At 45.7% G+C, this 71237-nt stretch overlaps 4 protein-coding genes and 1 pseudogene across 4 annotated transcripts; 4 read left to right on the top strand and 1 right to left on the bottom strand.

Moving 5' to 3' along the window:
- The first annotated feature begins 14818 nt into the window (after positions 1–14818).
- LOC117842657 (L-type lectin-domain containing receptor kinase S.7) lies at positions 14819–17415 on the top strand. The gene has a single exon (XM_034723154.2). It carries the CDS (start codon positions 15164–15166, stop codon positions 17222–17224), a length of 2061 nt encoding a protein of 686 aa, XP_034579045.1. The 5' UTR covers positions 14819–15163; the 3' UTR covers positions 17225–17415.
- A 2280-nt stretch (positions 17416–19695) lies between these two features.
- On the bottom strand, positions 19696–21028 carry LOC117839169 (uncharacterized). The gene is made up of 2 exons (XM_034719444.2): positions 20132–21028; positions 19696–20054 (listed from the first exon to the last, which is right to left on the bottom strand). The coding sequence occupies exons 1-2, from the start codon at positions 20841–20843 to the stop codon at positions 19975–19977; spliced, it is 792 nt and encodes a 263-aa protein (XP_034575335.1). The 5' UTR covers positions 20844–21028; the 3' UTR covers positions 19696–19974.
- A 2180-nt stretch (positions 21029–23208) lies between these two features.
- LOC140221622 (F-box/FBD/LRR-repeat protein At1g13570-like) lies at positions 23209–30293 on the top strand (annotated as a pseudogene).
- A 3934-nt stretch (positions 30294–34227) lies between these two features.
- LOC117854748 (FBD-associated F-box protein At4g10400-like) lies at positions 34228–36171 on the top strand. The gene is made up of 5 exons (XM_034736986.2): positions 34228–35000; positions 35052–35232; positions 35396–35539; positions 35638–36066; positions 36148–36171. Exons 1-5 carry the CDS (start codon positions 34228–34230, stop codon positions 36169–36171), a joined length of 1551 nt encoding a protein of 516 aa, XP_034592877.2.
- A 4392-nt stretch (positions 36172–40563) lies between these two features.
- LOC117844085 (FBD-associated F-box protein At4g10400) lies at positions 40564–43771 on the top strand. The gene is made up of 3 exons (XM_034724861.2): positions 40564–42005; positions 42167–42310; positions 42409–43771. Exons 1-3 carry the CDS (start codon positions 40959–40961, stop codon positions 42838–42840), a joined length of 1623 nt encoding a protein of 540 aa, XP_034580752.1. The 5' UTR covers positions 40564–40958; the 3' UTR covers positions 42841–43771.
- The last annotated feature ends 27466 nt before the right edge of the window (positions 43772–71237 follow it).

Below are 71237 nucleotides of genomic sequence, written 5' to 3' on the forward strand. Positions count from 1 at the left end.
CCCAATGGAGAGACGAAGATGAGGCCTGCTCCGGCGCGGGCCCTCATCAGTGACCCGTCGAAGTACATCGTCCAGTACTCCTGCTCCTCTGGCGCCGACGGTGCTTGCACCTCCGTCCATTCAGCCACGAAGTCGGCAAGTGCCTGGGACTTGATGGCGGTGCAGGGGACGTAGGTGATACCCTGGTCCATAAGCTCAAGCGCCCACTTCGCGATCCTTCCTGTTGCATTTGGGTTCCGGATTACTTCACCAAGCGGGAATGATGAGACGACCGTTACTGGGTGGGAGGTGAAGTAGTGACGCAGCTTCCTCTTCGTGATGAGGATGGCGTAGACGAGCTTCTGGATCTGTGGATACGTGTCTTGGACTCGGACAAGACTTCGCTAATGAAGTACACCGGGCGCTATACCTTAAGAGCGTGCTCCTCCTCTTCCCGCTCCACCACCAGGGCCGCGCTAACCACCTGGGTGGTCGCCGCGACGTAGAGTAGGAGGGACTCGCCGTCGGCGGGCAGGACTAGGATCGGGGCCTTCGTTAGGAGGTCCTTGAGCCGGTCGAGTGCCTCTTGGGCCTCGCTGGTCCATTCAAAGCGGTCAGACTTCTTCAGGAGCCGATAGAGAGGAAGACCTCGCTCGCCGAGGCGCGAGATGAAGCGGCTTAGAGCCGCTAAGCATCCCAGGATGCGTTGCACCCCCTTTATATTCCGGATTGGCCCCATATCGCTGATGGCCGCTATCTTCTCCGGGTTTGCCTTGATGCCGCGCACAAAGACGACGAAGCCTAATAGCATGCCCCTTGGGACTCCGAACACACATTTCTCGGGATTAAGCTTAATATGCTTATCCCTCAGCCTTTCGAAGGCCAGCTCTAGGTCGGGAACGAGCTGGTCACCCTTCCTGGATTTAACCACGATGTCGTCAACGTAGGCCTCAACGGTCCGCCCGTTGAGATCTCCGAAGCACTTCAGCATGCATCGCTGGAAGGTAGCCCCCGCATTTTTGAGGCCCAACGGCATCTTAATGTAGCAGTAGGGACCAAAGGGGGTGATGAAGGAGGTAGCGAGCTGGTCGGCCTCTTTCATCGCGATGTGGTGGTAGCCGGAATATGCGTCGAGGAAGCTGAGGGTCTCGCATCCGGCGGTTGAGTCGACTATTTGATCTATGCATGGCAAAGGAAACGGGTCCTTTGGACACGCTTTGTTGAGACCGGTATAATCGACACACATTCTCCATTTCCCATTCTTTTTTGGTACAAGGACAGGATTGGCCAGCCACTTGGGGTGGCGCACTTCCTTGATGAACCCGGCCGCCAGGAGCTTCTGGAGCTCTTCACCGATGGCCCTGCGCCTTTCCTCATCGAAACGGCGCAAGCCTTACTTTACTGGCTTCGAACCGGTCCTAATGTTCAAGGAATGCTCGGCGACTTCTCTCGGGATGCCAGGCATGTCCGAGGGCTTCCACGCGAAGACGTCGCTGTTCGCGCGGAGGAAGTCGACGAGCGCGCTTTCCTATTTTGGGGATAGAGCCGCGCTGATCCGCACAACCCCACCATTGGAACAGCCGGGATCGAGAGGAACTTCTTTGATACCTTCGCTGGGCTCAAAGGAAGTATTCGACTACTTGGCGTCGGGCTGATCTTCGATCACCTCCGCAAGCTGGACCGCCATGCCGCTCATGACGGTGATGGCCGCGGTGTACTCGCAACACTCCACGTCGCACTCATATGCCTTCTGGAAGGTCGTGCCGACGGTGATGACCCCGTTGGGCCCTAGTAGCTTGAGCTTGAGGTAGGTGTAGTTGGGGATTGCCATGAACTTCGTGTAGCACGGCCGTCCTAAGATGGCATGGTAGGTTTCGCGAAACCCTACCACCTCGAAGGTGAGGACCTCCTTCCTATAGTTGGAAGGGGTCCCAAACATGACGGGCAGGTCGATCTGCCCGAGAGGCGTCGCCTGCTTCCCTGGCTCGATGCCATGGAAGGGTGCCTTGCTGGGACGGAGGCGGGAGCGATCGATCCCCATAGCGTCGAGAGTCTCGGCGTAGAGGAGGTTGAGGCCGCTGCCCCCATCAATGAGTACCTTAGTGAGGCGCGTCGTGCCGATGATGGGGTCGACGACGAGAGGGTAACGCCCCGGATGTCGGACGCGTCCAGGGTGGTCGGACCTATCGAAGGTGATGCCCGGCCCGGACCAATCGAGGAAGGCCGGAGTCGCAGGCTCGGCCGCGTAGACCTCCCGGCGCTCTAGCTTTTGCTGGCGCTTGGTGTCGTACGCTGTGGAGCCCCCGAAGATCATGAAGCAGCCGTCGACTTTAGGGAAGCCGTCTTCCTTCTCTTCGTCGCCCTTCTTTTCCTCATCGGGCTTCCGCTTCCGGTCGCCTTTCACCGAATTGCCCACGAAGTACCTCTTCATGAGGTTACAGTCTTTGTAGGCGTGCTTGACGGGGAACTCGTGGTTTGGGCACGTTCCCTCGAGCAACTTGTCGAAGAAGCCGGGAGCGCCTTCGGGGGGCGGCTGCCCCCGCTTGCGCTCGACCGCAGCCACAAGGGGGGCCTCGCGCCGCTGCTTGCCCTTCTTCTTCTGCTGGCGGTTGGAAGTGCCCTCATCGGCGTCCTCCTCTCATTTCGCCTTGCCTTTGGAACGATCGAAGATCGCTCTGACAGCCTCTTCGCCAGAGGCGTAGCTAGTGGCGATATTGAGGAGCTCTTCCGTGGTTCGCGGGCCTCGGCGCCCCAGCTCGTGGACGAGGGGCCGGCAAGAGGTCCCTGCTAGGAAGGCTCCTATGACGTCGGCGTCCGCGACGTTGGAGAGCTCGGTGCGCTTTCTGGAGAAGCGCCGGATGTAATCCCGGAGGGACTCGTCCACCCCCTGACGACAGCTCCGGAGATCCCAGGAGTTGCCGGGGCGCGTGTACGTCCCTTGGAAGTTTCCTATGAAAACTTCTTTCAGGTCGTTCCAGTTGCGAACGCGTCCCGAAGGGATATGTTCTAGCCAAGCTCGCGTGGAGTCTGCCAGAAAAAGGGGTAGGTTGTGGATGATAAACAGGTCATCATCCGCTCCACCGGCTTGACATGCAAGCCGGTAATCGCTGAGCCCCACTCCAGGATTTGTCTCCCCTGAGTATTTGGCTACACTCCTGGGTTGCCTGAAGCGCGGCGGAAAGGGCACATTTATGATGCGCGCGGAGAAGGCCCGAGGCCCAGCCGTTCCTAGGCTCGGGCTGCGGTCTTCCCCGCTGTCGTAGTGCCCGCCATGGTGGACGTGGTAGCCTTGATCTGCCCCGTCCTCCCTGCCCGCGCGGGAGCGTCTCCGCGCGTTCAGGCTGTCGCGGGCGTCGCGGACGAGACCGACGCGCTGGTGGACGGATCGAGCCTCGCCTCCCGCGGGTGGCGGGGTCCGCCGGGCGGACGCGGCCTGATTCGCCCCCGGAGGGGCTTGATGGACAGATTCCCCTCGCCGTTCAGGGGGCGCGTCATGCGTCGCCCGGCTGGCGTTCTGCCTGCGTCGTCGGGACATCGAACTTTCCGCCTGCTGGACGGCGGCGCACTCGAGCAGGTTGCGCATCTCTTGGCGTGCCCGTCGCTCTTCGGGCGTCTCCGGTTCGGGGAGCTGTCGGAGCAACACCGCCGCGGCTGCGACGTTTTGGCTAGCGCGGGCAAAGAGCGGTGGATGCTCTCCGTCCGCGCAGATGCGTTCCTGGACATCGCGCGCCCGTTGTCGCGCTCCCCCCTCGTGGTGGGGGTGCTCTACTTCTTGGCGGGTGCCCACGTGCGCTTCTGGTTGCCGAGAGCCCTCCGGGGCCCTTGGTAAGGCTCCAGTTGTAGCCGCGGCGCGCGAGGGGGGAGCCCGTTGTCTCCCCTCGGCACCATCGCCGTTGGAACCCTCGGAGTGCGCGTCGACCACAAGGCACTCGCGCGAGGGGTGGGGACTCCCGCTGCTGGAGCCAGCGTCAAAGACTGTCCTCGCCGCGCCTACGAGCTCGTTGCTCACGGGCGACGTGGTCAAGGACCACGCTAGGAGGTGTCTGTAAGCCCCCGTGGCATTGCGTAGCCCGAAGGGCTGTCCCCCTGGTGAGGTCCTTCCGGTATGCGACCGGCCGCTCGCCGCTGTCCTGGCGGCGGGGCCGAGGGCAGCAGGACGAGCGGGCAAGACGAGGACAGGGATCAGCTCGATCCCTTCCCCGGTGGCGAGGAAGTCCAGGCTCCCGAAATGGATCAGGGAGCCCGGAGCGAACCTGCTATCGTAATTGGCCATCTGGGGCTGGAGATGTACACGCAAAGGTCCCCTACCTGGCGCGCCAACTGTCGTTGTCAAGATTGGCGGATCAAGACTTAGACTAGTAAATTTCTTTTATGCGCATAAGCCTCAGGTGGTTGCGTGGGAGACACTGGTTTAGACTGGTTCGGGCAAGGAAAGCCCTACGTCCAGTATCGAGGATGCTAATATTGCCCACGCGGGGTTCTGTAGTAGGGGGTTACAGATCGACGAGAGAGGGACTGGTCCCAAGTCTCCTTTGTGCTTGTGCTCTCCGGGAGAGTCGTTGTGTGCTGTGGCTTGTGAGAGAAAAAAAAAACCGATCCCTCCTCTGGTCCTGGATTCCTCCTTTTATATCGCAAGGGGGGTGGCCGGAGTTACAGTTGGGATCGGGTGAAGAGGACTGTAAGAGTAAAGCGTAGAATGGTAAAAAATACGGCAGAAAGGAGGAGCAAGTTCCTAGGCGCCCGACGCCTCTGCTGGCCCCTGGCGAACGCCGGCGTGCATGCCGGAAGGGGGAGGCCGCCGTGTGCCAACTGTTGTTGCTCCCTACAGATAGCTCCTTAGATACCCGTAGGCGTCGGGTCATGATGAGAGCGTTCCGTCGTTACCCTGGTGTCTGTTGGGGAGGACGGTGGATGCTTTTGTTTAGGTGATGGCTCCTGGAGAGAGGGCGTCACATCCTTGCCGCGCGGGGCCCGAGGACAGGCCGGTCTCTCCTTCGCTCTGGCCGGCGCAGGCCATGAGTACCCTGTGACAGGTTGCGTGAGGAGCGCGGTCATCCCTTCCCTCCACCAGGCCTGCGGCGCATTTATGGCGAGGCCGACGGGGGGACCCACAGGATTTTGTCTGGACTGTATCCGAGGGGGATGCCTGCCCTGGGGGGCCTCAGCGCGCCCGACCTCTTCGCTTGGGGTCGGACGAGGCGGAACTTCGTGATGAGGGGTCGGGCGCCCCCGACCCCGGGGCCGCAGTCGGGCGAGGCGGAAACTTTGTGGAGCGGGGTCGGACGTTCCCGATCCTGGCATCTTGGTCGGGCGAGGCGGAGCTTTGATCGTGTCTAGGCGAGCCCGGGCCTCCGCGTCTGCTTCTTTGAGTGGTGTTTTTAGGGGATCGTTAATATTTCCCCCCAACACGCCCTGACGCCAAAGCCCAATTTCCGCTGGCGTCATCCCCGAAGTCCTGCTCCACCGCCCTCGTCGCTCAATCGCCGCCCGGGCAGAGCACTCCATTGCTTCTTCCCCGGCCTTCGCGCCGCTCCCCTTCTCACTCCCGCGCCGCTATAAAAGGGAATGTGCGAGCCCCGCCGGAGTCCCCTTCGCTAGCGCTGCCCTTCCGCCATTTCTCTTGCTCCCTGTTCGAGCTCCCAGCGCCACCACACTAAGTCGTTGAGGAACTCTCCTCTCTGCTCCACACCGCTTTTCCCAATCCACTCCGCTGCTTGCTCCTCAGTGCTGCGTAAGAGCTTACTTGTGATCCACAAGAAGCACCGCCGCCGCCAGAGCACTGCCGGACCTCGCCGCTGTTCAAAGCCTTAGTCCCTCCGCCCAAGTCTGCTTCTTCCCGACCCCAAGCTTTCCTTGTAAGACGAAGGTAAGCTGCCGACCCCTTGTCCGCCTCGTCTGACCCTTCTGACGTCCGACCTTTGTCCGTCTCGTCTGACCCCTTTTAATCGTCCGACCTTTTCCGTCTCGTCCGACCCCAGTCCGCTTCGCCCGACCCCTCTTATCCGCCCGACCCCGGTTCTGTCTCGTGCGACCCTGTCTGTTCCGCCGCCCCTTCTCCGCCTCGCCCGAGGACTCGGCTGTATCCTTTTTCTTCGAACCAAGGGTGTATGTGTAAAACTTGGGGACCCTTCAGCGCTGAGTCTGAGGACCCCTAGCACACCAAATCCTCTAGATTAAGGGTCAGATCATAAGTTCCTTTCCTCCGACCCTTACCTCTTGATCTCCATCAACTCCATTCAACTTTCCCACCCTCCTGTTACTTGTCGCAAGTTTCTGGGCTCAGACTTGCAAATGTTGCTGTTGAAATAACCGTCTATGCTAACTAATGCATTGCATTCGTGTAGAGCTGCGTCTCGCCGACGGCTGCTACGAACTGCACCCGGCACCAGAAGACGACGGTGTAGCTGAGCTCCTACCCTCAGAAGCCGAAGCTGCCCAAGCAAAAGAGCAGTTCCCTTCCTTTTCTCTTGAAGGCAAGCCCCGGATGCATGAAACCCCTACATTTTCCAAACTTGCGCATGCCTTCCTTAAACATGCTTGTGCATTTACGTATAGGAGTTGGTTGGAACCCTAGATGCATGACTTAGCTCCCATAATCTGAACACTAGCTGTTGCACCGAGTAGATGCTTTGCTTAAATAAGAGACGGTAAAAGCCAAGTGATTTCCTGTCACTCGCGAGTTGTAGGAGTTGGATGTCTACCCTTCTGTTACAACTGTAAGGACGATGGACGGGGCAGGGTTTTTGGGTAACTCTTTGGTGGTCGGTTGATCGCCCCGTCTGTTTATGAAACTTGCTAAGGCCCGACAGTGGTGGTGTTCATGATCAAGTGTTTGAAGGTACTAATCTCATACCTAGTATGGGATGGGGAAGCCTAGTACCTGATTGAACTAGGGCGTGGCTTATACCCCTGCTGTCCCTGGAACGAGATTCCCATGGTGCATCATGTGGGTGCAAGTGCGGTCATAGTACGGTAGAGGCCGGGACTGTGGAGCATTGCATGCCAAGGGAAGTTTGGACCTGACACGCGCCTGGGAATTGATGGGGACGGCCGACACAGGAAGCGGCCCTTGTGGTGCGCGGATGTCGTGAGATTAGGTTCGCCATGCATGGTTGAGCGAATCGATTCGTCTATCTCTCACAGTTTGAGACTGCTTGATCGCTATGTCACCCTAAGTAAATAAGGAATCTGATGATGACATGGTTTTGTTGATGATATATAATTACCTTTGGTTGGTTCTATGATTGCTTAGAATAGGTTGCAAAACTTAGACCGGATAATGAACTTAGAACCGGAGCTAAAAACTTGAAAGTAGGGTTACACCTAGCGCTTTTGGCAAACAAACCCCTCAGCTAAAAAGCCTTGCATGTCTAGAAGAGGTAGTCTAGCGTGCTCCCTATCGGTTAAGTCTTGTTGAGCTTAGTAGCTCAGCCTTGTTGTGGCTTTTCTTTTTCAGGTGAAGCCGCTGCTCCCGAGCCCTCCTCTGTTGGCACTTGGCCGCCCCAGCTCCCTCCGGGTTGGACGGTCGAGTGGGATCCCTCCTCGGACGGCGAGGAGAGGGATCACTGACGTCTTGGATGGCCGCACCAAGGACGTCCGACCCCCGACGATTAGCTTCCGCTTGCTATTTTACCTTCGGTTGTTTTCTTTTGAAACCTTGTAAAACTTTGATGTTTATTTCATAACCAAACTAAATGGTTAAGTTGTTAACTCGGTGGACTTGTTGTTTTCGCTGGAACCGCTCACCTTCGTGTGGGTTTGCTAAATGGTCCTGTTCAAGTGGTTAAATCGGAAGAAATCCGACGGCACTTCGTGTTTACTCGGTTTAGGCATGAGCATCGCGTATTATGCAGCTAAATCATGTTTAACCAAGTAGATCTGAAGTGGATCCACCACAGTGTGGGAACCGTTTTGGAGTCGAAGCCAGCTCGGGAAGTGACTGGGACGGACTAGTCCGAAGCGAAGTCAAGTCCGATGCGTAGTCGAACTCGAAGTTGTTGACTTTGAAATCTTAGTTTTTTCTGACCAGATCCTCCGATTACTTCTCCTAGGCATTGATGATCTGGCGTCGGAACAAGCCAGCGCCATCGGCGATGCAGAGCCAGGATCTGAAAATGAAGGTTGCGCCCGCTTCGATGATGAAGACGGGCTTGATGATGACTGTTGCCATTGAGTTCGCGCTGAGAAACTCGACGAGTCCCCCTACCTGGCGCGCCAACTGTCGGTGTTTTAGACTAGCAACTCGCCTGGGGGTACCCTAGGTGATCATTTGTGCGGTAAGGATCGTCGAGAATCAAGGAATCAATGGTGATTCAAGGAACACGATTTAGACAGGTTCGGGCCGCTAGATCACGTAATACCCTACGTCCTGTGTGTTGATTTGTACTGATCTTCAACGAACTAGAGTTGTTCTTCTTTGAGGGGGGTCCCTATCCGCCCTTATATGCACTGGAGGGTTACAAGTCTGAGTCCTAGTCGAGTACTACTACAGAGTTCTACTCGATTATGGCCCGAGTAGTTTTCCATACACATACTTGACTAGTTCGAGTGGGATACGCCTATCCCGTCCTGATCATATCTAAGTACGTCCCAACAGTGGGCCGTCCAGGGTCTACTCGTGGGCCTGGGGTGCATGCCCGACAGGCGCTCTCCCTAACGAAATAGGAGAATGTACATTCCTTCTAGCCAAATGTCAACTAAGTTACGCTCTCTCTTTACCTGACTGACTCTCCACTCACTAAGCATTTGTGCTTGCTCCACTACTTTCCCTATTAGGAAACTGAGGTCTGACTTATCTTCCCTCCTTTGTAGTGCATGTACAATTCGCGCACAATCTGATTCAAGAGTAATTGGCCCCCGAGCCAATTGTGCCGCTAACCATAGTCCCTTCACACAGGCCGACACCTTCGCCTCTACTGCATCAGAACATCTGAAAAGCACTCTCCAAGTTGTTAGAACCACCTCTCCATTGCTCCTTCTAATCACGACACCCACCCCGGCTTCTATTTGCGCTACGAAGGAGCCATCTACATTGACCTTCATCCAGCCGGGCGAAGGCCTTTCCCATGCCGTCCCTGTGCCATTCTTAGCTTGCTCTTTCTTATTTTCCTTCCTATTGTTGGATGGATAACTGGGCTGCTTTCCCTTTTGATCGTGTATATCAACTCCTCGCTGGATCTGGCATAGTGACGACTGCATTGCAAGGAGAAAGTGCACTGATTCCATAATACTAGTCAGCCCTAATTGGTGGGTAATGTTATTGTGGACTGTCCATGCTCTCCACAGAATGAGTTTCATCAGATCTCTTTGCTCTTCAGTGCATCCCTCCAGCAGTACAAGCAGCCAATCTGGCCCCGTGTAACTAAATTTGGATTCCTCTGGTAAGCACCAATGTTCTCTCATAGCCAACCTGAGACCTTGTGCTTGCGGACTGGCCACAGTAGCATGGAAACCATTCTCTGCTTCTCTGTCACATAGCAAACAGCAGTCATCGAGTTCCATTTTACGTATAAACTTACTGTGTCGAGTGGGAAGTCCCTCTCTGCATAGTTTCCAAGTAAAAACATTCACCTTAGGTGGAACATGGCCACTCCAAATATACTTCTAAAGCTTCCTCTCCCCACCAAGCATTGCGCTCGTGGATGCGCGTTCTTGGTGTAACTAAAGATTAAGAGCAAGGTTATAAGCACTCCGAACTGTGAAAAGTCCCGACTTCTCCATGTGCCATGCAATGAAATCTTCTAATTGTCTTGCTGGGAGTTTTATCTTTGCAATCGCTCTGCATCCAGCAGGTTGAAGTACCTAGCTAATTTGTCAAAATCCCAATCTTGACCATAAATATCAAATAATTCAGAGACCTAGCATAATCTACACCGGCCCTGTTTTGATGTGATTCGAAGAGAGGGTTCAAGAGGTATCCAAGGGTCTCTCCAGATTCTCACCTTTGACCCGCAACCAATCCTCCAGATCACCCCTTTCTTCAGCAAGTCAAACCCATGCATGATGGACTGACACGTCTGGGATGGGTTTGAACAAAAGGCAGTATCGATCAGGCAACCTCGGGGGTAATACTTTGCTTTGAGCAATCTAGCGCACAAGCTTTCTGAGGAGGCTATTAGGTGTTAGGCTTGCTTGGCCAACTTTGCTTGGTTAAAAAGATGTAGATCTTTGAACCCTATTCCATCACAATACTTCTTGAGGGTCAGTTCCTTCCACGCAATCCAAGCAGTCTTCCTCTTACCATTTTCTGCTCCCCACCAAAATTCTCGTAATATGCTTGTTAGATCATCACACAAACCCAGTGGCAGCTTGAAAACACTCATAATATAAGTGGGCAAAGCTTGTCCCACTGCCTTAATTAGTATTTCCTTCGCTGCAGTTGATATGTACTTCTCTGAATAATCCTTTAGCCTTTTACTTAGGCTATCCTTCAGAGATTGAAAGCGTTCTCCTTTCATTCTTCCATTTGGCGTAGGCAGGCCTAGATATTTGCCTTCAAAAGCCATTTTTTCCACCTCTAGCAATTGCTTCACCTGTTCATGTTCACCAGTGGGCTCACCATCCTTAAATATGATGGAGCACTTGGATGGGTTAATTAGTTGCCCGGTGCAACGCCCATACGTATCTATAACATCCTTAACTACACCCGCCTATTGAGTAGTAGCCTTGAAGAACAGGAGAGTGTCATTTGCAAACACTAGGTGAGATATGCCCCGCGCATTTCTGCAAATCCGTAATTCCTGTAGAGCCCCAGTTTCTACCTTCCTGCTGATAAGAGCCAATAAACCATCAGCGACAAAAAGGAACAAATACGGTGATAATGGATCACCTTGGCAAAAACCACGAGTTGGTGTGAATGGTGTCGATAAGACACCATTGAAGCGAACCCTATCGTGGACCGACATAACACAAGTCATAATTTGATCCACCCATGAACTTTGAAAGCCAAGCTTCAAAAACACATTGTTCAAAAAACTCCAGTCCACACAATCATACGCCTTGAAAAGATCCAACTTGTAAGCACAATATTACTCCTCTCATCTGCATTAGAGTTTATGGCATGCAAGCACTCAAAAGCAATAAGTGCATTATCAATAATTAGTCTACCAAGAATAAACACACTTTGGTAAGGTGAGATAATGTTCTGGAGGATGGGTCTTGAACGATTTATCATGCATTTCAAGACTACCTTGTAGATGACATTACAAAGGCTAATCGGCTGAAAATCTTTAAGGCCTCGTTCGGCACCACAGGATTGGTGCCAGACCTGGTTTTGATCCTGACTAGGATTGAATGGATCCTGGTTTGTCACTGAAACCTGGTGATTTCATTCCTTCCCAGGATCAAAACCAGATGGAATTCAAAAGCAGTGTCCGGCTGGAGGAAAGAAAACAGGGGATAAACACAAAGGTGTACTGTAGAAACAGGGGATAAACAGGGGATAAACACTAAGTTCATGACTGTAAGCAATTTAGAAAACAATGACTGTAATGTATGTTTAATCAACATCCAAAACATCAGGTTGACTGTATGAACATCTAGAAAACATAGTAGAACAATGACTCTACATAGCAGAACATCAAGTTGCCGAGTTTTCTGAAGCCATCTGAACAAAGAAGACAAGCTGATTCTCAAATTTTTCTCCCATGTTCTTCTCTATGGTCCTTGTGCATCAGCATCTTGGTAAACTAACGCCTTAGCATCTGAAATTGCAAGAGAATAAGTAAAACATTAAGTTACAGTTACACTTTTGTGAATAACAAACGAGACCAAACAATCAGTTACAAGATCAGAAGGGTAAAAAGAAATCCTTTGGTCAACAAACAGACTGTACAAATGCATACTATCTTGGATGTAATGATGAAGAAAGTATGGCAGAAGTAACAGAATTGGAGTAGGTTGTCACTTGTAGAAAGCCATCAAAGTAACCCGTAGGCTGTAGGACAAGCAAACTGGAAAAATGTCAGGTGAACTACGTATAGCACTAGCAGAGCAAACATCTAATTGATGTTTTATACCAGGTGAAACTATTTAACACTAGTTTCCAACCTCATTCCTGCAGTCATGTGTATGCAGACCATGAACTAATGGTACACCCAACATTCAGATTTTTCCTCAAAGCATAGAGTTCCAATAAACTAAAAGAGATATATTCAAAGCAAAATATTTAGTAACCAGGCAAGCAGCTAACAATGATTAGAAATGCTTGTGATGGTAAGGTAACTTGCTATGCAATAACAAGGATAAGGCACCAATCAAAGCAGATTCTTGATCTTCTTCACTGGCACAAATAAAATTCTCTCTATTTTCTTTGCTCTTGGTGAAGATTGCATAAGATTTGGCCTTTTCCTGTTTGGTCACTTCCATGGTGTTGATGACCGATATGCACCTTTTGATGGAGAATTCATCACCTTTAGCTGCCTCCTTATCTCTTGCCCCCTTTTCTCTTGACTCCTTTTCTCTTGCCTCATTTTCTCTTGCTAGCTGTTTAGCTTCATTTTCTGCTTGCTTTGTCCTCATTTCAATTCAAGGAATCTCTCCATCATGGCTTCAATTTTTACACTCTTTCTAGGCCTTTGTCCTTCCTTTTCTAGTTTCTTTCTTGATGCAGCCATTCTTCGCTGTCCACTTCGCTAATTATGACTGGTTGGCTGTGTAGTTCATAGTAGGTAGAAGTAGTGCACTGTGAATGGGAAACAACTGAACAAGAAATGACTTCCCATTCACATGTTTGTCAAACAATTTTATTGCATGGGTACTAATAACTACGAAGTCAAGTCCATGCCAATTTTAATTTTAGTTGCAGTCGTAGCATATATTTGTATACTCTACACTTGGTGCATTTCTTTTCAATTAAAGAAGTTGCTACAGACTCCTATTATGTTGTACAGTTTATTTAACAGTCTATTGGGTTACACTTATGTAGAGAAGAATAAGTAAAAAAGAAGTGCCAAAACATCAAAAATTATCTCTGTCTAATTATCATGCTATCAATGCTGATTTACAACAGTGGGGTTGCACGAAACAAACTCCTTGTCTACGAATTGAATAGCAAAGAGCAGTCAAGTCAAGAGGGCATCTCTTGTTTAAAACCTCAAAAAATCATTCATAAATCTTCACAGTTTCAGACAAGACCCTCCACTGCAGAAACTGAACAATTACAAGAGGCACCATATAGGGAGTAGTACTCCATATGCTGCAGTTAGCTGGGATCTCACTGCGTCACAAACTATTGCACAAGATACTTATATGCAATTCGTGAGCAAGCTGACCCAAGATCCCAAGATCTTGCAGCCGCCACCCACCATGGTGCTACCCTACCTGCTGGCCAAGATCCAGAGGCGGCAAGCTAACCCAAGATCCAGCCATAGTGCTACCATACCTGCTGGCCGCCTTGCCCCGGATCTCGCACTCCGCGAGCACCGCCGCACCGAGCCCGTCCACCACGCTCCCGGGCAGGGCCAGCGCCGGCCATAGCAAACAGGAAGCTCGCCGGCTAGATGGGGGAGGTGAAGGAAGAGAGGGAGGAGCTTATCGGTGAGAAGACGGCGGAGAGGGTGCAGGCTAGACGGGAGTCGGTCACCGTTGGGGATGTGCCGCGCCGCCACGCCATCACCTCGCGCTGCCACCTCACACCGCCGCCTCGTCGCCTTGCACGCCGCTAGCAGAGCCGCACCTCGCGTCGCCCGCGTCTCGCCTCGCGCTGGATTCGTTCCGGGAGTGAGGAGGTAGGGTTCCGATCCGGGCCGTGGAGTGTGGGAGGATTCCAATCCAGGCTGGTTTTCTTTTCAAGCCGGGCCAAAACGAACAGCTCTTTCAATGCAGGCCTAGTTTCGAACCAGGCTACTTCAAACCACCCAAAATGGGCCTCATTCTGGGCCAATCCGATAAAAACGAACGGGCCCTAAAAATTTCCGGGGATGGTACCTTTAGGATTAGGACAATGCATGTGTCATTTATCCCCTCCGGCATCGTTCATGATTCGAAGAAAGCAAGTACTTCTTTCACAATGTCATCCCTCATTAGTGGCTAATTGCGCTGAAAGACACGAGCAGGGAACCATCTGGCCCTGGTGCTTTGAGGGGGCCAATCTGGAACAACGTGTTTGTAATTTCTTCTTCGGTATAGGGCTTGCATAAATCATAATTAATTTTATCAAAAATAATTGACTGAAATAAGTCAATTACCTCTTGAGGGTTCACATTGTCATCCTTCTTAAAAAGATTGCGCGGTGAGCACAGAGCGAACTATTCTTTCGCCTTTTATTACCAATCTACTGTCTATGGTTCAGAAACAGGTCCATAGGCAAATCATGGTTAATAGGACTAATAAGCTTGTTCTGAACCAAAAAACAGAGAGAATAATATGCTTGACAATCATCAAAAACAGGTCCATAGGCAAATCATGGTTAATAGGACTAATAAGCTTTCTGAACCAAAAAACAGAGAGAATAATATACTTGACAATCATAAATAATAGCAATGAGAGCGTTTGGATACCAGGGGCTAAACTTTAACCCTGTCACATCGGATGTTTGGATACTAATTAGGAGGACTAAACATAAGCTAATTATAAAACTAATTGCAGAATCCCTAGGCTAAATCACAAGATGAATCTATTAAACCTAATTAATTCATCATTAGCGAATGGTTACTGTAGCACCACATTGTCAAATCATGGACTAATTAGGCTTAATGGATTCGTCTCGCGATTTAGCCTAGAAGTTATGTAATTAGTTTTGTAATTAGTCTAGATTTAATACTCCTAATTAGTGTCCAAACATTCGATGTAATGCGACTAAAATTTAATCCCCTCCTCTCCAACACCCCGTTAACAAAGCGGATGAAATTGGCTCCAATGGCGAAGAATGTCAACTATCGGCTATAAAGCGAATCCCCATGTTGTCGTTTACCAACACTCGTTTCTCTTTTTTAAACTATTTTTTATTTCAATAAAGTTAAGCTTTTCTTTACAGGGAGCTGCGTTCCAAACCAGCCTTTCTCATGGGTCCCACATGTCATCCTGACCGGCCTAAACCTTTCTCCCCTGTTCCCCGTTCGCAGTTTCCCTTTCCCATTCCCCTTCTCTTCCTTCTCGCCCAAATCCCACCGCCATTGTTGATTTCTTGAGCTCCGCCTCTCCACCCCATCCAATGTGACCACCAATACCCTAGCCACGGGTCTCCATGCCTCCGCCACGCCCCTCCGTCCTCTCCCTCCTCCTCCTCGTCGCCGTCCTCCTCCCGCCCGCCGCCGCGGCGGCCAAGCACCGCCACACCTCCGCATCCACCCCCACCCCCGCCCCACCCGCCTCCTACCTCCGCGTGTCGTGGGCGAGCAACCTCACGCTCCTGGGCTCGGCCTCCCTCCTCCCGGGCGCGACGGCCGTCGCGCTCACCACCCCGTCCCGCGACGGCGTCGGCGCCGGGCGCGCCCTCTTCTCGGAGCCCGTCCGCCTCCTCGTGCCCTCCTCCACCGACCCCGCCTCCTTCTCCACCCGCTTCACCTTTCGCATCACGCCCGCACCCACCTACGGCGACGGCCTCGCCTTCCTCCTCACCTCCTCCCGCACATTCCTCGGCGCCTCCAACGGGTTCCTCGGTCTCTTTCCCTCCTCCTCCGCCTCCGACGAGGGCGAGGCCGACCTCCACGGCGTCACCACTGTCGCCGTCGAGTTCGACACCCACCGCGACGTGGCGCTGCGCGACCCCGACGGCAACCACGTCGCGCTCGACGCCGGGTCCATCTTCTCCGTCGCGTCCGCGAGCCCCGGCGTGGACCTCAGGGCAGGGGTGCCCATCACCGCTTGGGTGGAGTACCGCGCGCCGCGCCGCCGCCTCAGCGTGTGGCTCTCGTACTCGCCATTCCGCCGCCCCGAGAAGCCCGCCCTCTCTGCTGACGCCGACCTCTCCGGGCTCCTCCGCACATTCATGTACGCCGGCTTCTCGGCGTCCAATGGCAACGGCGCGGCGCTTCATGTCGTTGAGCGCTGGACCTTCCGCACCTTCGGCTTCGCCAACTCATCCCACGCTTCGCCACCGTCTGAGCCCCCAGCGCCGCCCAACAAACCACTGCTGCCGCACAACAAACCACTGTTGCTTACAGGAAACCACCAGCACCAGCACCACCACCACAACCTATTGTACAAGGTGCTTGGTGGAGTCCTCGGTGGCGTGGTCGTACTGGTATTTGTTATCGGTGGCTCTGTTGTTTGGCTCTCTAGGCCAATTGGCCACCAAAGTGAAGAACGTAAGGTGCCGAGCGAAGACAAGCCTTATGGGACGATGTCTATGGAGGTGGTGCGTGCAGCAACAAAGGGCTTCAACAGTGGCAATGTGATCGGCATTGGCGGCTCCGGTGCCACTGTGTATGAGGGGGTGCTCCAATCTGGTTCAAGAGTTGCTGTCAAACGGTTCCAGGCTATTTGGCCATGCACGAAAGCATTTGTGAGTGAGCTTGCAGCAATGCTCAACTGCCCAAATCACCCCAATCTCGTGCGGCTTGCTGGGTGGTGCTGCAGTAAGGATGAGCTCGTGCTTGTTTATGAGTTCATGCCCAATGGGAATCTTGACTGTGCACTGCACACAATGGGTGGAGCAACACTTCCCTGGGAGGCACGATTCAGGGCAGTGCTTGGTATCGCCTCAGCGCTTGAATATCTGCATGATGGGTGTGATCACCGGATTCTACATCGTGATGTCAAGTCATCTAATGTGCTACTTGATGCAGAGTTCAATGCCCGACTGGGTGATTTTGGGCTTGCTCGTTTAGTGAGCCACGGTGGATTACCACACACAACACAGCCAGCTGGCACACTTGGCTACCTTGCTCCAGAGTATGTGCATTCAGGTGTTGCAACAGAGCGGTCTGATGTGTACAGTTTGGGTGTGCTTGCTCTGGAGGTGGCCACTGGCCGAAGGCCCACAGAGAGGGGAATCTCTGTTGTTGACTGGGTGTGGGTTCTATGGGGTCGTCGGAGGCTGGTTGATGCTGCAGACCAGCGGCTTCAGGGCCGATTTGTTGCAGAGGAGATGCGGCGGGTTCTGCTTGTGGGTCTCTCTTGTGTGCATCCAGACTGCAGGAAGCGGCCTGGCATGCGAAGGGTAGTCAAGATGCTTGACGGGACTGCACCCTTGACACTGGTGCCAGATAAGAAACCACCCGTTATGCTCCAGACACAAGTAAATCAAGCTTCGTCAATGAACTCTGTGGATACTATCAATACTGCATTCTATAGCTGTCGCTGAATTTTAATAGGTTTGTAAAGAGCAGCATCTGATTCATATGTAGTTGTGTTGGTACTTAACTTTTCCAATGCTCTTTTGTGAAACATGAGGTTATAAGCTAATGTTGTGGTTGTTATATAATGTTGTCGGGTGTTGGGACACAATACCACGTGTGCACAGAAAGGTGAATAAATATTGTTATGTGGTGCAAATTGCATTTTTAACGTCTAGGTTGTAGATTTGGATGCCATTACTCGAGCAGTTGCTTCAGTAACTCCCGTGTGCCTTATAATCCGCTAGATTTTTCCTGACAAATAATTAGCATCTAGTGGGGTACTTGGACATTGGTCTCACTGTGAACAATCACAATGGAGCAGTAGCTCTGATGTTCATACAGATGTAACAAAACTGTCTTCCTATGTAGTTTGCACATGTTGTATTTGGTGCATGTGCTTCTTCACTGGAGTTCTTACAATCATCTGAACTATACTCAGATGGTCCTTTCATACACCATTACTTCCACCATCCCTTTATTAGATATGGTCAATCTCTTTATTATGTAACATAACATGTAGAAAATTGACAATTGAGAACTAGACAATCACTTGAACAGATTTTAGTTTTGTTCGTCTACGGGAAACTGTTTGATATTTCCTGTCAGCTAAAAAGTGAAAGGGGACGGTTTATCAGGATTGTTACTTACATGATATAATATTGAGTGCTTTGGAGGATATTATTAGCTGCATCTACCTGTCCTAACTATGCTCTTACTTAAAGTTGCACAAACAGTTTGAGTTATTGACTACCAAGGCCTTTGTTTGTATTAGGGGTTTAATGATAATGTAATTCTTTGTTATGGCTGAAAATATGTTTGGGCATGTGAAAAGATCTGCTCTGTATAACATTCAGGCACTGTAGGGTGAAATTAACATCAATTTGTTCTGACATTGCTATATTGCTATCTGTAATTGGATTCGGATCTACTCTATGCAATGCATGAATGTCAGTCCATTGCAGCCTACTCTTTTCATTTTTGTCCTTCTATTGCTATGAATAAGGTTTGATGTTAGGTGACAGCATCAATATGTTAGTTTTAGCATATCCACAATTTGTGCAGAAGGTATAAAGATAGTGAAAATTGCTGTATAAGGTGATCGCTTCTGCAACACAAGAATCTGATCAATTTGGAGATTTCTGCTATGGCGTACACGGTACTGTGATAAGATCTCCAGCATTCCCCTGTATATTTAATTTACGTTCTCCTTTATCTTTTCCATGAAGCATTTCGTTTATACCGAGTCTGATTGTTTTGCTACCTTGTCATTTTGATTCTTGATCTTTGCTTTGTTTAGAGGTCGAAGGGTCATGCTTACTGTTGCATTCCAGTAATCTTGTCACTTCAACCTATACGTATTGACTGGTTTGTGTGTAACACTGCAAATCTCAGACGCGAAGGTGGGTCGAACTGAACACAAAACAATTCCTGAATTTGCGAGTTCTCTGAGGCCCTGTTTGGGTCCTTCATTTTGAAGGAATTGGAATCTATTTAATGGAGTAGGCTAATTTATGTTGAAATGTGGCATTCCACAACTTTCCAAAGTTTAGATATAAGCCTATCTTAAATTCATGGGGTGGGAGATGGAAATTGATTCTATAGATTATGGTTATTAGAATGGAATTCAATTCTTATAGCACGCTCTTAGACTCGCTTCTCTATAGTAGAAGTGCAGCATATAAGTATCTCTCCCATATCACCAACTATAATATACAACTATATTCCACATACAATTATATTAGCTTAATTAATTTGTGTCTAAATTATGATTATTAGGATGGAATTCAATTCCAATGATCCAAACGGGGCCTGATGTTCATTACTATTCGTTTTGGCTTTACTCCCTCCGTTCTAAATTATTATTCGTTTTAGTTTTTCTAAGTACATGATTTTTACTACATATCTAGACATACCATATCGAGGTGCATAGCAAAAGGTATGAATTTAGAAAAATTGAAATGAATAGTAATTTGGGATGGAGGGAGTACTTTGTAGCTGGATGCTCGTAAATTGTGTCAGTTAAAAGTTGGATGCTGTTACCTCTGCAAATGTACCGCTATACTGCCTTCAGTATGGATTGCCCGATTTGAGTTGTGTGAAGCACAATATGAATGTTTTAGCATCTGCTGTCCAGCTGTTTTCACGATCGATGACTTATTTTCATGTCATGTCATTTCCAAACCCTACACTTTCAGCATAACTTAAAAGTGTGTTTGGTTGTTTGTATTATTTGGTTCATGTATGTGATGGTTTTCTTTTGTTTGGTTCTATGAATTGTACCAACCTATTCAGGATGAAGCTATCCCATTTAATACATTATTCTACTAATACGAGGGAATCATATGTTACAAGCAAATTAATTGAACCCCACTATCCAGGATCATTCATGCATGTATCAAGTGGTGCATGCAACCAAACATACCCTTAATCGTTTGCAGTTGTTATGATTGCAACAGAGAAACAGTTTTACGGGACGAAACACGGTAGATCGGTGTACCTTCAATTCACGACAAGCACTAAGCTTCTTCTGTACACCAGGAATGATAGACAACGACATGGCAACCGCGTTTACATCACATTTGGTTGGGGTTCGTTTTAATTTTGGCTGCGCACCTATACAACAGCATGCAACGACGACAGGGCAAAGGGCATCATCCGTTGGCTGATCAGGATTACCAATCCGATGTTGAAAAGCCAGCGATTGTCTCTCTCAGTCTCAGCAGCCGTGCTTGATGTTGCAGGCCACCACCTGCGCCCAGTGCCTCAGCCTCGTCTTCACAAGCTGGGGGTTGTCACCTGGCCATGCATAATTGCATGTATGATGCATCAGAAGTTAATGGAAATTAGGGCAGCTAAAATGATTTATATTATACCTGGACTGAAGAGCTTCCATGGGTCGCCGCCGGGGGCGTCGTTGGGGCTGCGCGGGCTCGGGGTGTCGGGGAGCGTGGACGACGACAGCGTCGACGTGGGGCTCGCCGCCGACAGCGAGCGCATCTTGGGGTCAGACAGCTGCCGGTTCACGGCGAAGTAGAAGTCGAGGGCGGGGAGCGTATCGCGGAGGTGCGCGGCGCCGGTCTCCTCGTCGAACCCGAACCCGAGCTCGAAGGAGCCCCGCAGCTCGTCCAGGTCCTCGTCGGTCAGGCACCTCATCGCGCGCTCCGACGAGGACCTCACGACGTGATGGCCTTCGTCGAGGATGGCGCTCTTGTTGCCTCCTCCTCCGCCGTCGTCGTTCCGCTCCTGCTGCTCCCTCACGACCGATACCAAGCCGCTGCGCCGCAGTATCTGCCGCTGGCGCTTCTTCCACTTGGCCTCCCTGGTGGTCTCCTTCATGGACAGCTGCTTCGACAGAAGCCGCCTCCTATTGTTGCCAAAGCCGGCGCCGGCGCCGGCGGGTGGCGGGTGGTCGAACTGGTTGCACGCCGCCAGGTGCGGGGGAGCCTCCCTCACCGCGCCCACCTCCTGCGCGTCGTGTTCCTCCCTGTCGCTGTCGTCTGACGACGAGGAGTCAACCTCGATGCGCAGCTTGTTCGTCACCACCCCACAGTCGCTGATGCTGTCCACCATGTCCCATCGATCCATGCTTGCCTACTATAATAAATACGTTACGTATACGGGTATATAATATTCCTCCTCCGATGAGTGTATACTCGGTGTATGGATGACACGTAGCAGCTGCCGTCCGTCGCCGGCCGGGCGCACGGCAGCCGCGCGGCGTTCGGAGGAGGAGGAACGGCGACGAGCGCCGTCGGAGTTGGGGGAGGAGGGTCTCCTCCTGTATGTAGGCCAAGAAGGGAAAGGACGGAGGCCCCTCGTCCACCCCAGGAAATAGGGGCGCACCAACCACATCTTGCTATGAAAAGCAAAGCGGCAGTGGCGAGACAGATGTGTATGCATTATGCAAAGTTGCCGGCCGTAACGACGGGCGGCCGCGGAGATCAATCCCCACCGCTAGCTGCTCGCCTGCAGCTGCCCCACCAAATTTAGATGCAGGCATGGCAAGAGGGGATGGCAGCTACATCCAGAGAGGAACAGCTAAGCGGAGCATCTAACGCTGCAGAGTAGCAGCTAAGTTTTGAGGAGAAGGGAACTATATACAACACAAACCAAACATTATAAGAGCATCTCTAGCAGATCTTATGCTTTGATGAAGGTGCTATGTGGGATTGCAACTCACCATCTAGTTATTGTGCTACTACTATCATGGTTTCATTGCCCCCTTCCTCAAAATCGCACATCTTCATCCTAATGGAAGTGAGCGGTTGTACACGAATTTCTTATATGTTTGTAAAAAAGACTGTCTTCATCCTAAAATTTGTAGAAGTGAGCGGTTGTACACGAATTTCTTATATGTTTGTAAAAAATATTGAATAAAACATAGATTTCGATGTTTTAATAAAAGATGCGAACAAACCTCTGAGTTGGTCAGGTGGTTCGAGTAGGATTCATCAAGTCTTGGTTCGACTCTCAGTGGGAGTAAATTTTTAGACTAAGGTTAAAAAAATCCCCTTGTCTTTCATCATGCCAAAGCATAGGTCTAATGCTCAGTGGGAGTGAATTTTCAGGTTAGGGTTAAAAAAATCCCCTTATCTTTCATCATCCCAAATCATAGGTCCAACGCGCGGCCCAAGTCGTTGCTCATCTCGCACGGACTATGGTGCCGCTGTCTAAGGGTGAGGCTGAGGTTTAGGAGTTTTCTCGACCTACATGAAAAGGTCTTCTCTTAGCAAATTGACCAGGGCTGTCTTATCCCCTAGCAGTTGAGTTTTAGAAAAAGATGCTAAACATTAGAAGACTTATATTCTTATGCTCCATAACTTATATTCTTGTCACCCATTTGGGTATCTAAACAAGGAATGAAAAATATCAATCCAGTTTAGGTGGGAATTGTTCCTCTAGTATTCCCCCATTTGCTATGGATTGGAATGTTGCCGCTAACATCTAAACATAGATGGCTTCACCGTCCGTACTTGTTCTTTTCAGCCAATGCAATCCGTAACACTATCTTATCACCTCGCATTTTGTCCGCATTCTGCTTGTTCTGGTGTGACAATGAGAACCCAGCTTCACACTCAAGCCAAGTTAACATGCTAAATGTTGTCCAAAATTTGAGTAAGGTCAGAGTGATTTGGTTAGGGCTCTGAACTTTTGAAGCAGGGTGAAATGCAAAAAGTTAAACCAAGAAACAATGCACAGTTTCCCTTCCTCCAAAATCTGTTATTGTGTTTGTTGGGCAAATCACTAAGGGGGTGTTTGGTTCCTCCCCTAAAGTTTAGTTCCTGTCACATCGAATGTTTAGATACTAATTAGAAGTATTAAATATAGACTATTTACAAAACCCACTACACAGATGGAGGCTAAACGGCGAGACGAATCTATTAAGCCTAATTAGTCCATGATTTGACAATGTGCTGCTACAGTAACTATTGCTAATTATGGATTAATTAGGCTTAATAGATTTCTCTCGCCGTTTAGCCTCCGTATGTGCAATTAATTTTATAATTAACTCATATTTAGTCCTCCTAATTAGTCTCCGAATATTCGATGTGACATGGACTAAACTTTAGCTCGAGGAACCAAACACCCTCTAAATCTCTCCCTGTCTTTTGATCTTAAAAAAATCTATAAATAAAAAATGAATTGGCTGTTGCAAATCAATCTTGATTAATATGATCTAACTTGTTTAGTAAGTAATGTAATAATTATTAAAAACAAAAATGAAAAATGCGAAAAGAATAAGATTCGGACATTTGGCCCAACAACGTTAACCAATAAAAGCAGTAGAGAACAAATCCAAAAAGCTCCACACCTCCACCACGCCTACCAACTTCAAACCGCCACACTCCACTCCACTCCACTCCACTCCATTCCCCACCCCAAAACACGTCGGCCAAAACCCTAGCCGCCGCACCGTCAAATTTGTCTGTGGAGCAGCAGCCGAGACGCCATGGACGGCATAGCTAAGATGCTGGTCCCCGGCTTCAATTTCTTTGCGAAGGATGAGACCATGCTAACTTTAATGAAGAGCACCTTCACCAATCTCTCTCACCCGCTCGCCGCCAAGGCTACCCCCCTCTCCGGCGCCGTCCCGGCGAGGGCCCCCGACGGGGTCGACCGCATCAGCCGCCTCCTCGCCAGGATCCTCCGCAACATCGTCTCCCGCCTCCCCGTCAAGGATGCCGCGTGCACCACTGTGCTCTCCACGCGCTGGCGCCACGTCTGGCACATGGCGCCGCTCGTCCTCGTCGACGCCCACCTCCTTCCAGCCTCCGGCACTACCGGGACCATCTTTAGGGCCAGCACCTCCTCGTTCCGTGTTGGCGCCGCGCCGCGCGAGCGCGACCTCACCGGCGCCCCCGCGCGACCTCGCCGACGCGGTGTCCAGCGCCCTCGCCGCGCATCCAGGTCTGTTCTGCTGCGTCTACCTCATCGGCACCCCAATGGAGAGGCACCAGGACAAGCTCGCGCTCTGGCTCCAGCACCTCTTCGCCATGGGCATCCAAGAGCTCTTCTTTATCAACCGCATACGGACATTCCACAACGTTGTGCTCCTCCCCGCCACCATCTTCAGGTGCACTGATGAGGACATCAAATGCTCGGATACAACCATATTAGCATCTTTTGACTCCGAGGTGAAATAATTCTTTATCATAATTATATGTGATACATTTGATGAATTGATGCTATACCATGATGTGTATTCAACACGTTTTGGGGCTGGATTCGGACTGCAGCTCTATGTCAAATTGCAATGGCCGCCACGACCTCATCCGGACTCCGTTTTAGGTGTTCAAGTACTCCTTGGAATCCTTATGAAATCTATTTTCATATGGATCTAGAATCATATCCATAACTTCTCTTAGTCGGCCGCAATCATCGAAATACTATCAAGAGGTTTTCTGTCCAGAGGTGCTGCGTCGCCTTATTTTGGCCCAATGGGCCGTGTATCAAGTTGGGTCCATTAGGGACATGTCCTATGGTTGGAGCACGACCCCAACACCCCTCTGGTCATTCTCCTAGGTATTAATAAGGATTAGAGCTTCCACGAATAGATTGGGTTTTGTTTTGTTGAAAGTTTAGCCATTGCTACTTCCTTGTAGACACGTGTGTCGACTAGACCATCCGTTCTACTCGATTCAGAACCCCAACTTTGTGATTTCAGATTTGTTTTCATATCCATATTTGCAATTGAGTTGTATTTTCTACTTGTTCTTGCTTGTTCTTCGATTGCTTGCAGGACGAGTGGCCTAGTGGTCGGGTGACGCGCTCCACAAGATCGCGACAGCCATTGGAGGTGGTGTATCGGTTGCTAAGGCGCAGCTTGGAAGGCTGTAGTCGGGCCGTGAACATCATCTCCATCGACCAATTGAGTTATCCCACGCCTCTCATCGAAAGATTGGGAATCAACCCTAGCGGGTTCATATCAGTTGGTAATCAGAGCAAGATTTATCGGTGAGAGATTTCCAATCCTTCGCTGTTTTACTTTCCCATAGTCCAGAAAAAGCCAAAAATATAGTAGATTTGTTTACCCGCAATCCTATAAACCCTTTGAGCCTTTGCTAGCACTGCTTAGTTAGGGCTTGTTGAGTTTTCGGTTGCATCGGTTGTGTCGAGTTGCTGGTCTTAGTTTTAGTCCTTTAGAGTTTCGAGTTCTTATCACGTTCTAGTCACAGCCGTGTGCTACCATATAAAACCTTTTGTTGGCTGAATCTGAATACATGTTTGTGTTCAATTCTGAGTCCTACTCTGAGTTTGCTTAAGACCGAATCCCACGTGGTGCTGAGTTCGAGTTGGAATCGGTTTGGAGTCCGAATTGGCAGCTGTCTTGTTGCTGTCTTGAGTCCGAATCTGATTTCTATCCTTTCAGAATACCCCTATCCTTTCGGAAAAAAGTTTGTGTGGTGTGTGACTTTTGTGAAGTCCTTTTGTTCATATAATCAGATTTGAGGACCCCCTGAAAAAAAAGCAAAAAAAAATCAGAAAAAAAGAAGGAAAGAAAGACAAAAAAATAGGAAGAAAAGGGGTTGTTCGTTGTGCTTCTCTATTGTTTTCCGGTGGTGTGTTGTGACTTCCTTTATGTCCAGGCTCACGTCTCTAGCACGGTCTAGGCTAGGACCAGCACCGTACCACCGTTGAGCGATTATTCAACTTGCTTTTGTGACTAACGTGGTGCTAGTATATTTCCTTGCTTTAGCCCACCTATAGCTCCACATATTCGACTACAGCTTGACAGGTTTTTTTTGCTACGGCACCGATACACTTCTCTCCACGGTTGCATACTTGTTGGTTGCCGTCACCTCCTGTTTGGCTTGGTAAGAACTTGTAAGGGCTTGTTTGAAACAATTTGAGTTTGAGATAATTACAACCAACACATCCTAGTAGTTGACAGGAGGATACATTTTATTTTTGTGTTTCTTGTTTCCTACTAACCATGGCAGGTGATACGGAGATTTTTGAGCTGATGAAACTAGACTCTCATATTCAGGATGTTATTCAACACTTGCCGTTATATGATGGTAAGTTTGATCCTAAAGCTTACATTGATTGGGAGATAAAAGTAGATAATAAATTTGATGAGCATGACCTGTCCGATAAACAAAAGATTTATATTGCCTCTAATGTTTTGACTGAATATGCTTTGCTAGAATGGAAACACATTTGTAGGCACAACAAAGTTCTAGAATCTTGGAAAGACTTCAAATTTCTTTTTAGAGATGCATTCATTCCTGAATATTATGCTGAATATTTCCTTGCAAAATTAGACAACTTGAGGCAAGGTAGTAGGACTGTGAAAGAATACTTCCATGATTTTAAAATTTGTATCATGTATGGTGGATTAGATGAATGCATGGAAGATGTTATGAGTAGGTTCATGAGAGGGCTCAATTCTGAAATTCAAACCTTGTTAATTAGCAATTCTTATAGCCATATTGGTCAATTATTTTATCTTGCTCTCAATGCTGAAAAGGAGATTCTTTTATCTGTGAATACTTGCAAGAATGATGTGACCCATAATATCCAAAATTTGTCAACTCTGCATGCAAATGAAGAACAACAAATAGTGGAACCGATTGCTGATTTTTCTTTGTCACAAAATGCATTACTTGTTGTTCCTTGTGATAAAGAGGACTTTTGTGCTGATGATTCTTTTACTCTTATGCCACAAGTATTGAATAAGTGTGATACTTTTTGTTTGGAATCGTAAAAATGTGCTCAAGAAAAGATTTTCCATCCTATTACTTGTGTACAAGACGAACTGAATTTGTTGTCCTCTTTAAATACTTTGGGTTATATTGAATTTGATATTCTGTGTAATCTAAATTATCTAAAAGAGAAACTTAAATTTGATTCTGGTTTGCCAAGTTTTAATCATTGTTCGCTTCATGCAATTGGCAAATATGATAGCAACGGAGAATATTTGGTGCATAAAGTTTATATTTGCTCCAATCTAAAATATCCTTTTGGGCTACAATACCATGATCAAATAGAGGGCTGCACTAACACTAATAATGTCTTGCAAAGTTTTTTTAGTTTTTCCCACATGCAACAGGGTAAGACCAAAGAAGGGGAGCATTACTGGTTGTGGCCATGTAGCACGACCGTCGCTCTGTGCTCGAACATCAAAACAAGCACCTTAGAATGCCATTGGAGCAAGTCGAGGACGACTTGCAGCCAAGAAGGGGAGAATGATGAGGACATCACATGCTCCGATACAACCATATTAGCATCTTTTGACTCCGAGGTGAAATAATTCTTTATCATAATTATATGTGATACATTTGATGAATTGATGCTACACCATGATGTGTATTCGTTGTTAATTTCAGAAATATATACATGGATCAAAAATAGTGTTAAACACACATGGAAGGCATGGAGGACTAAAGAAGTAGATTGGGGGCCAAGTCCAAGTATTCCTAACGTCCTCCACCAGGCCACCATGTCACTTTTGGCCCAAGGAAACAAAGAGTTCCAATCCAACACGTTTTGGGGCTGGATTCGGACTGCAGCTCTATGTCAAATTGCAATGGCCGCCACGATCTCATCCGGACTCCGTTTTAGGTGTTCAAGTACTCCTTGAAATCCTTATAAAGTCTAATTTCATATGGATCTAGAATCATATCCATAACTTCTCTGAGTCGGCCGCAATCATCGAAATACTATCAAGAGTTTTCTGTCCAGAGGTGCTGCGTCGCCTTATTTTAGCCCAATGGGCCGTGTATCAAGTTGGATCCATTAGGGACATGTCCTAGGGTTGGAGCATGACCCCAACACCCCCCTGGTCATTCTCCTAGGTATTAATAAGGATTAGAGCTTCCACGAACAGATTGGGTTTTGTTTTGTTGAAAGTTTAGCCATTGCTACTTCCTTGTAGACATGTGTGTCGACTAGACCATCCGTTATACTCGATTCAGAACCCCAACTTTGTGATTTCAGATTTATTTTCATCTCCATATTTGCAATTGAGTTGTTTGTTCTACTTATTCTTGCTTGTTCTTCGATTGCTTGCAGGACGAGTGCCCTATTGGCCGGGTGACGCGCTCCACAAGATCGCGGCAGCCATTGGAGGTGGTGTATCGGTTGCTAAGGCGCTGCTTGGAAGGCTGTAGTCGGGCTGTGAACGTCATCTCCATCAACCAATCGAGTTATACCACGCCTCTCATCGAAAGATCGGGAATCAACCCGTTATGAGGACATCACATGCTCGGATACAACCATATTAGCATCTTTTGACTCTAAGGTGAAACAATTCTTTATCATAATTATATGTGATACATTTGATGAATTGATGTACACCATGATGTGTATTCGTTGTTAATTTCAGAAATATATACATGGATCAAAAATAGTGTTAAACACACATGGAAGGCATGGAGGACTAAAGAAATAGATTGGAGGCCAAGTCCAAGTATTCCTAATGTCCTCCACCAGGCCACCACATCACTTTTGGCCCAAGGAAAGAAAGAGTTCCAATCCAACACGTTTTGGGGCTGGATTCGGACTGCAGCTCTATGTCAAATTGCAATGGCCGCCACGACCTCATCCGGACTCCGTTTTAGGTGTTCAAGTACTCCTTGGAATCCTTATGAAATCTATTTTCATATGGATCTAGAATCATATCCATAACTTCTCTGAGTCGGCCGCAATCATCGAAATACTATCAAGAGTTTTCTGTCCAGAGGTGCTGCGTCGCCTTATTTTGGCCCAATGGACCGTGTATCAAGTTGGGTCCATTAGGGACATGTCCTAGGGTTGGAGCACGACCCCAACACCCCCCTAGTCATCCTCCTAGGTATTAATAAGGATTAGAGCTTCCACGAACAGATTGGGTTTTGTTTTGTTGAAAGTTTAGCCATTGCTACTTCCTTGTAGACGCGTGTGTCGACTAGACCATCCGTTCTACTCGATTCAGAACCCCAACTTTGTGATTTCATATTTATTTTCATCTCCATATTTGCAATTGAGTTGTTTTTTCTACTTGTTCTTGTTTGTTATTCGATTGCTTGCAGGTCGAGTGCCCTAGTGCCCGGGTGACGCGCTCCACAAGATCGTGGCAACCATTGGAGATGGTGTATCGGTTGCTAAGGTGCAGCTTGGAAGGCTATAGTCGGGCTGTGAACATCATCTCCATCGACCAATCGAGTTATCCCACACCTCTCATCGAAAGTTCGGGAATCAACTCTAGCGGGTTCATCTCTTCCCTCACCAAACTCTACATCGGCTTTTGGCGGTTCCGGGAACCGGAAACCGCCATGCTCTCACGCACCGCCGGATTCCCCTACCTCCGCGAGCTTGGTTTCTTTTCGCTCGACATGAAGGAACGGGACCTCGCCTTGGTGCTGGACAGATGTCCCGTCCTGGATAAGCTCCTTATTATCGGAAGCCGGTGGGCAGTGTGCCTCCGTGTTCAGAGCCACAACCTACGGTGCGTGGAGGTGTGCGAGGGTATCACAGCAGAAATCTGAGTGGTGCATGCTTCGCACCTGGAGAGGCTCTTGCTGTGGGAAGCTTGGGGTGGCGGCGATCTCACCATGTCTTCCAAGATCAAGATTGGGCATGCACCAAAGCTGCGCTTGCTGGGATTCTTGGTGCCTGGAATGCACCAACTGGAGATTGGGAACACCGTGATCAAGGTGGGAAGCATCATGTTCCTTTCCATCCTGTGAATGTGGTTTTCATTCTAAATTCTTATGCATTTATGGCAATGTTTTTTTAGGAACAGTTATATGGCAATTTGTGATCTTAGCTTCTTCTTTCCATTCCATGCAACTCCAAAATCGCATCAATTGCAGGCTGAGACTATAGCAAGCCCAAACACCTCTGTACCAAGTGTCCAGATGCTGGCAGTTCAGGTCAAACTCGGAGCCCGCATTGAAGTCAGAATGTTGCTTAGTTTCCTCCGATGCTTTCCTAACGTGGAGACACTCTACGTCCAGGTAAAAATTTAACCCCAATACTCCAATATCTAGTTGATTCAGATGAGACTGCTAATCCAAGGACCTATCATCTATGTGCTTTGATTGATTCAATTTGCAGTCCGAGAACGATGGCATCAAGTTCCTGGGACCTCAATCAACCAGCACTGGCAAACTGAATATCAAGTTCTGGAAGGAGGCAGGTTCAATTGAATGTGTTCAGCGGCACATCAAGAAGGTGGTTCTCCGTGAGTTTCGAGGGACGAGAAGTGAGCTTGACTTCCTCAAGTTCATTGCTGAGCATGCACAAGTTCTTGAGAAGATGGTGATTGTGTTGACCCATGGATATTCACCTTCAGATGCGGTGGGTACCAAACTGAGGACTAAAATGGCTTCTGAAAAATGGGCCAATGCATATTGCGAGTTGATGATTTTTCAGAGTCCATTTCATCAAGAAGGTACAGCTTGGTGCTACCTTGCAGCGTTTGATCTTTCCAACCCAGACCCTTTTGATGTTTCAAAATGTGTTGATGGGAAATGTCAAAGTCATAAGCGTGTGGTTCCAGTATCCTCATGCAAGTCACTGCTTTGGACTGTGGGCAATGTGTCTTTTTAGGATTAGGTAGTGTTCTACGCTTTGGCTTCAGTGCAGCTTCATGTGGCGTGCGGAAGACTTTTTGGTTTCTGTTCTTTGATTTCAGTGATATTGTATTGGACAGCTTCTGCTAACTGTGTGTTGATTGATTGCTGATAGGAAAATTTATGCTTTGCTTGCTACCATACCAATTTCCTTTAGAATGTTTCTTGAAATGAAATATTTCATTTTGCGTCACATATTACTTTTGTGAATTGTTCATTATTCCCCATATTGTAGGGTGGATCTCGAAAGATAGGAAACCGAGGGTTCGAATCCCTCTCTTTCCGCCCCCTCGGATCATTTGGGACTTTCAAATTGTAAGGAATTCTGACCTCCGGATTTTCTCATCGATAAATGTACGAAATAAATCCAATTTGTAAGAAAAAAACTCCCACAAATTTTGGATTTTTACTCTTCATGCCCAGGATTACGTCCTGGGTCATTAGATAAGAATCCAAAGATAAAGAGGGAAACAAAGAATATCACTACTGTAGGTTAGTCGCATTTTTGCATCAAGTTGTCCGTAGAGTTATCTAGAGTCTTTCTTTTTGGAAATTTTTTAATTAGTTCAATGTTTTTACAACTGTGATGTTTAGAGACATCATTTGGTCACCTGTATATGAATACCTTACTTGTTATGGTTATTAATTTATTATTTTTTTGGTGCAAGTACCCTCTTTCATTGTGGGAGTATATGTTTAGAGCATTAATTCATACCCGACTGGCCCTTCGTTTGAGCAGTCGCTGTATTTTTCAGTTAAGGGCGTAGATATAATCTAGTATATTTAGGGCATGTTCTTACCGTACACAAGTAAACTTAGGTCAGCTCCTACCTTCTACCATTGTATTTTATTGTAGAACACTAGAACTTACGGTGCTTTGTTAAGGAAAGGTATGCTACAGTAAGCAGGAAACATACTGTTAGCTCCAATTTAGATTTAGCCATTTGCATTGCACTTTCTAGAGAAGACCTAGCCTGTTTTCCCACAAAGGTGAGCAGAGACATTATCAACCCTTCATACCAAACAGATACCAAGCTGATGGCAAGTTGACATAAACTATTTCAGATCCTTTCCAAAACTTGACAGGAAGGAGCAGACCACACTCCCGCTTTGATTTAAGAAGATGCTGGGCTTGAACCCGGTCTCCAGACTGAGAGCAAGCTCTAGTAACAAGTCACCCACGAGAGCACCTGCCTATTTCAGATCCTTTCAGCCGCACAAATTTTGTTTTCTGTGTGCAGTTATCAAAATTTGCTGGCATCATCTTAGATTTATATATATTTGTTAACTGTTAATTTGTATTGTGATGTCTGACTTAAAGCTAGGCAAGGCCTCCACCAATGACATATGTCTGCAGCTATGTAACTAAATTTGGATATGCTACAGCACAACTCGTGGCGCAAAATGGTTTAACATTTGAGGCACTACCTAAAGGATTGTATAACCTGACCACCTTGGGCTGATTATCTCAGGTAAGTTGGCAGCTTGGGTTCGTGCTCCCTGTGTAGGCATGTAGCTGCAGTATCATGTGTTATTGCATTATAATTTGTGCTTCCTTTTAGATGATTGGAAGGTTACGCAGCCGCTGCAGATGTGCTAAGACTCGTCACCAAGTTTGGCTGCAGATGTTTGTTCCTTAAGAACAAGCACGATACTCAGCAATATCATCCTTGGATTGAGATATGGCTATAACAAGGCAGAAATATAGGAGGATTTTAATATAGTAGCATCAAACAGGTACCACAATGTTTTCCCAACAATGTTGTTTGCGGCATGCATTTATCGACTTTGGCAGTACCACAGTACCCAGAACCAGTACTGCTCACATCGGAGATGTTGTTCTGCTTGGTTTTGGAATGCACGGTGCGGTTGTTTCTGAATCTTGCTGCAGCCTGCTGGTACCTGCATTCTGCTTGTTCTGGTGTGACATTGAGAACCCAGCGTCGCACCCAAGCTAAGACTGCCTCCGTGATGCGACTGCAGTGAATAGTCCTCGTGCTGAATCTTGTTTGTAATCCATGCCTTAATTTATTACTTGTGCTGAATATTGGTTGCAAAAATGTGCTGAGTGAACATCGCTTTCCCTTCCCATATCAGGTATTCTTAAGGGTCTGTTTGGTAGAGCTCCATCTAATTCTGATTCTCTCTGAGAGAAGTGATTCTGTGGCTCAAAGTGATTCTCTTTGATTCTCTAGCATAAACTCTTGAAATCAAGATGGAGAATCACTTCACAGAATCAGAAGAATCTACTTTTTCCAGCTCCCAGCCTCTTAGTTCATTTCAGAGAATCACTTTCCAGAATCATCAGAGAATCACTTCTCTCTGAAAAACTGTTTGGCAGAACTGCTGCTAGAATCAGCAGAGAATCAGCTCTAGGAGCTCTGCCAAACGCACCCTAACTTAGATCCTCGGTTATCCTGTCAAAGTATAATTTGCAGAGAATCAGCTCTAGGAGCTCTGCCAAACGCAACCTGTTCTGTCAGAGTATAATTTGTATTTACCAAGTTGGTTAGCAGAAGAAAGAGAAGCAATTTACATGACCAACCCGTAGGTCCCAATGATAGCTCTACCTTTCTTCTTTCTCATCTCCTCCATCGCTACCCCAAAAGATCGATGCCCCTTTTAGCCATCGTCACCACCAATCACCTCTGACTCTGAGGCAGGCGATGGAGAAGCTTGCAGAGATCTTTGCCGTCTGTGAAGTTTCGCATTCAAATTTGTGCCGCATTATAGGAAATGTACATGAAGGCAGCGTGCCTCCATCCTTTCGCTCTCTAACATTGATGATCCTTCGTCACGTCCGTTAGCACCATTCTTAATCACTTAACTACCGAAGATTCTAGGCACATTTTGGTTAAATGAAAATGAGGAATGGAATGTCAATCTATTTAAGGTGGGAATTGTTCCTTATGTACTGTTATTCACCAATCAAAACGGGATTAAGACATAGGACAAACATTAAGATGCGTTTGGTAGAACTCCCAGCGCTAAATCTCTGTTGAATCTAACAGAAGCTTTGTTGTGAAGCGATTCTCTAAAATGAACTAAGGGGTTGGAGGCTGAAAAAAGTAGCTTCTCCTGATTCTGTGAGGTGATTCTCCATCTTGATATCAAGAGTTTATGCTAAAGAACAAAAGAGAATCATTTTCAGTCATATAATCACTTCTAAATCAGCTCCCATGAAGAATCAAAATCAGATGAAGCTCTACCAAATAGATCCTAGCATAAAATCACTTTCGTTTTCCCATCATTCGTCTTTACAGCCTTGCTGCCTAGGTACCGACAGCCTATCCTGTAAAGTTGGTTGTTATTATGTTAAGATGGCACGTTAAACCAAGAACCTTATAAGCTTGAAAATTAATATTTTCTCGTATTATAAATATGTCTATTATGACATTTGTTATCAAAATCTTAAACAAAAAATATTATCTTTGATGGAAAGAGTTACAGATTATGAAAATATTTTTCATGTTTAATATATTATAATACTACTCTTATATTGTCCATCAATATACCAAGTAAGTTTCTATATGTTCCTAGTCAAAGTCAAAAGATAAAACCTATATAAATTCACACCTTGACTTTTGCAAACCAACAAAAATTAGATGATGTGGCTTGTTATTAGTAATCAGTGTAATCATTAAAATGAAAGTGAATGCACAATATATGTGCTAGGCCCGGGTTCAGACATTTGGCCCAGCAACACAATCCGACGAGGTAGGGAACAAAGCCTAGAAGGTCCACACTTCCATACTAGTTCCATTCCATGCCCCCTGGCGGCCGACCAGCTTCAAAATCACACCATTCCCCACGCCCCACTCCAGACCGCACCGATCAAAACAACGCCGCGGCGACCAAGATTCCTCCTCCGATCCCGTCGCCGGCGGCCGTGGAACGGCGGCTGCATCGCCATGGACGACATAGCTAAGATGCTGGCCCGCGGCTTGGATTTCGTTATGATGAACAGCACCATGCTCAGTTTGACGAAGAGCGCCTTCACCAACATCCCCCACCCGCCCGCCGCCACCGCCGTCCCCCTCTCCGGCGTCGTCCCGGCGAGGGCCCCCGACGGGGTCGACCGCATCAGCCGCCTCCCCGCCGGGATCCTCCGCAACATCGTCTCCCGCCTTCCCGTCAAGGACGCCGCGCGCACCACCGTCCTCTCCACGCGATGGCGCCGCGTCTGGCACACGACGCCGCTCGTCCTCGTCGACGCCCACCTCCTCCCCATCGCCTCCATCGGGACCAGCCGCAGCCGCCTGTACAGCCTCGGCGCTGACCCGCGCAACCTCACCGACGCGGTGTCCACCGTCCTCGCCGCGCACCCGGGCCCCTTCCGCTGTATCTACCTCCTTGGCACCCCGATGGAGATGCGCCGGGACGAGCTCGCGCTCTGGCTCCAGCACCTCGCCGCCAAGGCCGTCCAAAAACTCATTTTTGTGAACCGCGCAAGGACGATGAAAACCGAGGCGCATCTCCCCGCCACGCTCTTCAGGTGCACCTCCCTCACCAAACTCTACATCGGCTTCTGGTGGTTCCCAGAGACCGCCACCCTTCCTCGTGCCGTCGCGTTCCCCTACCTCCGGGAGCTCGGTCTCTTTTCCCTCGTCATGAAGGAAGAGGACCTCGCCTTCGTGCTGAACAGATGCCCCGTCCTGGAGAAGCTCGTGATTACCGGAAGCCCGTGGCCGGTTTGACTCCGTGTTCGTGGAGGAGTGCCAGGGTCTCGTGTCAGAAATCACAGTAGTGCACGCTTCACGCCTGGAGAGAGGCTCTTGCTGTGGGAAGCTCTGGGTAGCGGTGGTTTAACGGACATGTCCTTCAAGATCAAGATTGGACATGCTCCCATGCTGCGCTTCCTGGGATTCTTGGTGCCTGGAATGTACAAACTGGATATTGGGAACACGGTCATCAAGGTGAGAATCGTCATCATTTTCGTCTCCTTCTTGTGAATGTGGTTCCAATTCTGAATCCTTGTGGTTATATTGAAATGATTCTTTTGAAGAACAGTTATATGGCAATGTGTGATCTTAGTTTCTTCTTATCACTTTGTGCAACCGCAAATCGCATAAATTGCAGGCTCAGACTAAGGCAAGCCCAAACACCACTGTCCCGAGTGTCCAGATGCTGGCAGTTCAGCTCAAACTTGGAACCCGCTTTGATGCCAGGATGTTGCCGAGTTTTCTCAGATGCTTTCCCAATGTCAAGACACTCTACGTCCAGGTAATATTTAACCCCAATACTCCAATTTGTATTTGCATCAGATGAGACCGTTAATCCATGACCCATCATCTATGTGCTCTGATCGATTTAATTTGTAGTCCGAGAATGATGACTACAAGTTCTGGGGACCTCAATCATATCGACTGGCACTGGCAAATTTAATCTCAATTTCTGGAAGGAGGCAGGGGTACATTGAATGTGTTCAGCGACATATCAAGAAGGTGGTTCTCCGTGAGTTCCGTAGGACGAGAAGTGAGCTTGACTTCCTCAAGTTCATCGCTGAGCATGCACAAGTTCTTGAGAAGATGGTGCTTGTGTTGACCCATGGACATTCCCCTTCGGATCCAATAGGTACCAACCTCAGGACTAAATTGGCTTCTGCAAAATGGGCCAATGCATGCTGTGAGCTGATGATTTTTCAGACTCCATTTCATGTAGAAGCTACAGCTTGGTGCTTCCTATCAGCATTTGATCTTTCTAACCCAGATCCTTTGACGTTTCAAAATGTGTCGATGGGACATGTCAAAGTCATTAGTGCGCTGTTCCTGTATCTACATGCAAAACAGTACTGTTTTAACTTGTTGGCGATGTGTTTTTTCCTTTTGAAGATTTGTAAATCGTTCTACGCATAGATTTCAGTGACTTTAAGTGTAGAACTTATTTAACAGCATCATATGGCTTGGAGAAGGCTTATGTTGCTTATATAATATGTTTTCTGGTTCCAGTGTTTTTGTGGTATTGGACAGCTTCTGCTAAATATGTTCGTTGATTGCTGATTGGGAAAATTCAGGCTTTGCTTGCCATATACCAATTTGCATTAGTGTGTTCCTTTAAAAGAAGTATTCCATTTGGCGTCACATGTTACTTTTGCGAATTGTTGATCATTCATGATCAATTCGTCGCATACTTGCATCTAACTGTCATTGGAGTTATCTATGATCTTTCTACTTTGTTTACTGCCAGTCCTTTTTATTGTGCAATTTTTGGAAGCTGTTTTACTTAGTTCAATGTTTCTTTAACTGTGATGTTTAGAAACATCCTTTGACCACCTATGAAGATCTTGCTTGATACGGTTATTATGTTTTGGGGTCAAGTTCTACCTTTTACTTCTCTTTTAGGGAGAGAATTCCCTATATGACACTAAAAGATGTTCCCTATATGACACTAAAAGATGAGCTAATTCCCTATTTGGATCTGAAAGATGAACTTTCCCTTATTTGATAGCAACTTTCTACTTTTATGCCTTATGTGGACTGTTATAATTTTTCGACAACATGTAATGGCAAATGCTGGAAGCATGCAAACCAGATCACAAGCATATGAGATATTGTAATTCAGGAGATGATCACAAGCCGAACCAGATCAACACAACTAGCATTTGAGGTAGGTTCACATGCATAACCAAATGAACTATTCACATGCAAGCATGGAAACAACTAGGATGGAAACAAGTGCATATGTGGATATGTCCGGAACGTGTTCTTACCTTACACAAATATACCTAGGTCAGCATAGCTCCTATCTTCTAGCATGCCATTTTGTTATAGAATTTGAGTTGGTCTGTTAATGACGAGATAGGCTACAATAAGCATGAAGACACTATTAAGAACTCCAGTTTAGATTATGCCAATTGCATTGCACTTTCCAGAGAAAAACTAACCTGTTTTCCACAAATGTGAGCAATCCCAACAAATTTCTGTGTGCAGTTATCATAAACTATTAGAAGTTTAGTTTAAGCCACTTGCATTGCATTTTCCAGAGAAAACCTGAACTGTTGACATAAACTGTTTCAGATCCTTTCTTCCCACACCAAACTTGTTTTATGTATGCAGTTATCATTGGTTGTGCTATGTCAATGTCGCAATATTGCTATGATCTTGTGGTTCCAGTTTTTCTCCAAACTGAACTGCTTGTAGATCCTAATGCCTTCCTGTTAATAGAAGTAACTTATTCTGAAGTTTATTAGTCAGTTTGATTCGGTTAAGTTAATTTTAGCTTAAGTTGGTTTTTCTTCCCATATTTTCAGATTTTCACCATACCAGTTGCTAGCATTATCTTATATTTATTTTTGTTAACTGTTAAGTTGTATTGTGTTGTCTGACTCAAAGGCAAGGCCTCCACCAAAGACAGATGTCTGTAGCTATCTAAGTTTTGATATGCTACAACTACAATACAACGCATGCCACAAAATGCTTTAATGTTTTAGGAATTACCTAAAGGATTGTATAACCAGTCAACTTGACCCACAGGGGCGGATCTAGGGCCCGGGCTGCCCGGGCTGCAGCCCGGGGCGAAACCATGGAGTCCCTTTCACATATGTGTTGTTTAGCCTAATAAAATGAGGCTTAGGAGACAAGATTAGACTGTTTTAGGTGTGATTCAACAGCTCAGCCCGGGGCACAGCCCCGTTCTAGATCCGCCCCTGGATCCGCCCTTGCCTGACCACTTGGCCTGTTATCTCAGATAAGTAGGCAGCTTGGGTTCCTGGTTATGATAAGTAGGCATGTACTGTAGCTGTATTATCATGTGTTAATTCGTGCTTCCTTTAAGATGATGGAAAGGTCATCCAGCCTCTGTACATGTGCTAAATATACATGCGTGTCGTCGAGTCGTCACCAAGTTTGGCTGCAGATGGTTGTTCCTAAAGCACAAGCAAGATATTCAGCAATATGCATGAATGATTGATCCTTGCATGATAATGTGACATACGGCTATAACAGGGACATAAATATAGGAGGCTTTTAATGTAGTAGCATCAAACTGGTGCCACAATGTTTTCCCAACGATTTTTGCGGCATGCATTTATCGGTTGTGGCAGTACCGCAGTACTCAAACCAGTATTGCACAGATCTGGACGTTCTTCTGCTAGATTTTGTGGAATGTATGGTGAAGTCGTTTCTGAATCTTGCTGCAGCCTGCTGGTACCTGCATTTTGCTTGTTCTGGTGTGACAATGAGATGCCAGCTTCATACCCACGCTAAGACTGGCTCCGAGCTATTGCAGTGAAGTCATCGTGCTAAATCTTGTCGAAAATCAATTGATAGCATGCCTTAATTGATAAACTGTTCTGAATATTGGCTGCAAAAATGTGCTGAGTGAACATCACTTCACCTTATCTGTAATAAGGTCAGAGTGATTTGTTTAGGACTGAACTTTTGAAGCAGTGTGAATTGCAAAACCTTAGATCACGAAACAATTCAGTTTCCAGTTTTCACTAATCCGATTAGCAAAAGAAAGAAAAGCATTTTTATGGATGAGGCGTGGGTCCAATCGGATAGTAGTCCTGCCTTTCTTTTTTTCTCCTCTTCGTTCTTCATTGTATTCGCTAACCTCAAAAGGTCCACGTTCCTCTCAGCCACCACCATCAATCGCCTATTGAAGCTAGAGGATATCTCTGCCATCTCTGAATAAGGGGGTGTTTGGATACGAGGTGCTAAACTTTAACATTGTCACATCGGATATTCGGATGATAATTAGAAGAACTAAACATGAGCTAATTATAAAATTAATTGCAGAACCCTGTGCTAATTCGCAAGACGATTCCATTAAGCCTAATAATCCACCATTAGCAAATGGTTACTGTAGCACCACATTGTCAAATCATGGACTAATTAGGCTTAATAGATTCGTCTCGCGAATTACACTCCAACTGTGCAATTAGTTTTGTAATTAGTCTATATTTAATACTTCTAATTAGCATCCAAATATCCGATGTGACAGGTGTTAAACTTTAACAGGTTGGAGCCAAACAGACCTTAAATCACAGTCAAATTCGTGCTATTACAGGAGCTGTCCACGAAGGCACGGCAGTGCTCGGCCTCCATCCATTACCTCCCTAACTTAGATGCTTCATCATGTCTATTGGCATCATCACTTAAGTATGTGAAGATTCTAGGGACCGAGGCATATTGGAGTGTTATAAAAGAGGAATGAAAATATGAAAATATCAATCTACCTTACATGGGAATTGTACCTCTTTTATTCCCCACTTGCCATGGAATTGGGATAAACATTGCCCCAAATTGCTAAACATTGACCACTTTTGTTGCCTTAGTCGTTCTTCTTCACATCTAACGGTCATCCACTATCCAATCTCAACATCCCTTTTTCTTTTTTTCTCATTTGCATCATCCCCTCCCGCTCCTGACCACCCATAAGGTAGTGTTAACATTCATGAAGCTTATGGTCAAAGACGTTAACATGACTTGCCCAAAACCACATTGCATGGTACCCATAACATAGTGTTAATATTCAGGAGCTTATGGAGTTTGGTTTGAGGGCAAAGTTTTAAATCTCCCACTACAACTATTTGAGGTAGGGTACATCTATTTGTACTCATGTACAATTTAGCTGCTACAATCTCATTTAGCTCCGTTATTAGCTCTTTTAGAGTTCTACCGCCAAACCTCTTAGCCTGATATTTAAAACATTATTTGAGGGTTGAGACAGCTTGGACCCAGAAGGACCCACATTGGAAGAAAACATGCCGTGTAGATATAGTTTCATTCCATTTGCTCAAAATGAGCTGATGGGGTCGACCCACTTCAACCTAGACCAGAGCAAAAGAGGCCTTTTCGACCTAGCTCAAGACCGACGGGTTAAACCCGACCCAACACTCATTTAGGGTCGAGCGTGGTGCTAATTTTTGTGGCTCGAAAAAAATGGGCGGACTTGAGCTCGGCCCAAATAATTAAATCAATTACATTTGCATTAAAAAAAGATGGTGGCCCGGCCGAGCTTGAGCCCAGCCCAAATTGAGCCCAATTTTGTTGGCTTGATGGAGTTAATGGGCGGGCTTGGGTGAAGATTTTAGGTCCGAAAGAAACCAGACTTTTTGCCAGCCCTGCCCGACCTGAGGTTTGCTTATGTCTACTTCAACCCTGTGTGGCATTATCTTGAGTTTGTCCTGGGAGGAGGACAGGCGAAGACGCTGGTGTAGGCGGCATCAGGGAGGTGAGCGATAGTTGGTGCAAGCGAGCTCCGACAGAGGAAGGGATAAAGCAGGTGGTGGCGGACCAACGTAGGGGCTGCAGAGGTGGGGCTGGCTCATGGGCCCATGGAGGAGCAAACCCAGACCAAAACAGACGCTAAAATCCATTGTTATTGTGTTAGATGGCATGCTAAGCTAGAACATCATAAGCTTTTGAAAATTAATATAAAAAATCATGTAAACCTAGCTTTCAAAAATCAACCTTGATTCTTAATTAGTACGATGTGATTTATATGTTAATCAATTTAAGCATTAAAAAAATTGTATCTACAACACAATAGTATTAGGCCTTCCCCTCCCCCCGCGCCCGGCCGACCAACTTCCCACCGCACTACCGCAGACCTCACCTATCAAAACCCTCGCCGCCGCAACCACAAATTCCGCCTCCGATCTCGGTTCCGGCGGCCGTGAAGGAGCGGCCGCGTCGCCATGGAGGACATAGCTGAGATGCTGGTACGCGGCTTGGATTTCTTTATGATGGACAGCACCATGCTCAGTTTCACGAAGAGCGCCTTCACCAACCTCCCCCACCCGCCCGCCGCCACCGACGCCCCCCTCTCCGGCGCCGTCCCGGCGAGGGCCCCTGACGGAGTCGACCGGATCAGCAGCCTCCCCGCCGGGACCCTCCGCGACATCGTCTCCCGCCTCCCCGTCAAGGACGCAGCGCGCACCACCGTCCTCTCCAAGCGATGGCGCCGCGTCTGGCACACGACGCCGCTCGTCCTCGTTGACGCCCACCTCCTCCCCAGCGCCCCCATCGGGACCAGCCGCAGCCGTCCGTTCTGCCTCCGCGCCGACCCGCGCGACCTCTTCGGCGGCCCACGCGGCCTCCCCGACGCGGTGTCCACCGTCCTCGCCGCGCACCCGGGCCCCTTCCGCTGCGTCTACCTCACCGGCACCCCGATGGAGACGCACCGGGACGAGCTCGCGTTCTGGCTCCAGCACCTCGCCGCCAAGGCCGTCCAAGAACTCTTTTTTATCAACCGCGCAAGGACGATGGACAACGACGCGCATCTCCCCGCCACGCTCTTCAGGTGCACTTCCCTCACCAAACTCTACATCGGCTTCTGGTGGTTCCCGGAGACGGCCACCCTCCCTCGCACCGTCGCGTTCCCCTACCTCCGGGAGCTCGGTCTCTTTTCCCTCATCATGAAGGAAGAGGACCTCGCATTCCTGCTGAATAGATGCCCCGTCCTGGAGAAGCTCCTGATTGACGGAAGCCGGTGGCCGGTTTGCCTCCGCATTCGGAGCCACAGCCTACGGTTGGTGGAAATGTGCCAGTGTCTCGTGGCAGAAATCACATTGGCGCACGCTTCACGCCTGGAGCGGCTCTTGTTGTGGGAAGCTTGGGGTTATGGTGGTGATATCACCAACATGTCCTCCAAGATAAAGATTGGCCATGCTCCGAAACTGCGCTTCCTGGGATTTTTGGTGCCTGGAATGCACAAATTGGAGATTGGGAACACCATTATCAAGGTGGGAATCATCATCATTTTCGTTTCCTTGTGAATGTGGTTTTCATTCTGAATCCTGGTGGTTATATGGAAAAGCCTTTTCTTGTAGAACAGTTGTCTTGCAATGTTTGATCTTTGTTTCTTCTTTCCATTCCATGCAACCACAAATTGCATCAATTGCAGGCTGAGACTAAGGCAAGCCCAAACACCATTGTCCCTAGTGTCCAGATGCTGGCAGTTCAGGTCAAACTTGGAACCCGCATTGAAACCAGGATGTTGCCGAGTTTCCTCAGGTGCTTTCCCAATGTCGAGACACTCTATGTCAAGGTAAAATTTAACCTGAATACTCCAATTTGTATTTGCATCGGATGAGACTGCTAATCCATGACTCATCATCTATGTGCTCTGATTGATTTAATTTGCAGTCCGAGAATGATGACTACAAGTTCTGGGGACCTCAATCAACTGGCGCTGGCAAACTTAATCTCAAGTTCTGGAAGGAGGCAGGGTACATTGAATGTGTTCAGCGACATATCAAGAAGGTGGTTCTCCGTGAGTTCCGTGGGACGAGAAGTGAGCTTGACTTCCTCAAGTTCATCGCTGAGCATGCACAAGTTCTTGAGAAGATGGTGATTGTGTTGACCCATGGACATTCCGCTTCGGATCCAATCGCTACCAACCTGAGGACTAAAATGGCTTCTGCAAAATGGGCCAATTCATGCTGTGAGCTGATGATTTTTCAATCTCCATTTCATTCAGAAGGTACAGCTTGGTGCTACCTAGCAGCATTTGATCTTTCTAACCCAGAACCTTTTGACGTGTTGAAATGTATTGATGGGAAATGTCAAAGTCATTAGTGTGCTTGTTCCTGATCTACATGCAGTTCACTGTTTTAGATTGTTGGTGATGTGTTTTTTGATGATTTGTGAAGCGTTCTACGCCATGATTCAGTGACTTTTAAATGTCGAACTTATTTAGCAGCATCATATAGCTTGGTGAAGTTCTGTTGGTTGTGTAATCTATTTTCTGGTTCCAGTGATATGCATTTGACATCTTCTGCTAAATGTTCGCTGATTGCTGATGTAAAAAATTTATGCTTTGCTTGCCATATACCAATTAGCATTAGTGTTTGCTTTAAAATATTCCATTTGGTGTTGCATGTTATATCAATACTGGTTTAAATTGGTTTTGCTTGTTACATTCAGATTTTCACCTCCTAGTTACATTATCATGTACTAGGAAATATGCCCGTGCGTTGCACGGGAGGAAAAAAAAAATCGCACACCCTAATACACATGGCACAAAACTTGGGTTTTAAATTGATGGTGCTGTTTGTCAATTTTCAATTAGGTCTTTGCCAAATTGAATTACTAAATTATTGAATATAATTTTTTTCTCCCCGCATGGTGCATGGTCATGTCCCATGTCAAGCGAGCCTCGCTGCTCCACGGTGGCCTGCGCATGCGCTGTTGAGTCGACACGCTCACCGCACCGGGTGAATATTACCGAAGGACCCACCAGCAGTGACGGGTGGAAGACATGGGTCTAGCGGCTGTAGCGCCTGCTTGATCCACTGCCCTTGGGAGTGTTTGTTTTCGATTCTAGCTGATTCCTGCCAAAATAATCGAGCAAACTCCACCAAAATGGTCAGACGACGTCAACTATATTTGTCAATTATCAGTAAATATATGCTATATGAATATGTAAAGGAGGTTTCCAACAAGAGAACTGCACGAGAATTATGATTTAAAAGGAAAATAATTGTACATTTTCTATTTTTATAAGACACATGACTGATGCCAGTCCAATGAGAGAGAGGCAAGTAGATAATCAAATGTTCACGCGGAATTAGGTGATCACTCATGTAAAACACAAAAATCAATCATATAATCCTCAAATTCACTAATCTTCATACTTGTGATACTATATTAATTGAGTTGTATTTCTATGTGACGCTATTAGTCTATTATATATAGAGAGAAAACAAAACTTGAAAGAAAAAAAAAAGACATTAGGCATAAACTCACCACATGTAGACGAAGGGCAAATTGCTTCTTACTTGCCAGATCAGTCACTCAATCTCAACCTGCAACTCATTAAAGCTCTCCTTCTCCCTAATGTTTGCATCAACAACAGCCTTGCTTTTCAGAAGAGGCAGTTCAAAGGTGTTAATTTCCTGTAGGAAGGCTTTGTACCGTCTCTCGCAGTCACTTGTGTTATCTGCATCCTTATCAATCTCTGTGGCAACGGACATGAACTTCTTCTGAAGCTTCTTTAGTGGTGGTTCACCCCTGGTAGTAGTTGTCCTAGTCAGAAGCCTGTGCTTAATGATCGCATCGTCCTCCTGTGGTCCAAATGCAAAATGTGCAGACATTTATTCACCCCTTCCAGCAACCTTCCTCCCTTTGGCAAGCATTTCACAATGCGGGATCCAATAACTGAAACCAGCATATAGGTTGTTTTATTCACGAATCACGATATAACAAACTATATACAACTACAAATTTGAAAGCCTACATAGATACATGCATTACCCATAAAACATTTGTTCTGCTAAGCTGTAGTATAAATGCAACAGAGGGAGGGGGAGAGTGTGAATCAAAGCAGAGCCAGATCAAAAAAAGCAGGGTCATCATAATTAATGGAATGGATCAAATGACTACTAACAGTAAAAGAGCAAGTTTCTACAGCAAACTGCCATATATAATCTAACAGTACAGGCTACTCACTGTATTTTTCTATTTGCCTATGCAAAATTTTCAGTAACAAAGAAATAACATTTTCTTAACAATTAAATTTTAGCACATCAGGCTTAGAAATGGTTAATTAAGGTGAGACAAATGTTATCCAAATACATAATGTGGAGAAGTTACATGGGTATGGATGCACGCAACTCAGTCAGAAACAACGAAATATAAACTGTATAGCAAGAACTACTCCCTGAAGCTTCTGTCACTTCTTGTTGTTACGAGATTACCAGTGTCTATAGATCACATGATGGCACAACAGCACAAGATGCAAAAACATTGAGCAGCCTAAAATTCTCCAAATATAAACTGTATAGCAAGAACTACTCGCTGAAGCTTCTGTCACTTCTTGTTGTTACGAGATTACCGGTGTCTACAGATCACACGATGGCACAACAGCACAAGATGCAAAAACATTGAGCAACCTAAAATTCTCCATTATGACCAGCTCAAACAACACCAGATAAACAACCATAAAGGAGGAATCTCTGCTAAATAATGCAACAACTCGTCTAACAGAAGAATCACTGCAAAACATGTACCTTGTACTTATACCACAGATAAACCAAGAAATGTATCGCTTTCAGTATCGCATAGAATTATCACATTCAGTGTCGATAATTTTTGCATACCAAATCGAAGCTATTGGAGGAATCTAACTGGGTGGGATCCGAATACAAATAGCTTATATTAGGGTTTGGGGTGCTCCGTTTCGCACAGCAGGAAGGGAAGTGAAAGGGAGGGTATACCTGGTGGGTGCTCGTCGCCGTAAAAGGGCTCTGCGAAGACCGAATAGCGCCGCCGCTCACCCAGTAGTCGCCGCCAGGAAAAGAAGACTAAGATAGGAGAAAGACTGAGAGAAGGGAACGGGGGAGAGAAAAAGAGATGAGGGGGGAAGGGTGAACCGTGAACGCCTAGCAGGCACGCGCTGCACCGTGCGGGTGGCCACGGCGCTGATGCCGGCGCCTGGCGTGGGGATGCCCTTGCAGAGGCGGTTGCTGCAGGAGAGGGCGCCCTTGTGGAGCCAGGAGTAGGTGTCGACGGCCACCGTCTAGCCCTGAAGCTCCTCCACCTTGATGGGCGCCATGATCGACTTCAGCTGCGGAAGCAACCCCTGGATCCCCATTGCGCCGCCGCCGCCACCGCCTCCCCCTCCCTCAGTCCCTCCCCTTCGCCTCTTTCTCGCCCTCGCCGCGCCGCCGCCGCTTGGTCAGTTGACTTCCTTGGACTTCGCCCTCGTCGCCGCCGGGTCGCCCCTTGCACTCACCCTCGCCGGCGCCCTAGCCCTCGCCGTGCGCAGGGGCAGCGGCGGGGCACCCCGCTCCGGCCGCCGTCTGCGCCCAATCCCCTCCCGCGCCTCTCTGCTGTGGAGAAAGGGGAAGCCTTTTCCCCTTAACCCCCTCCCTTCCCTCTTTTTTCCACCCGAGCCCCCAATCTGTTAGCATATGGACTGCGGGTTGATTATCAAAAACTTGAAGGGGTTTTTTGTAAAATTACCACGACGGTTGAAGGATTGAAAGAAACATCCTCCCTTTAATATTAGGTATAGATTTATATTTGTTAACCTTTTAAGCCATATTGTGATGGCTGGGCATGACTCCACTTATGATAGATGTCTGCCAACATCTAACTAAACACATATACCTTAAAGATGGTAACCTGATCACTTGGCCTGTTTTGTCAGATAAGTAGGTAGCTTCTTCGAAAAAAAAGATAAGCAGCTAGCAGGATCCTGGTTATGATAAAACAAAATCTATTGTGTAGGCATGTTGCTGTTGTATCATGTGCTAATCCCGTGATATATATGCTTGTGGTTGTGGATACATGTCTCGCACATTTCGATTGGCGTTAGTTTCTGTTACTTTACCTTCCCATGGTGTATTTGTATTGTTAGTATCATCAAGTTTGGCTGCAGGTTTTTGTTCCTTAAGCATGCAATATTTTCGAATGATTGATTCTTTAATGATACTCTGTGATATGGCTATAACAAGGGCAGAACCGATGTTGTTTGTTGCAGCACTTAGAAGCCGCAAGCCGGTACTGCTCACATCTTAAACTTTGTTTGCTAGATTTTGGAATATACAGTATAGTTGTTTCTGAATCCTGCAGCCTGTTAGTAGCTAAGCTGTGTCTCTGTTTTGGTGTGAATGAAAACTCGCATCACAGAGCCATGTCGATCTGGATTGTTTCTGTGCTACTGCAGTCAATAATGGAGTACTTCATTCCCTTAAACAGTCGTTTTGCTGAGCCTTGTCTGAAATCAATTGGTAGCATGTGCTAGAAGATACTTGTGTATGCGTGTCTTGGTTAGATGATTCCCTGTGTACATGGATTGTAACGCAAGCTAGCAACAGATTATGGGATAGCGCCAGGAGATATTCAGTTAGAATAGATAAGTTTGTTGAGCAATATCTCCTGGCCGTCCAGGCTGTTGCCGGTGCCTATGTAAATGCCACGATCGGGGCTTTTCCGATCTATTCCATTGAACACGCATCGTCTCAACCCTGAGCTGTAAATGCCACGATCGGGGCTTTTCTGATCTATTCCATTGAACACACATCGTCTCGACCCTGAGCTTAGGGCGAAGACGTTCTCTCCATTGTGCCTTTGAGTTTCACATGGTAATCAGAGCCATACCAACCCAAAAACAGATTGCATCTCAGTAGAGCATCTGTCATGGCAAGTTCATCAGCCAATCCCACCAATCCCCTCCTCGGCCATCCTGTAACGGAGAAGCTCACCAAGAATAATCATGCACTGTGGAAGGCACAAGTGCGTGCTGCGATCTGTGGAGCTCGTCTTCAAGGCTTTCTCACTGGTGCTTGCAAAGCGTCGGCCGCTGAAATAATCAAGAAGGACGTCGCTAGGAAGGAGGAGACGGTGCCAAATCCGGCATATGAGGATTGGGATGCTACTGACCAGTAGGTCCTTAGCTATCTCTTGGACTCGGTGACCAAAGACATCCTCACTCAAGTCTCAGCAAGCTCGACGGCGGCTGAGGCATGGAAGAGCATCGAGGTGATGTTCGCATCACAGACGCATGCACAATCTGTGAACATGCGCATTGCCCTGGCGACTACCGAGAAGGAGAACTCGTTGGTGGCGGAGTACTTCAGCAAGATGAAGGCTCTCGGCGACGACATGGCGGCAGCAGGGAGGCCACTAGAAGATGAAGAATTGGTGGAGTACATCCTCACCGGGCTTAGTGAAGACTTCAGCCTGCTAATTTCTACCCTATGTGCCAGGGTGGAACCCATCTCCATTGGTGAGCTTTATTCACAACTTCTCAATTTTGAAACTCGGATGGACTTGATCTATGGCAGTCAGCACTCTAGGTCGGCCAACTCTGCAAGTCGTGGTCGAGGCATGCCGCGCGACAGGGGTGCATCGCGAGGAGGGGGAGGTCGCGGCTTCTACAACAGCAACAGCCGTGGCCCCTCTCCAGGCCGAGGCTCATCAGGAGGACGCGCCAACAACAGTGGGTCGTGCGGAGGGGGCCGCAGCTCCTACAACAGCAATAGCCATGGACCCTCCGACGACAAGCCGCTATGCCAGGTGTGCTTCAAAAAGAATCACACCGCTGCGGAGTGCTGGCATAGATTCGATGAGAACTATGTTCCAGATCAGAGACTTGTTGCTGCTGCTACTGGCTCCTGTGGGCGGACACCAATTGGTACACTGATACCAATGCCACTGACCATGTCATTGGAAATCTAGAACAACTGTCAATCAAGAACAAGTACCGTGGTAGTGATCAGATTCACACTGGTAGTGGATCAGGTATGGATATTAGTCACGTTGGTCATACTACTGTACGTACCCCAAGTCGAGATATTCATCTAAATAATGTCTTATATGTTCCTCAAGCCAAGAAAAATCTTGTTTCTGTTCATCGTCTTGCTTCTAACAACTCGGCTTTTCTAGAATTTCACCCTGATTTCTTTCTTGTTAAGGATTAGGAAACGAAGAATATTCTCAGGGAGGTGTCACAGAGGTCTTTACCCCCTACCCACATCAGCAATAAAGCAAACCTACAATGCCCTTAGGGTGCCCTTGTCCCGGTGGCATAGTCGTCTTGGTCATCCTTTGTCGTTAATTGTTAAGCAAGTTGTCAATAGCAATAGTCTTTCGTGCTTAGATGATTTCTCTAGTCAGTCTGTTTGCAATGCTTGTCAACAAGGAAAGAGTCATCAGTTACCTTACTCTCAGTCTTTCAGTACCTCTAAATTTCGGTTAGAACTTGTGTTCTCTGACGTCTGGGGTCCTGCACTAGAATCAGTTGGAAGAAAGAAATATTATGTTAGTTTTATCAATGATTTTACATGGGTGTATTTGTTGAAATACAAATCTGAGGTGTTCCAAAAATTTCAAGAATTCCAAACTCTTGTAGAAAGAATTTTTGGTCGGAAAATTATTGCTATGCAAACTGAATTGGGGGGGGGGGGGGCGAGTATCTAAAACTTAATTCCTTCTTTACTAAAGTAGGGATAGTTCATCTTGTGTCTTGCCCCTATGCTCATCAACAGAATGGTCCTGCAAAAAGAAAACACCGACACATAGTAGAAGTCGGTCTCTCTCTTTTATCTCATGCATCCATGCCACTAATATTCTGGGATGAGGCTTTCTTATCTGCAACATATCTTATTAATCGAGTGCCCAGCAAGATCATCCAAAACTCTACACCTCTAGAGCATTTATTTCATAAAAAACCAGACTACGCATCCTTGCGTGTCTTTGGGTGTGCACTTTGGGTGTGCATGTTGGCCAAATCTTCGGCCCTACAACAATCATAAACTCCAATTTTGCTCTAAACAATGTGTCGTTCTGTGACAGCCTGAGTAATTAAGAACCTAAATCAAGTAATCAATAGGATGATTAAGAAGCAAATTAAAGCTAACTCAAAATTGCAGAGAGTTAAGGTCCAAAAAATACCTCAATTTTTGAACCAAGTGTTAAAACTCCCTCCTATTGAGAATCACTTGTGAAGCAAATAAAAATAAATTTTATATAAGAACTTAAATCTTGACAACTACACTAGTGATAGAACTTTTCAAGTTGAACACCTTCCACTCACAATATTTTTCAGAGCAGAGGATGTTCCAAAATCGAGTAGACGATCGGTCAAATTTCAAATCCAATTCCAAAATAGCTTTGACCGACGTTCCACCAAAGATCCTACCATCCTATCCCCAATGTCATCGAGCTTTCCTTGTTGATCTTTATAAAAGTCATAGCACATACCTTATTCCCGAACTTTCACTTTTGGAAGTTAAACCGTGTAGTTCGAACTTGGTGTGAGAATACGTGTTAAACCCGACACCTTCGTCACGACACGCATCACAAGCACCATCTTGCCTATTTAAGCATCATGAACATCCTTTTGTGCATAGTTGGCTCTTATAAGCATCATTTGTGCATAAATGAATGTTTTGGCCATGCGTTGTTAAGTGCCCAAGATTTTGTTATTTATCGCTGAAAAATCAAATTTGTGAAGGAACCTCAATTTATTGCATACAGCTGTGCCCCCAAATATTTTATTCAAATACTATACACCATTTAGTGATTTAAAAATTTTTTTACCAAATTTTTTGATTGGGTTAAAAATTCATTTAAAATTCAATTTTAGCTGTTTTTTTTTGACGATTGTGTGCAAACCATAAAAGCTTTTGAGTTTATTCCTGTTTCATTGTGTTCTTGGTGACTTTATTTTTCCAACGAGTATTTTTGGGCAATTTTTGGACACCTGTAGCTAGGTTGTTTAAGGGAGCAAAGTTGAACCGTTTTATTTTATCGCGGGCCCAACTGTCAGCTTCATCTCCTACCTCTCCCCCCACCTGTTCAGCGCCAGTTGGGTGACCCAAGGCCCGAGGATGGCTGTTGGCCGGCCTCCCCCATGCCAGCAGGGCCCTCTCCGCCCATAGGCCACCCGAGCCTCGCCCATGTGAAGCTCCTTCCCTCCCACGCCACGTCTAGCACTCCATTGGCCAGAGCTCCACGCGAACGGCACGGCAACCACGTGACCGACATGCCCGGAGCTCGCCCTTTCCGCCAATGCCGCGCTGCACAGCCGTGTCATCCTTATCTCCTCGCGCCGTTCTTATCCTCACCGCTCCCAGCCTGTAAAACGAGCCGCTGGCTTCCCACACGCACCGAACCACCATTGCCAGTAACCAAGCTCCAAGTTTTCCTCTTTCTTTGCCAGCGAAATCCGTCGCCGTTGGAAGGTCCCGGCCCGATTCCTTGCAGCTAGAGCCTCCCCACGTCATCCCGCATCCATTTTCTACTTCTCGGACTCCCTCCCTCGCCGGACAACCCCCTCCACGGGAGCTCCTCCACCGCCCATTCTGCCGCTCCAGGAACTCCCTGTGCGCCGCCCTCCTCATCGCCAGACCCTGCTGGTGAGGCTCTCGCGCCCCGTGCGCCACCCCTCTCCCTTCCCAAGCCGCCCCTCTCCCTCCCCAAGCCGCCCCTTCTCTTTCCCCCACCTTCGGCCCAAGGCCATGGCCGGTCTGGTCATTTTCTGTACCGTGCGTGCCTGTTTATGTGCGTGAGGACTTGTGTGGAGAAGATCAGAGAAGTGTAGGGGGTTATGGGTGAAATCCAGGGACCTTGGCATAATTAACCCGTAGACCTGGGGGCTAGATTGAAAGTTTGTCTCGGTTTTTCTTTATTTCCTAGATCTAAAAAGGCGTCAACTTTTGAAATTCATAGTAAATTGTAGAAAACTCATAAAATAGCAAATGAAGATGTTTTGGAATCCTTGTGAGAAGAACTATGCAGTAGAGTTATAATATGATATGTGTTAGTAGAAAGTTTCGGATATTTTTATTTATCCTTGCAAGTGCTCAGTAGAGTTATAATATGATATGTGTTAGTAGAAAGTTTCTAATATTTTTATTTATCCTTGCAAAGTGCTTTTAGAAATCCTTTTAAGTTGGTTAGATGCATATCTTGAGTTATAGAAGTCCAAAGTTATGATTCCAGTTGTGTTAGTCTTGTGGTGACACTCTCTAGCTAAGAAAAATATTAAACATGCTCATTGTGTATTGTTTTTTTATCATGTTTTTATTTAATCTTGATAAATAGGCAATTTTTAGCTTATTTTGTTTATCATTTTCATATCTAAAGTTGTGGTGCTCCAATTGCTATGAAATGTTTATGGTAGGCTACTGATGCTATAGGTGTGATGTGGTAAAAATTTCATATTCATTAGATGCAGTATGATTGAATTATTGATTTAACGTGTTTATTGCTTCATAATTTGTTTTAAATAAGTTATAACTTTTATGTAGGTGTAAAAATGGGAAATATAGTTCCACTACCTTTTATGATGATTTTGTGTCCTGTGGAATCTTAATATGGCCATATGTTTAAAAAAATGTTGAGTTCTAGATTTATCTTGCTTTTACATGTTTTCTTGCTTTAGCAATTTGTCCTTTTCTTAGCAATTAATTATAAAAGCCTGAGCATGTGAAATTTGTGCAGTAGCCATGTTGTAATAGCATCTACCACTCACAAAAATCTCAGCTCCAAATGAGATGTTTGCCACATCACCTATGATTAATATATATATGCTTACTATATAATTGGATAATGAAAGTTTGCTAGTAAATGCATATATTTAAGTCATGTGATGCTTTTAATAGTTGTTTTTGATGGATACATATGATGCTAAGTTATGATAAGCAGTGGTTAAGCTTTGAATATAACTCATATGTATGCTCTCATATTAACATAACAACTAATGATTATGTTACTTGTATAAGTTCTTTATCCTAGCTTTAATTCTTGCTTAAGGTATTTTAGGATGTTTCATGTTACCTAAAACTAATGCTAATTAACTATGTCCATAGTAGTTGTGAGCTATGTGTTTAACTTATGCATATGTTACCTTGTTAAAGAACTAAATGAAGAACCTTGTTGCATATGTGCTGAAATGGCTGCTAGAGTAGTTTCTGTTGTGGTAATACAACAGTTGTAGGTAACTTCATAATCTAGCTTATGTTAAATGTTCATGACCATAAGCCTGATGGTTTAGGAGCTATAAATTTTAGAAGTTCATTATCAAGTTTTGCATGCTCTCTGTATAGGTCTGAATGATTGTGTTGTTTGACTTAGCTAAGATTTGAATCATGTCTTGGAGATAATAGGAAAAGTGTAGGGTTTTTCATGAGCTTCCTAAATTATTAAAGATCACCCCTTTTGGTGGTCTAAATCTCCAGTTATGAGCTTGTGAAGTGGAACGACAAGATCTGTCCTAATCTGGAGAGAGATGTATTCTTTGTGATGTTTGACCTGGTTAACTTTGGAAATTAGCTTGCGGTGTTTATAACAAAGTTGTGCATGGTTTGCTAAGCTTTCTAAAAAGTCTAAAACCACCTTGTTTTGAAAGCAATAATTCAACTTATGGCTATCTAAAGTTTAATGTCAGAATCTGTCCAAGTTTGGACAGATTTGCTTCTTTGTGTTGTATAGTCTTATTAACTGTTGAATCATCTTGAGATGACAATAATAAAGTTATAGATAACTTAATAAGGTTTCTACCAAGTTAAGAATCATACTTGTTGGATGATTAGAAATCCAGTTATGCATCTCTGAAGTTCATGATGGTTTTCTGTCCTTGTTTGTATAGATCTGCTCATTGATTTGTTTTCACCTTGTTATTTGTTGAATCAGCTTTTGGTGTTAATAACAAAGTTTTAGATAATTTTATTAACTTTACAGAAAGTCTAGGTTCACCTTTGTTGGATGCTTATATCTCTAGTTATGGTTAAAACAAGTGACTACTATGCTGCTGTCCAGATTCTGTGTCTGTGCTTAAATTATCAGCATTAGCTTGACGTTGCCTTGTGTGTTTGTTAGTTAGCTCATATCAGTATTAGAGTTAAATTGATCTACCTGAGAATCTTATAAATGTGTTATATAATGTTGGTCAAGCACTTAACTAATAAATGGTCATGTGTACATGTTGCTACGAAATAACCTTGCTGCATAGCTTGCTAGAATCTTAGTGATGTTGGTGTATGACTTGCTTGTGCATGAGTGGTTTAAAAAAAATGTAATATACTTTGATCACCTTCAACTTGCTGGTTGTATGATGCACTTATGTATGCCATGTTGATAAGCACCATCACCCTAGTTCTTGTATGATGCTATGCTTAAATAGCTCTTGATTGTTAATTCCTTGCAATAGCTTGACTTAAAGTTCACTTGTGTGCCATACCTAATGTACTTGCCATCCCTCTATAATAGGTTGTGTGGTGTATAGTTAAATAACTCTAGGTGCCTATGTCTTGCATGATCTTATGTTTGCCTTCAATGCTTTTGTGTGATGCATCTCATTTTACCGTTCTTCGCATTCATGCTCTTGCATCTTGCATGTCATCTAGATACGCTAGATAAACCACATGAAGGACGTGATGATAGAACCGAACCCAAAGACGATGTATGGTGGAGCTATCCTGAAGATGGAAGGACTAAGCAAGTGCTGAGATGGGAGATGCTCGCCAAGTGAGTGTCGTCTAACAAACACTAACCTAGTGTGGTTTTTAGGCAAGCCCCGATGCATGTTTCCCTATTTTAAATTATGCAATATGTTCATGCTTATGATCGTGCATTTACGTTGTAGGAGTTGATTGAAACTGTAGATGCATGAACTTAGTACCTTGTTTTGAACACTAGTTGCTAAGACCGAGTAGTTGCTATGCTAAATAGGACTCGGTAAAAGTCGAGTGATTGCCTGTCACTCACGAGTTATAGGAGTTTGTTTACTTATGCTACAACTATAAGGATGACGGATGGGACCGGGAATGGTTCCGATGTGGTGGTTTGCCCTGTCTGTCTAGCAATGAACTTGCTAAGGTCGAAACGTGTCGGCGTTCGTGATCAAGTGTTTGAAAGTACTAATCTCATACCTAGTATGGGATAGGGAAGCCTAGTACCTGATTGAACTGGGGCGTGGCATACCTCTCGGTTGTCCTTGGAACGTTGTTCCCATGGTGCATCATGTGGGTGCAAGTGCAGTCACAATACGGTAGAGGCCAGGACTGTGGAGCATTGCATGCCAAAGGAAGTTGGACCTGACACGTGCCTATGGGATCGATGGGGACGGCTAACAAATGAAGCGACCCTTCGTGGTGCGCGGATGTTGTGAGATTAGGTTCGCCATGCATGGTTAATAAATTCGAATCGATTCGTTTGCCTCTCACAGTTTGGGATTGCTTGATCGCTGTTCTGCACTAAGTAAAGATGGAATATGATGATATTAATCTTGATGCTTGTTCTTTAATTGTTTGGAAACTATGCTTGCTTAGTATAAGTTGCTAATCTAGACTGGTTAATGAACTTAGAACTTGAGCTAAAATATTGAAAGTAAGGACCAACTTTAGACGCTTTTGGCAAAAACAAACACACAACCAAAAAGCCCTGCACGTCTAGGAGTCGGTGAAGTAGTTATCACCTATCGGGTAAGCCTTGTTGAGTATTAGTATACTCAGCCTTGCTTGTGGCTATCTTTTTCAGGTTTGCTATTGTTTTGGGTGCTAGTCTTACTTGGCCTACCCAGCTCCATCCGGGTTGGACGGCCAAGTGGGATCCCTCCTCGGACGGTGAGGATAGGGGTCATTGATATCATGGTTGGCTTCGCCATGGTATTTGTGTATCGACGTATAGCTTCCGCTTGTTTTACTTCTTGTTGCTTACAACCTTGCAAATTCGGTCTGAATTTCGAAAACTCTAATGTACTAAAATGTTGAACTATGTTAATGTGATGGGAATGTTGTAATCTCTGTACCCACTCACCTTCGTATGAGCAATGCTTGTCGATCCTAAGTATGTGGTTTATCAAATGAAATACGACGGATGACTAAGTTGACTTGTTACGGTGCATGATCGCGTGTTAGGCGGCTTAAGTGACTTTAGCCAGGTTAATTTAGACGGTTCTGCCACAGCTGGCATCAGAGATCGAAGCATGGTATGGAGAACAACAAACCTTAAACACCCTTTTCTGAATCAAACTTGCAAGAAACTAGTTTGAAAAATTCGTAAGTTCGTTAAGGATGGACTTAGCACGAGAAGCCCTAGGGGAATTTTGGGTTGTTTTTAGGTGGCTAGTTAACTATTGGTTACTTATACTGACTTTCAGTACTTTCCGCCCACGTGTGTAGAGTTCTGCATCGCGAGTATGCGATGGGTGATAGGATTCGATTCAAACGAACCTATCATCACAGTTGTTTTCGCCCACATTTATTACACGTGCGCAAGGTTCCATATGTTAAATCATATGCGAAGGGTGGTATGGTTCGATTCCAACTAGCCTATCATCACGGTTGTTCGCCCACGTCTATCATACGTGCGCAAGATTCTGCATCACGAGTATGTGAAGGGTTATAGGGTTCTATTCAAAAGGACCTATTTCCACGGTTGTTGCGCTGTCCATGCAGCATTAAACGCATGGGTGTTGTTTCTATAGTGAACGGTAATGTTTGTGGATGCTTTCGTGACGTGCTGACACGAAAGTTTCGGGATGAAATTTTCTGCAGGTACACTAACAACGATTGCGTAAGATAATGATGGATAGAAAATTTCAACTAGTTATTATAGTGAGAGTTGTAAATGTTGCCTTGCCACCAGCACTAACCACATAAGTCCGAAGCTTTTTGGCAATTATTTTCGGTTGTGAGGTCGAATAGGACATGCATGCATCACGATTATGTTGGAGGTATGCCCTAGAGGCAATCATAGAGATGATGATATCTGATTGTATCTATGATTTGTATATTGTGTTCATTAAATATCCATTAAATGCTACTTGAATTGATCTGCAGTTATGTGAATTGTATGTGGAACTCTTTACTTGTATGGTTATTCTAAAAGTTGTCCCTAGTTGGAGTTCATGTGTGGACACACATGAATATTAGACTAGTACATTTATTAGTTGATGACTATGTTTCACAAGTCATGGATACGGAGATGTCAAACTAATAATGTAGGCATATGTAGAGACATGTGCTAGGACTGACCCAACACGAGAAGTAGTTCTCTCTTTACACAACATGTACGCTTTATCCTTAGATCTGAGATTGTCGCATGTACTTAAGATGTGGATCGACTTACTTAGGGGCTATCAAACGCTACACTGTAACAGGGTAGTTAAAAAGGTAGCTTTCAGGTTTGTCAGGAAGCATGCTGTGACGCATGGTCAATCAAGATGGGATTTGCCCCTCTCTGATTTAGAGTGATATCTCTGGGCCCCTTGAGTGATCGGATCCGGAAATGCATGGCCATGCTACGTACGGTTAAGAGTTAACCTACAAAGGGATTCCGAATCACAGGATCGAGAATGAGCGGTCGGCTTGAAGCTAGACCAAATATCATGAGGCAAAGGGAATAGTATGTATATGAAGTTATGACGGTTCGTCTGATATGATCTTCGTGTGCGTATAGGAGTTGGCACGTCTTGCTAGAGGCCGCTACCGACTATTGGGCCGAGTAGGAGTACTCGGGCCATGTCTATACATATTCGAATCCATAGGGTCACACACTTAAGGGGCTGGAAGTCCAATTCGGATATGATCCGAGTTGGATTAGGTTTAGAAGTACTAATGGGCCTCGGACCCAAAGGCCTGTCAGGAACCTCTATAAATAGAGGGGTGGGGCGCCCTAGGGTTTCATCCCTTTTGGCCGAAATACATCTGCCGCACCTCCCACGCCCTTGCCCTGTTGCAACTCGCGGACCTAGCAGTCCGGCTAGCAATGCTTCCTCCCTGCACGTGTGGATACCTTGGAGGTGTTGCACCTGCGGCACTTGGACGAGCTGCCGTCGAGCCACGACGAGCCAGCGCCGAGCCACGACGAGCCGCCGACAAGCCACGACGAGCCAACAACGCGCCGCAGCACGAGGACGATCTTGCTGCACGTGGATGAGCTGCTCGACGTCGACGTGATCGACTACGTGTTCGACTACGCTGATCGACTTCACTATCGCAACGCGATTCTACATCTTCCGCACCAGTGCGTCGAGTGGTAATCCCGTGATCCACATACGGCAGTTTACCTGGTTTACGTGGTAGAAAAATTTTGTTTTGTGCTAGCGTAGCCTACCTCGTATCCCTACAGTGGTATCAGAGCCGTAGCTATTTTGTTATGGATTCAGGATGTGTGCATATGGCGATATGCGAGTTTTCAAATTGATCTATGACCTGTTTTCGTGTTCTTGTTGCAATGGTTGTGTAACGACATACTCCTACCGGTCGGATTTCCACCATCGGAGTTAAGTGTTACACGTAATGCTAGTTGTAGTGAGCAAAGATCAATATGATTGGTCGAATCAAAATCTAGGTTCATAAGCCAGGCACATGAGATGTGCAATAGTAGATTGGATCTACTACTGGGTCAGAATTTTACCGTATGCGTGTGCTTCGGTAAAACAGCCGTAACTTTTTGGTAAGATCTCGGATCGAAGCGAATTTTATATGAAAATTGATCTACAGAAAAAGTTACACATAAAATTCAATGGCTTTGCCATTTTTAGCGAAATTAGATTTCCCAAATTCGACTTCGAAGATGGAGTTACGGGCCTCTGAAGTTTGGAACGTTAAAACGCCTAACTCTATTTTGCAGGATGTATGTATCTTGTGATCAGTATGGCCTCTTTGTGTATGTAATGCATGTGTGTAACTCATTCGTGACCTGCGTGTCACGCGTACGGCAACACGGCTGGAGCCATATGTGTTGTCACTTTAATGTATTTAATGGTCTGCGTACCAATCTGTGATGATCCAAGCAACCGTGTAATCATTATTACTAGCTATTAGATGCAATAGCATGTTCTAGTTCTTGGAGGACTCATCACCAGGAGGATGACGCACATGGAACATGGAGATGGAGATCACCATGGTGAACATGTTCTATGGAGATGGAGATCACCATAAGAGAATGGGCCATACTGTGGCACAACTGTGTGCATGTTATTCTTTATGTTTTACTTCCTACATGATGTGATGTTAGAAGTAGAACAATTCCTCACAAAGTTTAAGTTAGTATGCCCTCCCAATTAAAACTTGCACCATCCCATGTCTTGTACAATTGGTGGTGGGTCTATGAAATTAGGGTGCCACTAGTTTTCCTTGACTAGACAGGTTTGTGTCGGACACTTACACGCATAAGGGTAGGTTTGCTTAACAAGATTATCTTAACAGTTAAGGACCTTGGGGCATAAAGGTTGGGCACCGAGACATGGAGATGTTACCCAACAACAGGAGTCATATGAGATATGATTAGCAAGAAGTTGCTTAATGATCTACCTTGTTTGCTAGCGGTGATGCTAAAGCTCACTAGTAGACTTGTTAGTTGTGGATCCTAAATCACTAAGTATCAATAGAGGTATATTGATTTTAGTGGGAGTAGATTTTGTTAAATAGTTTAATGTGATTTGCTCTATCATGGATACATTTGTCTTAGTGTATTTTGCAGTACTTTTGTTGTAGATTAAATGGCACCTAGCAACACCACACCATTTGCTTTGCGTTCGGTCCTTGAGAAGGACAAGTTGAATGGAACAAACTACTCGGATTGGATCCGTAACCTGAGAATTGTTGTCAGGGCTGAGAAAAAGGAAGATGTTCTAGACAACCCATTAACAGAAGAACCTGCTGATAATGCACCTGTTGCTGTTAAGAATGCTTACAAGAAAGCATGTGATGCTAACCTCGAAGTAAGCTGCCTTATGCTTGCTTGCATGGAACCCGAGCTGCAGATGCAGTTCGAAACAAACCAAGAGGCGTACGATATGATCGTGGCGCTTAGAAACATGTTCCAAACACAGGTCAAGATTGAAAGGTTCAATGTGTCTAAGGCCTTTGTGGAGAGCAAGCTAGCAGAAGGCGCAGCAGTAGGACCACACATAAATCAAGATGGTTGGTTACACTCAACGGTTGGAGAAGCTAGGCTTCCCACTAGGCCAAGAGTTGGCCACTGATTTTATTCTTTCATCTCTTCCGTCTAGCTATGGGAACTTTATCTCGAACTACCATATGCATGGGACGGAGAAGAGTCTGAATAAACTGTGTGGCATGCTTAAAACAGCAGAGGCTGACATTAAGAAAAATGCTAGTAGCAGCCATGTGATGGCTATACAGAACAAGCCTAGCTTTAAGAAGAAAGACAATTCTTGGAAGAAGAAGGGCTGTCAAGCCAAACCCAGCGCCCAAGGTTAAAGCTGGACCTGGACCTGCTCTAGACAAAGAGTGCTTTTATAATCACGAACTTGGTCACTGGAAGAGAGATTGCAAGCAGTACCTAGCTTCGTTGAAGAATGGCGGAAGTAAGAGTACTTCCACCTCAGGTACACTTCTTGTTAATGTTATAGACAACATATGTCTCGCTGATACAATTATTAATTCTTGGGTATTTGATATCGGATCGGTTGCTCATATTTGCAATTCGATGTAGGTAATGATAAAAAGTAGAAGCGTTGAAAATGGAGAAGTTGATTTCCACGTGGGCAATAATGCAAGAGTTGCTGCGTTGACAGTCGGGACGATGCAACTTCACCTCCCATCAGGATTTATTATGAAATTGAATAATTGTTATTTTGTTCCTAGTTTAAGTCGAAACATTATGTCTCCTTATGTTTGATGAAGAATGGTTATTCATTTGTGAGTGAAAACAATGTTTGTGTGATCTCTAAGAATGATATGTTTATGACTTTTGCACCCATTGTGTGAACGGAAGATGCTCGACGTCGACGTGATCGACTACGTGTTCGACTACGCTGATCGACTTCGCTGCCCCGACGCGATTCTGCATCTTCCGCACCAGTGCGTCGAGTGGTAATCCCGTGATCCATATACGACAATTTTCCTGGTTTACGTGGTAGAAAAATTTTGTTTTGCGCTAGCGTAGCCTACCTCGTATCCCTACACATTAATGCTTTGTGCATAAACATGCTCCTCTCATCCTTGTTCAAAAAAAAATAATTAACTTGTTACAACCTGTACAATACGTCTCCTCTCTGTATGTGGTTCTGCATGCTTGTGCTTTCTAGTTGTGTGATCTTGTTGATGCATGACTAGTTGCAATTAAGTGATCAATGTAACGTTATCTTCCTTGTTCAATGCTTGTTTCCATGCAAAAATGATTAAAAAAATTTGTATATATCTTTTTTCTATGAAATAATTTTCGTAGCTTGTTGATGACATCTTGAATGCAAGAAAAATATAAAACCTGTTGTTTGACACTATTAAGTAGCCTGAACCTATTTAAGTTGTTTTAAGCATGTTCTGCTTGCTAGGATTATGTTGGCTGTTCTTCTTGCTCAAAAAAAAATTTCTGAAACTTCTACAGTAGCCTATTGGATGTATCTTAGCTGCTGTAATTTTTGTAGGTATGCAGAATTCTGTTTGAATGCAGTTATTAAATTTTCTTGCTTGCTACCAATATAACTAGATTAGGTTTTAATCTGTTCCTATGGCTTGCTAATGTGATGGTGTGTCTATGTAACCGTGTTTTCATGTTGCACATGCCTGAAACTTGTTTGCTAAATGTAAGTTAAAAGCTTACCTTCTTTACTGAAGAAGAGATATACACCTACTTAGTAAAAGAAATAGAAGATAACAACACCTTGCCACCATATTTTGCATGTTTATGTGTGGTTGTGTTGCTGTAGATAAATGCTTTGGTTGTGTGAGCTTGGTGCTTAGTATTAGTTACTTAAGCTAGTTAGATTGAGTTTCTCATATGCTTGCTTAAGACCATGACATAGGTGTGGATGTGTTGTTTTTAGGTGGTACCATGGTTGTCAACCTTTGTCCTTGGTGAGCGTATGAGTTATTGTTGTTGTGCTTGTTTGCAAAAACTATGCCCAAAATCCTTGTTTCGATCTCTCTGTTGCTATCCTAAATATGATCTGGTGTAAGGTTGATCCCGCTTTCTATCTTGGCCTTGTACTCTTTTTCTTGTAAAGCCTATCGTTGCTTTACCAACTAAATCTTAGGTTGATCGAAGTCTGTTAATCTCTTTGCTGGACAAAAGATATGCCTTGAATTAAAGCAAGAATCTCATGATCAATTGTCTTTAGTGATTAATCTATATTCTCTCTCATGCTATCCTTCTTTTGTTGGACCACGCCCTTATCGATATCTACTATTGTGTTGTATCTCTATCTTGGACCATCTCCTTGTTGACTACATACCTTGTAGCTATCTTTGCTTGCTATCCTTCCTGCATGTTCTGCTTGTCTATGCAAGATCTATCTGTGACATGTGGGATTTCTTGTTGGTGGTATGCTCAGTACTGGTATCTTGATTAAGGACTAATGGTGCCGCGATGAAACCGAGAGCCTCCTGTGGGTGCACACACAAGGCTGTGCTGCTCGGCACGTGATGGTATTAAGGTTTCTAGTCATGATCCATCGCAGAACTACACCGATGTGTTATCTTCATGTGAGCTCTTCCTTGGTTATCTCTCCATCTCTAATCGGAAGATCCTTATGTCAGACCAAAGGTAGTAGAGTTCCCTTCTGAAGATGCAAAGAAGTGGCAACTTAAAAGATGAAAACCGATCTTGCACATGTGTTCGTCTAAAAGCTCATACGTGCTAAGGATCATCTAGCTACCTCGTTCAGCAACATTGGTCGTGTTGAGTTCTTTTGAGTTGTGTACTTTTGTTTCCTCAAGAAACTCTCTATAGGACAGTCGTGTAAAATCTCTTAAACAAAATGCTGGTAAAATTTGGTAAGAATTGGCCAAGTAGGTTTTGAGATATGTTCAGATTAGTAACCTCCTGTTTGCTGAGAAAACAGTTTGCACACCCGCTGGGATTTTATTTTATTTTTTCCGACCATCTTAAGGACTTTTTCTGATAAGCACCCTTAAACCAAAGTGGTTAAGCACTGAGCATAGAACATTGTGGTAAAATTTCAGCAGAATTGGATCAATGGTTTCAGCTAAAACCTTGAATACAAAACTTGTTTGAGCTAAAACCTTGAATACAAAACTTGTTGGAAACCATATAAATAACCTTTTGACAAAATATCAAAGTTTGTGGATAAATGGTTTAGGAGGTATGGTCGGTTTTGCACTGCACTGTTTCTGAAAATTCCAGGATGTACCACCTGGTAAAGGTCTGAGTAGAACACCGGTTAGAAGCTATTTCGGCTCCACCTTTGAATACCGAACTTGTCACTAATTACCTAAATCACCTTCTGGTAAAATTTTAAAAGTTTTTGCTAAGAAGTCTGAGAGTAATGGTCCGATAAGTGAGGCGTGGTTACAAACAGTTTCAGACTACACCACAATGGAAGGATCTAAACCTATGGCCTTCCTAGAGGCCGTTTAAGCTAAAGTTTTAAATAAAAAACTTGTGAAACTATACCTAAGGAACCTTATGATAAAATTTCATGATTTATGGATGTGTAACTTAAGATTTAAGATTTAGAGTAATTAAAAGAACATGATATGACTGTTAGTGTTCAGTTTCTTTAAGTTGGTTGTTTGCTGAAATTGTTATGTGAACCCAATGTGTTGCTTAGAACGATATGAGGATGTTGCATCCATGCATTGCATACATCTTAAGATACCTAAAAGAAAATCATGATAAAATGGTATTCCAACCCTTGGTTTTCTTGCTATTTGGATGTCCAGCTCTGAGCCAAGCTCAAGTAATCTGCTTACTGTCCAAGAATTGACTATGCCATCTTTATCTCTCTCAACAGTCGGTGCATGTGTTCTCCTCAAGTATTGCCAACACCGATCCTTTTTATACTTGATCTTTCTCTCATCGCTAGACCTTTCTCACTTGAGCCACATATGAACACTCTATATAATGACATCCGAAATCCTATAAATTGGTTCAAGACTACTGAGAAAAACTCCATGGTTGGATCCGATTAATGATAAGCTGTCAGGGTTTTTGTTTCTAAATTCCGTGCTATTCCTCTGTTTCCACCTTCCCTATCATCACCTAAATCTCGGGACGAGATTCTCTTTAATGGGGGGTAGGCTGTGATAGCCCGAGTAATTAAGAACCTAAATCAAGTAATCAACAGGACGATTAAGAAGCAAATCAAAGCTAACTCAAATTGCTAAGAGTTAAGGTCCAAAAAATACCTCAGTTTTTGAACCAAGTGTTAAAACTCCCTCCTGTTGAGAATCACTTGTGAAGCAAATAAAAACAAATTTTATATAAGAACTTAAATCTTGATCACTATACTAGTGATAGAACTTTTCAAGTTGAACACCTTCCACTCACAATATTTCTTCTGATTTTGAGCAGAGGATGTTCCAAAATCAAGTAGACGATCGGTCAAATTTCAAATCCAATTCCAAAATAGCTTTGACCGACGTTCCACAAAAGATCCTACCATCTTATCCCCAACGTCATCGAGCTTTCCTTGTTGATCTTTATAAATGTCATAGCACATACCTTATTCCCGAACTTTCACTTTTGGAAGTTAAACCGTGTAGTTCGAACTTGGTGTGAGAATACGTGTTAAACCCGACACCTTCGTCACGACACGCATCACAAGCACCATCATGCCTATTTAAGCATCATGAACATCCTTTTGTGCATAGTTGGACCTTATAAGCATCATTTGTGCATAAATGAATGTTTTGGCCATGTGTTGTTAAGTGCCCAGGATTTTATTATTTATCGCTGAAAAATCAAATTTGTGAAGGAACGCCAATTTATACCATACAACTGTGCCCCCAAATATTTTATTCAAATACTATACACCATTTAGTGATTTAAAAAAAAATTACCAAATTTTTTCAGAGATGTTTGATTGGGTTAAAAATTCATCTAAAATTCAATTTTAGCTGTTTTGTTTTGATGATTGTGTGCAAACCATAAAAGCTTTTGAGTTTATTCCTGTTGCATTGTGTTCTTGGTAATTTGATCTTTCGAACGAGTAGTTTTGGGCATTTTTTGGACACCTGTAGCTTGGTTGTTTAAGGGAGCAAAGTTGAACTATTTTATTTTATCGCGGGCCCACCTGTCAGCTTCATCTCCTACCTCTCCCCCCACCTGTTCAGCGCCGGTTGGGCGACCCAAGGCACGAGGATGGCCTTGTCGGCCTCCCCCATGCCAGAAGGGTCCTCTCCGCCCATAGGCCACCCGAGCCTCGCCCACGTGAAACTCCATCCCTCCTACGCCACATCTAGTGCTCCATTGGCCAGAGCTCCACGCAAACGGCATGGCAGCCACATGACCGACATGCCCGGAGCTCGCCCTCTCCACCAATACCACACCGCGCAGCCGTGTCATCCTTATCTTCTCGCGCCGTTCTCATCCTCACCGCTCCTGGCCTATAAAACAAGCCGCTGACTTCCCACACGCACCGAACCACCATTGCCAGTAACCAAGCTCCAAGTTTTCCCCTTTCTTTGCCAGCAAAATCTACCGCCGTCGAAAGGTCCCGGCCCGATTCCTTGCAGCTAGAGCCTCCCCACATCATCCCGTGTCCATTTTGCTACTTCCCGAACTCCCTCCCTCGCCGGACAACCCCTTCCACGGGAGCTCCTCCGCCACCCGTTCTGTCGCTCCAGGAACTCCCTGTGTGCCGCCCTCCTCGTAGCCAGACCCTGCTGGTGAGGCTCTTGCGCCCTGTGCGCTGCCCCTCTCCCTTCCCAAGCCGCCGCTCTCCCTCCCCAAGCCACCCCTTCTCTTTCCCCCACCTTCGGCCCAAGGCCATGCCCGGTCTGGTCGTTTTCTATACCGTGCGTGCCTGTTTATGTGCGTGAGGACTTGTGTGGAGAATATCAGAGAAGTGTAGGGGGTTATGGGTGAAATCCAGGGACCTTGGCATAATTAACCCGTAGATCTGGGGGCTAGATTGAAAGTTTGTCTCGGTTTTTCTTTATTTCCTAGATCTAAAAAGGCGGAAACTTTGGAAGTTCATAGTAAATTGTAGAAAAATCGTAAATAGCAAATGAAAATGTTTTGGAATCATAGTACCTGACTAAATTGGGCGCGGACATAGTCCCCGCTCTCTCTGGAATGGAGTTTCCGCTAATGCATCATGTGGGTACAAGTGCAGTCACTGTACGGCGACGTTCCGGGACCGTGGGGCCTTCTATCCAAGGGAAGTGGGCCCTGTCCACGTGCCTGAGGATTGATGGGGATGACTGACATATGTGGACCCGGTGTGGTACGCATGTGTCGTGAGTTTAGGTTCACCTTGCAAGGTTAAGAAACTCGATTCGAATTGTCTGCCTCTCACAGTTTGGGACTGCTTGATCACTATGCTGCACTGAGTAAGAAGTGGAACAAGTATGAGGATAAATACTGATGCTTGATTTCAATTGCTTGTTTCACCATGCTTGTTTAGAATAAGTGCTTACCTAGAAAGGATAATAAACTAGAACTTGATGCTAAAAATTAAAAGTAAGGATCTACTTTAGATGCTTTTGGCAAAACTAACCCCTCAGCCAAAAAGCCTTGCATGTCTAGGAGTCGGTGGAGTAGTTACCACCTAACGGGTAAGTCTTGTTGAGTCTTAGTATACTCAGCCTTCCTTGTGGCTTGTTTTTCCGGTAATATGGTAGATGTTGATGAGTGTGCTGCTAGCTTGACTTGGCCAACCCAGCTCCCTCTGGGTTGGACGGTCGAGTGGGACCCATCCTCGGTCGGTGAGGATCTCGGTAACTGATGTCATGAGAGGCTTCATCATGGCATTACTGTTTCGATGTCTAGACTTCCTCGTTATTTCCGCTGCTTGAACTCTGAAACTTTACTTTATGCATTTCGAACTCTTGTGATATAATAATTAAAGTTGGGACCTATGTTAATCTATCTGGATTGTTGTAATCTCTAGACTTGCCTTCATGTGAGTATGGTTTGTTTCGATCCGAGACAAGCGGTTTATCGGGTGAAACATGACAGGCTACCATTTTAACTTGATTAAAATGTCAGTTCGCATGTGAGGCAAAGTTGAGTACACTTTAGCCAGGTTAATTTGGGTGGTTCTGCCACACCTTGTAGTGCCCAATAGTTCCTTCTTCTTTTGCCTCCGCGCTTGAGAATTGTTGACGGCTCATAAGTGCCAATTCTAGGCCGTCAACTCCTGCATAAATACCAGAAAGATGAACATCAACCTAGTGGTAGGGGTTTATTACTGACCAATTCAACAAGTGTTGGTGAATATTTGTATGCAGGTCACTTATCCTTAGAAAGGAAGAGGAAACACACCCAAGAAGCAAGGAAACACAATCTCAACCTATTAGGAGCAAGCATACAGATTGGAGGGCCCATATTAGGGGTTAAACCGCCTAAACTTACCGCCAATCGCCCTGTACCCACTTGGGGACCCACTTGGCAGTGTCCCAGAAGAAAGGCGGCGAGAGGGGAGCCAACCAGGGGTCAGCCGAACCCTGAGTTCGGCCGAACTACTCTGGTGGCCCCTCAAGCCCATCTTCCACGTGTCGGCTCCTCATGACATCCCAAAGGCGGTTATGACCACTTCGCCATGAAGTTACTGCCTCAGACAGTGCTAGGTGGCACAAGGAGAGGAGTTGCAGGAGAATATTCCCTTGAGATGCTTGGAGGATGTCCACTCACCCAAGGACCCTCCACTCTATAAATAGTAGAAGGGGGGGGCTCACTTGAGGACACACCGCCAATTGGAGAAACACTACTCAAGAGTAGAGTTAGAGTCTCATTGCAAAGGCGGAGCACTACCTAGCTAGTGCTTAGAATAGGAAGAGAGTGAGGGGTAGTTCGGGAGGAGTGCTGGGGTGTCGGCACTCTCCCCTTGCTTGTACCTCTACGGATGCTAGCTTCCTTCAGAGTATAGTAAGTTAGTATTCATGATTCCTTGTGTAGTGTTATACTTGGTTCTTATATGCATGAGTAGTATATTATCCTTACTATGTTTATATGCTTGGCTTATATGCTCGTATGCTAGTTGTTGACGCCGGATTTTGGCACGTATTTGGAATCGGCGTCAAAGGAGAAGAAAGGCAGCCGATGCGGCGGACTAGAAGCTATAGTTGGGAATCGGCCGATTAGGGCTATAGTGTTTCGGTCGATTGGCGGAAGGAGTCGATGGAGGCTGGCCGATTGGGAGTCAGAATGGCTTAGCTAGTATGGGTCTAAGGTGGGCTAGGATGAACGTTGGCTGAAGAAGGAGGTTGGCTCGAGGGAAGATAGTAACCAACTCCGATACGGGTTGTGTTTGTAAATATTTGTTATTGTTTAAAATTAGAGATGGATCCTAGTCAGTTAGGAAATCAGTTGTAACAGGGTATAAATAGCTGTCTCATGAGGCTTGTAAACAACAACATCAATCAATACAACAAATCTACTTTTTCCTCATACTTTACTTTCAAGTCGGTGATTTCGCCAAAACCTTTTCTTTTCCTGAGTTCGTGCGAGTTGGCGGGGCTGCATCGACACGATCTCCGGCCAATTGGTAAGTTCCGCTTATCGAGTAATATCTAAGCCTTAACTTTGGGCGCATCGCTGTTGTTTCATTTAGGTTTATTCACCAGTTTTCGATATTAACTAGAATTATAGGTTTTACCTGTTGGTTTAGTTTTATCACCAGTTATCTAGCTTGAGACATGAACTGTCGACTTTTCGTTATTGTTTTTATGTATCATCAAATAGCCGGTTAGATTTGTTCCAAGTGCTGATTCTATAGCTTTGTTTAGGTTTCTCTAGTGGTTTCCTTCGCAATTGCTACATGATTATCGGCTGTTTTATAGCCGGTCATCTCTACAGTAAATCGGCTGATTCGTTGATACACTCTTCAAGACAGATCGGAACTTAGCCGATCGAAACCCCTGCAATTTAACACTTTTCTTTCCTTGTCAATCAACAGGTCAAATTGACTGGCACGCCGTACGAACCGCACTAGGGTAGTAACCCGAACAGGAGTTAAGCAGATTCTCCCGGGTCGTGTGTCCGACGCTGAGGGTCATCGGCCGATTTTCAGTGCCAACACTAGTCATATACCCTTGCTATCATAGTATAGGCTTGTATGCTCTCATGTATGCCTTGAGACCTTGATATAGTATACACTAGTAGTACTTATATATAAGTGAGATCAGTTCTCTCACTCGCAGGTTCGTCGCTCTGTATTTATATAGAGTGTTGTATGTCTGCTACGAGAGCTCAGATGTAGTTGGACTACAATAGTAATTAGTAGCGTAGGCGTGGTGTCTAGGCTAAGGGTTATCCTTCATTTGCCTTATATCCCATGGGCCGCAGAGGTAGGTCGTAGGTGGTGACAGCCCTATTGGTCCTTCGTAATCCTCCATGTTCGGATATAGCATAGCGGTGTTGGCCGGAGGTGCCTGACTCATTCAGGTTAAGCCGTTGCCCGAAGAGAGTATTTGACATGAGAGATCAACCTCTAACTTATCTTAAGTGCTATCCCTAGGAATCCACTCTACCTTTTGCCACCTATCTTGGTGTGTCCTTAGACCGACAAGAATAGAAGTTAGTGCACACATGTTCCCTTGGATTCAGTACCTTTGGAATACTCTAGGGTGAAAGCTACAATGGTATCCGTGTGCTTGCGAATTTATTCGCATCATAAAATACCCAACAAGAATGAGAAGTCGACTTGCAACGGAGGGAACATGGCAGTGTGTAATGCCATAACTAAAAATAACAATGATCGACTCATGGATACACTGCCTCTTATAGGTGGGAGTGTGTCACTCCAAAATGGCCATTCATCAGCTGTGGCAAAACCACCCAAATTAACCTGGCTAAAGTGTGCTCAACTTCGCCTCATATGCGAACTCACACTTTAATCAAGTTAACATGGTAGTCTGTCGGGTTTCATCCAATAAACCACTTGTCTTGGATTGAAACAAAGCATACTCACATGAAGGCGAGTCCAGAGATTACAACAATCCACGTAGATTAACATAGGTCCCACTTTAATTATTACACAAGAGTTCGAAATTGCATAAAGTAAATTTTTCCGGGTTTAACCAGCAGAAATAAACAAAAGTCTAGTCGTCGATACAGTAATGCTATGATGAAGCCTGTCATGACATTAGTTACCGCGATCCTCACCGACCGAGGATGGGTCCCACTCGACCCACTCAACCGAGGATGGCCAAGTCAAACTGACAACCAGTTCCTCAAAATCAACATTACCTGAAGACAAGCCACAAGCAAAGCTAAGTATACTAATACTCAACAAGACTTGCCCGTCAGGTGGTAACTACTCCACCGACTTCTAGACATGTAGGGCTTTTTGGCCAAGGGGTTTGTTTTGCCAAAAGCATCTAAAGTCGGTCCTTACATTCAAGTTTTAGCATCAAGTTCTAGTTGCTTATCCATTCTAAGTGAGAACCTATTCTAAACAAGCATGGTGATCAAGCAATTTAAATCAAGCATCAATATTAATCATCATCCTTTGTTTCACTTCTTACTCAGTGCAGCATAGTGATCAAGCAATCTCAAACTGTGAGAGGCAGATGATTTAAATCAAGTTTCTTAACCTTGCAAGGTGAACCTAACCCCACGACATATGCGTACCACACCGGGTCCACACATGTCCGCCGTCCCAACAATTCCCAAGCTTGTGTCAGGGCCACTTCCCTTGGATAGAATGCCCCACGGTTCCGGATGACACTGTACCGTGACTGCCCTTGTACCCACATGATGCATCAGGGGAACCAGTTTCTAGAGAGAGTGGGATGGGCTGCTCACATCCCGGTTCAATCAGGTACTAGACTTCCCCATCCTATAGTAGGTATGAGATTAGTACTTTCAAACACTTGACCACAATCACCGACATAGTTCGACCTTAGCATGCTAAACACTAGAGAGATGGGGCAATCTACCAATTCCAAACATAAAGCCTGGCCCCATCCGTCAACCTTATGGTTTCAACATAAGTAAACAGGCAACTCCTATAACCCGCGAGTGACAGAAAAAATCACTCAACTTTTACCGAGTTCCTATTTAGCATTGCATCTACTTGTCCTATCATGCTAGTATTCAATCATAGGTACTTAAGTTCATGCAGCTAGGGTTTCAAGCAACTCCTATGAACTTAAATGCACAACATAACTAGCATAAGTATTGCAGAACTTTAAATAGGGTTATGCTCTGGGGCTTGCCTTCCTGAACTAGGTTAGTTTGCAAGTTGTTGGAAGCTTGGTTGGGGTCTTGTTCGGCCTCGATCTAAAGCAGCTCCGCAGAATGTTCCTCTTCAGCTGATGAGAGTAGCTTGTATGTTCCATCGGCAAGGTTCGCTTCTACACGAGATGCATATGCAACAGTTCAAGTTTTCATATGCAGGGTACAGATCATGAATTATTGAAGAAGTGTAACATGCATTGCGGCCATATTCACCTAGACAAGGATTTAAACTTGATTTCTTCATAAAGTAAAGTGTGTTGCGATTCAAAACTTGGGCTCGACTTCATGGTGATTGTGTACACATATAAGGTTTTAACAACTTAGACTTTACAAAGAAAGGTGGGGGTCATTTTGGGGTTCCTCAACATTCATTTGGAAAGTTATCCCGTTTCTGAATTTTT

The sequence above is a fragment of the Setaria viridis genome, chromosome 1 (assembly GCF_005286985.2).
Source record: "Setaria viridis chromosome 1, Setaria_viridis_v4.0, whole genome shotgun sequence".
Classification (NCBI taxonomy): Eukaryota; Viridiplantae; Streptophyta; class Magnoliopsida; order Poales; family Poaceae; genus Setaria; species Setaria viridis.

Bases quoted from the DNA above. Each gene is read 5' to 3' on its own strand.
- LOC117842657 (XM_034723154.2), top strand. From the start codon at position 15,164: ATGCCTCCGCCACGCCCCTCCGTCCTCTCCCTCCTCCTCCTCGTCGCC.
- LOC117839169 (XM_034719444.2), bottom strand. From the start codon at position 20,843: ATGGATCGATGGGACATGGTGGACAGCATCAGCGACTGTGGGGTGGTG. The intron at 20,055-20,131 runs GTATAATATAAA...ATGCATGGCCAG, and splicing joins ATGGAAGCTCTTCAGTCCAG to GTGACAACCCCCAGCTTGTG.
- LOC117854748 (XM_034736986.2), top strand. From the start codon at position 34,228: ATGGACGACATAGCTAAGATGCTGGCCCGCGGCTTGGATTTCGTTATG. The intron at 35,001-35,051 runs GTGGCCGGTTTG...GTCTCGTGTCAG, and splicing joins CTCGTGATTACCGGAAGCCC to AAATCACAGTAGTGCACGCT. The intron at 35,540-35,637 runs GTAATATTTAAC...TTTAATTTGTAG, and splicing joins TCAAGACACTCTACGTCCAG to TCCGAGAATGATGACTACAA.
- LOC117844085 (XM_034724861.2), top strand. From the start codon at position 40,959: ATGGAGGACATAGCTGAGATGCTGGTACGCGGCTTGGATTTCTTTATG. The intron at 42,006-42,166 runs GTGGGAATCATC...CATCAATTGCAG, and splicing joins TTGGGAACACCATTATCAAG to GCTGAGACTAAGGCAAGCCC. The intron at 42,311-42,408 runs GTAAAATTTAAC...TTTAATTTGCAG, and splicing joins TCGAGACACTCTATGTCAAG to TCCGAGAATGATGACTACAA.